The sequence below is a fragment of the Corylus avellana genome, chromosome 2 (assembly GCF_965113065.1).
Source record: "Corylus avellana chromosome 2, dhCorAvel1.hap1.2, whole genome shotgun sequence".
Classification (NCBI taxonomy): Eukaryota; Viridiplantae; Streptophyta; class Magnoliopsida; order Fagales; family Betulaceae; genus Corylus; species Corylus avellana.
This window is the reverse complement of record NC_142491.1, coordinates 44,624,276-44,685,901: the sequence shown is the minus strand read 5'-3', so window position 1 is coordinate 44,685,901 and position 61,626 is coordinate 44,624,276. Positions and strand designations below refer to the sequence as shown.

The 61,626-nt window shown below is 36.2% G+C and overlaps 9 protein-coding genes across 10 annotated transcripts in view; 5 read left to right on the top strand and 4 right to left on the bottom strand.

The window, feature by feature from the left end:
• Positions 1–921: 921 nt before the first annotated feature.
• SIGA (sigma factor A) lies at positions 922–6,315 on the top strand. Its single transcript, XM_059578202.2, has 10 exons — positions 922–1,146; positions 1,718–2,567; positions 3,343–3,541; positions 3,661–3,753; positions 3,968–4,096; positions 4,256–4,309; positions 4,401–4,478; positions 4,598–4,660; positions 5,520–5,632; positions 5,934–6,315. Exons 2-10 carry the CDS (start codon positions 1,876–1,878, stop codon positions 6,040–6,042), a joined length of 1,530 nt encoding a protein of 509 aa, XP_059434185.1. The 5' UTR covers positions 922–1,146; positions 1,718–1,875; the 3' UTR covers positions 6,043–6,315.
• A 1,383-nt stretch (positions 6,316–7,698) lies between these two features.
• Positions 7,699–12,802, bottom strand: STIPL1 (GC-rich sequence DNA-binding factor-like protein with Tuftelin interacting domain-containing protein). Its single transcript, XM_059591767.2, has 2 exons — positions 9,801–12,802; positions 7,699–8,473 (listed from the first exon to the last, which is right to left on the bottom strand). Exon 1 carries the CDS (start codon positions 12,523–12,525, stop codon positions 9,886–9,888), a length of 2,640 nt encoding a protein of 879 aa, XP_059447750.2. The 5' UTR covers positions 12,526–12,802; the 3' UTR covers positions 7,699–8,473; positions 9,801–9,885.
• A 76-nt stretch (positions 12,803–12,878) lies between these two features.
• LOC132167763 (maltose excess protein 1, chloroplastic) lies at positions 12,879–18,371 on the top strand. The gene is made up of 9 exons (XM_059578788.2): positions 12,879–13,399; positions 14,149–14,322; positions 14,653–14,943; positions 15,133–15,222; positions 16,566–16,667; positions 16,760–16,878; positions 17,586–17,648; positions 17,753–17,814; positions 17,915–18,371. The coding sequence occupies exons 1-9, from the start codon at positions 13,178–13,180 to the stop codon at positions 17,995–17,997; spliced, it is 1,206 nt and encodes a 401-aa protein (XP_059434771.2). The 5' UTR covers positions 12,879–13,177; the 3' UTR covers positions 17,998–18,371.
• Positions 18,372–18,721: 350 nt separating this feature from the next.
• LOC132165602 (PPR repeat protein) lies at positions 18,722–26,531 on the bottom strand. Of its 2 annotated transcripts, XM_059576245.2 has the most exons (4): positions 23,032–26,531; positions 20,130–20,319; positions 19,860–20,016; positions 18,722–19,142 (listed from the first exon to the last, which is right to left on the bottom strand). In XM_059576245.2, exon 1 carries the CDS (start codon positions 26,270–26,272, stop codon positions 23,165–23,167), a length of 3,108 nt encoding a protein of 1,035 aa, XP_059432228.2. In that variant the 5' UTR covers positions 26,273–26,531; the 3' UTR covers positions 18,722–19,142; positions 19,860–20,016; positions 20,130–20,319; positions 23,032–23,164. The 2 variants fall into 2 exon arrangements, with proteins under 2 accessions (XP_059432228.2, XP_059432220.2); XM_059576237.2 differs by having other exon boundaries at positions 19,860–20,319.
• A 2,696-nt stretch (positions 26,532–29,227) lies between these two features.
• Positions 29,228–36,987, top strand: LOC132178539 (Ribosomal protein S5 family protein). Its single transcript, XM_059590980.2, has 8 exons — positions 29,228–29,880; positions 30,562–31,082; positions 32,999–33,049; positions 33,132–33,239; positions 36,042–36,137; positions 36,269–36,367; positions 36,453–36,512; positions 36,608–36,987. Exons 1-8 carry the CDS (start codon positions 29,376–29,378, stop codon positions 36,671–36,673), a joined length of 1,506 nt encoding a protein of 501 aa, XP_059446963.2. The 5' UTR covers positions 29,228–29,375; the 3' UTR covers positions 36,674–36,987.
• Positions 36,988–41,515: 4,528 nt separating this feature from the next.
• Positions 41,516–44,387, bottom strand: LOC132173529 (protein FAR1-RELATED SEQUENCE 5-like). The gene is made up of 3 exons (XM_059585043.2): positions 44,299–44,387; positions 43,714–43,855; positions 41,516–43,635 (listed from the first exon to the last, which is right to left on the bottom strand). Exons 2-3 carry the CDS (start codon positions 43,766–43,768, stop codon positions 41,516–41,518), a joined length of 2,175 nt encoding a protein of 724 aa, XP_059441026.2. The 5' UTR covers positions 43,769–43,855; positions 44,299–44,387.
• Positions 44,388–44,671: 284 nt separating this feature from the next.
• LOC132178547 (Major facilitator superfamily protein) lies at positions 44,672–48,864 on the top strand. Its single transcript, XM_059590992.2, has 2 exons — positions 44,672–44,981; positions 47,453–48,864. The coding sequence occupies exons 1-2, from the start codon at positions 44,717–44,719 to the stop codon at positions 48,511–48,513; spliced, it is 1,326 nt and encodes a 441-aa protein (XP_059446975.1). The 5' UTR covers positions 44,672–44,716; the 3' UTR covers positions 48,514–48,864.
• Positions 48,865–49,308: 444 nt separating this feature from the next.
• Positions 49,309–50,159, bottom strand: POLD4 (polymerase delta 4). Its single transcript, XM_059577955.2, has 2 exons — positions 49,850–50,159; positions 49,309–49,699 (listed from the first exon to the last, which is right to left on the bottom strand). Exons 1-2 carry the CDS (start codon positions 50,046–50,048, stop codon positions 49,506–49,508), a joined length of 393 nt encoding a protein of 130 aa, XP_059433938.1. The 5' UTR covers positions 50,049–50,159; the 3' UTR covers positions 49,309–49,505.
• Positions 50,160–61,373: 11,214 nt separating this feature from the next.
• LOC132184931 (cytochrome P450 89A2) overlaps positions 61,374–61,626 on the top strand; it is a 1,878-nt gene continuing 1,625 nt past the window's right edge. The window contains exon 1 of the mRNA XM_059598725.2: positions 61,374–61,626. This exon is cut by the window's right edge and continues 1,625 nt beyond it. Within this exon, the coding sequence (XP_059454708.2) occupies positions 61,506–61,626 (121 nt within the window). The 5' untranslated portion in view covers positions 61,374–61,505.

Sequence of the window (61,626 nt, the reverse complement as noted above, 5' to 3'; positions counted from 1 at the left end):
TGTATGTTAATGTGTATTTATTTTATTTTATATTTTTGGGGTTGGGGCTAGGGAAAAGATTTCTTGGGAAGGCTTTCAACACAGCCCTTTTCTTTAGAGACTAGTCCTCTCAGCATGCTTAACAAGTAACAACTTGTTTTTATACTAAAATTTCCTCTTAGCAAATGCTTTTTATTAAAAGAACCCATCGTCCCTTTTCTTTTATTTTATTCTTCCCATCATATTCGAATCAATCATATATTTTAGAACAAAGTTAAATGTGTGTGAATGTGCATGTTTACTGTTTAGAGACTTGGATTTAGATTTTATGAAATTCTCGGCCCCCGAACTCTTTAAAATTCGGATAAGAAATAAGAAATGGGGTGTGGGTTCTAGGACACCCAAGTAGACGGGGAGGGTGGGCTGGGACTCACCTACTCGCTCGCACTCTTCTCTCATTTTCCACTCGAATTTAATCAACAATTTAAATGCATTGGAGTGCGTGCGTGAGATAGAGGAGTTAGTTTTAGCGGTGACGATCTTATGATGGAGGGTTGGGGTCCACACATGAAAGATTATTGCTGAGATTGATGCAGAAGTCGATGTTGTTTTGGTGTTGTGTGGCTCACCAAATACCAAACAAGATATAAATATTGCATAAGAATGAATGCTTGAGAGACTTGAAAAGGCGAAAGTGACCCATCTATCTTGAAAATATCACCTAAAAGGAAAAGGATTAGGAGAGAAAGAGAGAAAGGGCAAACAATATGTAAAATGGCACATTCTGCACCACTCGAACCTGGACCCAATATCTCTTCCACCCAATAGCATCTCTCCCTTCCATATCTCTAACGGCCTTCTGGCTTCTGGCTTCTACAACCCCACCCTTTTTTTCCCATTATAGTTCTCTCATTTTTCATATTAAAAAAATAAAAAAATAGAACTTTGTAAAAGATAATATATGATCGAAAAACAAAATAACAGAAAGAAAACATCATATGTTTCAGTCATGCAAATAAAATAAAGACAGTCAGTTGTAGCTCAACTAGCTGTCTTCCTACTATTACCATTAGCTTTGGGTTCACCGTCTCTTCATTCTTCTTCTTCTTCTTCTTCTTCTCAAGTAACTGGATGTTCCCATCTTCCTCCTTTCTACTGTGGATTCAGGTATGCCATTCTTGAAGCCCCCATAAGCTTTCTTTTGTATATATATATTTTTTTGTTCTAACTCATTTTTATATGAATGTAAGCTTAATCAAGTTTGAACCACTTTGCTGTTCTGCTTTTAAAGTGACAATCCTAAAATGCTGAGATCGTTAGTGTCTTAATTCATGTTTTGTTTTCCTTCTTTAATGACTCATGGGATCTTCTTCCCTGTATTCATGAACAAGTTGAGTGGTAAAAGAGAGAGAATTCCAGATAGAGAGAGTATAAAATCATAGCACAGAATTTCCATGTATTTGTTGCAGGTAGAACAACCCTTCATTCTTAAAAACCAATCGAAATCATTCATTGAATCTAACAATTTAATATTGGTTTCAGTTAAGAAATGAATTTATGCTTTGCATATGTTTGGAAACCTGCAATTCTGCAAGTCATGAGATTTATTTCATTTATGACTTGTATTACAGTTTCCCAATTGATGATTTTAAGAAAAGGGTTGCCAATTTGACAGAAAAGTTCTTTGAGAAACCTTCCTAATTAATTTTTGTTTTTGTTTTCTTTTGGCTTTTACCAGAAGAGTAGCAAAGTTATAAGGGATACATCTTGGAGAGCAATATAAGCAATTTACTGGGGCTGTTGAAGTGAGTACAATAGAAGAAATAGATTACATTCAATTGTTTTGACGAATTAGAGACGTGTGATGGTAATTGTACATACATCAAAAGAAGCCATATGATGGCCACAGCTGCAGTTGTTGGGCTTAGTGCAGGGAAGAGACTCTTGAGTTCCTCCTGCAATTACTCTGATCTCACAGAAAAGCTCTCATATGCCAATGATTACGCACTATTGCACTATCAAATCACTTCAACTAAGAAAGTGATAAGTGCAAAAAAGTCATCTAATTTTAGCCCCAGTTTTCCTTCATCAAATCGGCAAACACAGTCTATCAAGGCTGTCAAAGAACATGTGGATATTACCTCTTCTCCTTCAACTGCAGAGCCATGGTTGCAGAGACCCAACGATCTTGAAGAAGAAAGTTCTGATCTTGATTATTCGGTGGAGGCACTTCTTTTGCTGCAAAAGTCTATGCTGGAAAAGCAATGGAGTCTTTCTTTTGAGCGGACAGTACTAACTGACTCACCAAGAGGAAAAATTCACAGGAAGATACCTGTCACTTGTTCTGGGGTATCTGCTCGGCAAAGAAGAATGAGTACTAGGAAGAAAATTCTGAACAAAAATGGTTATATGATGCAACCTTGTACCAGTAAGCAGCTGAGATCAATGATCAGTCCAGAGCTGCTGCAGAATCGTTCAAAGGGTTATGTCAAGGGTGTAGTAAGCGAAGAGTTGCTCACTCATGCAGATGTTGTATGCCTGTCAAATAAAATTAGAACAGGTCTTTCCTTAGAGGAGCAAAAATTGAGGTGACTACAACTTTTTCCAATCTGATGAATCATTCTTATTTGGTGAACTGTTTTTATGCATCCCCAGTTAAACTTTTATCCCTAGTTCTTCCATAATGAATAATAGAGCAACCAGTGCAGGCATAATGAAATGGTTGATTTTCTTGTCTATATTTAAATGAATGACAAGAGGATCTGTATTCTCCTTATTGATTCATGACTTGAAAAGTTTAGCCATTTAAATGATGGTTTGACCCTAGGGATATGTTTTGCTTTCGCATTAGTACAATATAAACTATTGATGACAGCATTGTATTTGATGAATTCCGTTGTTCATATCGTTTGCATAGGGATATTGTGTACTTGAGTTATTCCCTTTGTATTCTCCTTTCATATCGAAGGAGTCTTTAAAGTGAGGCCTCACACGTACAATATTTCAATGAAATGGGGGGTGAATTGTGGAGCTAGAGTTCAAATTCATGACCTCTGGATTTGACACCATGTTAAATTACCAGTTATTTCAAAAGCTTAAACTGATTGGAAATAGTTAATTTAATCAGTACTTTAACATTCTTATTCTATTCATTTAACATTATGCCAATAAATTTCATAACAGTTGTGAACATGTTTCATGGAGGCCCCTTAACATTATCAAGTTATGGAATTTGTAATTATAAATAGAAGGTTATAAGAGTAGATCCCTTCCTGCAAATGATCTTGTTTCATGAATGGCTTCCAGCAGGACAAAATCACTTACTATTCATCTTTCTATTTTTTTTTTTCATGGGTCATCTAGACTGAAGGAGAGGTTAGGATGTGAGCCGTCCGACGACCAACTTGCAACTTCATTGAGGATTCCTCGTGCTGAATTACACTCAAAATTGATCGAGTGTTCTTTAGCAAGAGAGAGGCTGGCAATGAGTAATGTTCGTTTGGTCTTGTCTATTGCTCAAAGATATGAAACCATGGGTGCTGATATGGCCGACCTTGTTCAGGTGATTTTATTATTCTTGCATGACTTTTAATATTAGATATTACTGTATCCACAAACTAAACTACTGCATATGCAATGTGGATTCCTGTTATATGAAAAGATTGCTATTTTTCTTTGTAGGGTGGTTTAATTGGACTACTGCGTGGAATTGAGAAATTTGATTCTGCAAAAGGGTGCAAAATTTCAACTTATGTTTATTGGTGGATACGTCAGGTAAGGCTTAATTTTTCTGTTAAAATTGTAAATTATAAGTAGGGGAAAATATCAAACATTGTAGTCAGGAATAAGCTAAAACCCATTTTGATCACTCGTGTGTTCAACATGCATACCATTACAATTGAACCATGTTTACTTTGGTTTGATTTTATCATGTGTAAAATAAGTACCTTAATTAGTTATTGGAAAGCTAATACTGGTTTCTTCCCAGGGTGTTTCTCGAGCATTGGTTGACAATTCCAGAACCTTGAGGTTGCCTAATCATTTGCATGAGAGGTTAGGTTTAATCCGGAATGCCAAAATTAGACTGGAAGAGAAAGGAATAACTCCATCAATTGATGTAAGTTGATTATTGTTATCAGATAAGCAATTACATTTGCTACATTTTATCTTTTGCATACTACATTCCTAATCCCACCTAACAAAAATGTGAATCTACAGTTTTGTTGCTTTCATCATGCTGTCAATTATCTGTTTGTTTCCACCTTTTTTTTTTCAGAGGATTGCAGAATGCCTGAACATGTCACAAAAGAAAGTTAGGAATGCTACGGAGGTACTAAATCTTTGAAATTGTATCTTGTCTAGTACATTATTATTGGTTAAATTGTACAACCATGCTTATTGTACAGTGTCCTTCTATGTAGGCAATCAGTAAGGTGATCTCTCTTGATAGGGATGCATTTCCCTCTTTGAACGGTCTTCCAGGAGAAACTCATCATAGTGTAAGTGTGCTTGTTGCAACTTATTTCTGCAAACCCATTTGTGAAAAAAAATTTCCTCAATATTTTACTTTGCTTTCCAATGTTATTGATTGGCCTTTTTTTCTTCATTACTATTTCAGTACATTGCAGATAATCGCGTCGAGAATAACCCATGGCATGGAGTAGACGCGTGGGCATTGAAGGTATTAGAAAAGTGAATTATTTTTTAGCAGGCAGCAACTCAAACACCTTTTCATGATTCCCCTGAAGATTTTGCAAATCAAATGAATTAGTAGATATTAATTACTCTAAGCTCCAAAAGAGGTTCAAATTCCTTACGATTTTATTCTTTGGGACTCACCTTAAACCATATGGCTCAATCTTGGAGCTTGAGTCACCCAAGGGATCAAGGTATTGACACCATGAGTCACATTCCTCATGCCTTTACGAAGGCTCTTATCCTAAAGTATACTCAACAGCTTCTTATAGCATTTCAAGAAACACTTCATGCATTATTGCTGTAGTTCTCAAGACTACTCCAGTTATTAGTTTTAACATCAACAATTCCCTGAATGATTGCATTGGCCTAAACTTCATTAACAATTCAATAATGTTATCACTTAATGATTGAAAATTCTGTGAGCCTTTACAGTGCATAGAGTTTTTCAACAACACAAATTAGTTTTGATGTTAGAGAGGTCCAGAGAAGATGTATTAATCCGAAATTAAAACTTTGCCCTAACTTTACAGAACTTGTGTTACTTGTGTCACAATATCCAATATTTATTGTAAGATCGACCTATGGCAATGAAGACCTCTTTAAATAGAGTAGGCAAATGATAACTATGGAACTGATTCGCAACTAATTATGTGCTACATCTACTATCATGGAATTTACAGATGAGAAAATTTGCAAGTGCATGACATCCTGTCTGTGTATGTGTGTGTGTGCCGTTAGCTTGCTTGTTTCCTGAATAATGGATTGTCTGACAACTCTCGCTGCCATATTCATGATCTAGGCTATTGAAGAAAATAATAATATTGCCTGTAATACATTTGCAGGATGAAGTAAACAAGCTCATCAATATGACACTTGGTGAACGGGAGAGAGAGATTATTCGTCTTTACCATGGTCTGGATGATGAATGCCTTACATGGGAGGATATTAGTAAACGGTAAGTGCAAACTAGTCTTTGGTCACCAAGTCTAATGATTTCTAAGCAACTATAGGATTTTCAAAATCAAATCAAACATATTTGTTTGAAAAATTACTGTTTCTGCTTATGGTCATGATTGTATTTCAATTGAAAATGTGTTTTAGGGTGTCTAATTAGTGCAGTTGACTTTAAAGTTTGGATCATGTGCTTGGTGTTCTGAGTGATTTTTTTTTGCTTCTGATATCCTTCGTGCTGCAGAACTGCATTAATTAATTTTATATCCAGTTGTTTTGACTATTATTTGTGTTTACTCTTTCAGCATAGGTTTGTCCAGAGAAAGAGTTAGGCAAGTCGGACTTGTTGCACTAGAAAAACTAAAACATGCTGCGAGGAAGAGGAAGATGGAAGCTATGCTAGTGAAACATTAATTTGCTGCATTTCATCAAAGATGCCATTATGATGACTGTATATATATACAGAAAAGTAGACTGCATCTTCAATTTCTTTTCCTACTCAGAAATAGTTATAGAAGATTATGTCAGGGTTTATGACCCTAACTTTCAGTAACAAGAGTTAGAAAAACACCATTTGAGAGCTTGTAAGTCGGGGCGGAAAATTTTCATTTGGGTTGACAAAATCTTTTATGAGAAACAGATCTCATTTTCTGTAGTTATCATAAAGAACCAAGAAGTTTCCCTCAACACCTTGAGATCTACAAGTCTGTTTATTTTCTGTTTTTTCTTTGTACAATTACTCTATTTTTAAAACACTTCTGCTTTGTTAACCCTTGAAATGCTTAACAAGATGCTAAAAAAGTAGAGCTACACCGGATTAAGACATTATGACTTGACCAAATGGTTTACTTTCCAATTTTCAATTGTTCAAGAAAAATTTTCTTTTTTCATCAACAATTGGCATGATTTTTCTTTCCTTCTAGGTTACTGCTTGTCTATTTAAAATCATCAACGAGGATCATGTTATTAGGCTGTCCGAATTTTTGTGCAGCCTAAGCGAGAGAGGTTACAACCCTACTTGTCCTGGGTAGGTAAGTCCTCCATCTCAAGCTGCTCGATGCAAGTGGGCTTCGTAATGCCCCCTATCTTAGATGGCCGAATTTCTGTAAAATTTGAACAGTCTTAAAAGTACACTATTAAAGCAATAATATAATAGATTCATAAGATAGCAGTGATGAGAACAAAGATGATGACAATGGTAATAATGATGCTAAGGAAAGATGCTTTCATTTGAAACTCAAAAGGTCAAGGTCTCGTCGATATAATTCTTTCAATGAAGATGTCCTCTAGCCAAAAAAGCTAACTAAGATTGTTAAGCTTTCATGAAATCTTTATGGGAAAAGACGTTGGGATCCAGAACTAATGTTGTGAGATTTCTTCAAGTTGACTATGAACATTGAAGAACATTTTATAGGGTCATAGGAAATATATCTATAACAACTCAGGAAAAATGCTAGTTATAGGCCTTGTTTGTCAAACAATAAGGCATTTTTTAAGACACTGTTCACAATTAAAAAAAAATTTAAAAGAAAATAATGATTAGTATAGAAAAGTGAAAAAGTTGTATTGAAAAGTGAAAAAAATTTTGTTTTGTAGTAATTTTTTTATTTAAATAGTAGTAAAAAGTAAATAATGTAATATAAAAAGTGAATAATGTGACATAAAAATTATAAAATTGAGATTTTTTTTTTTTTTTTGATTTTTTTGAAAAAAAAATAAAAATGAAGTGAATAGTGTGTGAGAGTAGTGTGTTGTTTAACAAACACTACCGTATTTGTGACATTGCTATTAATCTAAAAAGACTAATCAATTGAAGCTTTTTTAAAATCACTTATAAAGTTCAATCTCATCCAGTAAAGAACCAATGCGGGCCTTAACACATGAATATCTGTATAAACCACTTATTTCATGTGAGTTACTCATATTTTCAATGTAAAATTGGGGTGTTACAAATCTCATGTACCATGTTATTTTAGGATGGTTGGATTATTTTTATAATCAAATAGCATGATTTACCATGCTTGAAGCTTTGTGGGCAATACATATCTATATTGATTATGAGCACAAGAATTGAACATAGTGAAACTTGCATTATGAGTGCAGGAATTCATGCTTGAATTCAGTTATATTAGGTATTTCGTGTGGCATGAATTGAAAATAAATAATAATAATAATAATAAATTACCAAACGTGCCCTTGAAAAATATAGCGGGGGTGAATTGTGTGGTTATTTTGGGAGGAACAGAAGATCAAATCAGCAGCATGCCACAGATGCTTTCAAAATTATCATGACAGCAATCGTGGTTCCCTCTCTAATCCTACCTTCCAAGGTGCCATGTTGAAGAAACAAATCCTCTTTGGAATTCTTCCCACTGCACATCAAGAAAAGTAGAAAACATATTCCTTCAAGAGAAAGGAAAAGTCACACATAACCCAAACTACCAAAGACCCTCTTTTCCTAAATTCACATGGATGGAAACCACAGACAGCCTTGCCCATCAGTACCATTGCAACAATGCTAGGAAATTGCTTCTTTTGAAACTCATCTACTGCTTTTGACCACTGTGGCTCACAAACCACCACTGCCTCAGGATTCTTTTGTGGAGATGCACTCTGATTATGACACCACTCATATCCATTCATCTTTCAAGACCTATCTCAATCTCTCTTATGTATTGCTTTGCACACATTTCCTCAAAATTGCACCTCTTACAATTACAGTGAAAGCCCCACGTCTTTGACATCTCCTTGCACTTGTTGAATGACGAAAGCTCATCACAATAGGCAAAAGTAATCTCTTCACCTGCCTTAACATCCCTTGAAGTATGAACCATCACATAATCCCCTACATGCAAACGCCTTGCATTAGGACTGCATGAATGGTGAATGAAAGAAGCCAGTACCCATAGTCCAACACCCAAAACACAAATTACACCCAAGCATTTCATGGAACACTTGGCAGGCTCAAAATACAAAATACAAATGGTTTTTTTAATGAACAATGCAATTCAACTTGTTTCACATTACACAAAATCTCAATTCTGTAAAACCTCACGGAAGAAAGGGAGCACAACAAAAGTTCAGTTGAATTTTCTTTTTCTGGACTTTTTAAGTTTTATGTCACAAGTTGCACATCATAATGTCCTTTTTTTTTTCTTTTTTTTTTAAGTAACCAAAATATCATAAAAAGCGGCGCTCCCAAGTACATAAGGAGTTTGAATTAACATATTTTGCAAGAAGTTTGAATTAACACCTCATGGTACAGATTTCGATGTAGTCACAGAAACAATTAGTACATCCATGGTTCCAGGGACCAAGAAATACAGTGTATACTGGCCAATTCAAAGGCAAATTAGTTGCTAAAGTATACATAATCATCTCTGAAAACATAAAACTTGACATGGTCCATAATCCATATCAAACAAAGCACCCTATCCTATATCTGTAGGAAGTGAACATTACAACTTTGTTAAAGTAAGAGCGCTTTCAACTTTAAGGACTTCATATATGTATCTCTTTATATTTTAATTCACTCAAACTTTCTTTGTTTTTAAAGGTTAAAACTGCTTTTCTAAAAGAAATTTACACGTTCTGAAGGCAAAGGAGAGAACAAGGATTTCAAATGACATCTTCGGTGAATATTTTCGCTTGTAAAGCTTCTAAAGATATTTAAAGCTGAAAATACGCTACAAAGGCTTGAACCTTTCCTAGGGGCAAAGGAGGCACTTTTCAGCTGTGTCCTATATGGAGATGTAAATGAAAGTCCCAAGGTGAGGGTTTTTTCAATTCGTTTGATCTATACTCTGCATGAGTAATTTTTTTTTTTTAATGACAAGTAAAATGTGGCCGATGAATCTGTAAACAATACAATTATTATAGAACCATGTATAAGGAAGTCCAAGTATTCAAACTGCAAACATGATGTTTGGGTCACAACTATGAATGCACTTCAAAAATGTACTTATAAAACAAACTAGCTTCCGTTGCCAACCAGCTAAAGTGAAAGGACCTATAATCATTAACATGATGCGAATACATATTTACAAAACCAGAAAAGAGGATAAAATAAAAATGAAAAACTATGCTAATGTCAAGGAAAATTGAATTTGCAATATCGATTCTTGGGGCAAAATCCTAACGACCACAGGCTGGAAGAATTAGGACAAGCTAACCTTTGAGTTCTGAATCTACAACACTGCTCCACCTCAGCACAGAGTTACTTCACTACATAAAACTTCTCCACGGGCACTCTGAAACTCAGCGTCTCTTTGTAAGAGAACTATTGTGCTTGTCCAGCAGATCTTGAAGGGATACAAGGGACCATGCTTCCTCCGTTTGGGCATACACCTTTTGATTTAAAGAGTCCACTATTATGCTTACATTACCAAAGCCATAGACTTGGTGACCATTGTGCGTCCGGACAGGTTTAGGAATAAATGATAACCCATGCTGTTGGGCATGGGCCTCAATAACTTCTTTCAAGCTCATGTCGACCGCACCACCCATACCATCCATATGGGTCACGCCACTGAAGGTCGCAGCAGCTTGCTGTGCTGCTGCTTTCTGCTGAGCCTCAAATTGCCTTTGCTCAAGTACCCTGAAGTAGCTGATATTCTCTTTCAAACCAGGTTGGACCACCTCCAAACCTTCGACAGCATTGTTCATCATCTCAAGACCAAGGTTAAGCTGGTACCGGATGCTTTCATTAGCCAGAAGCTCCATAGGAAAAAGTTCCTTCCAACCCAGATACCACTTCGTAATCTCGTCAAAGTTGGGATTTGAACGTAACCAGTGATACAAAGCCTGTAGCCACTTGGGGAAAAAGAACCTCTCCATCATATCAACCATAAGATGAATTGGTACAGCAGCAGCCCAGTTCATAACCCAATAAAACTCATCAAGCTTCTGTTGTGCAGGGTTTACTTGGAACTCTTGCAGGACAAGCTGCAACTTTGGAACTATAAATCTACGCATAAGCTGTTCCCAACTCGCCGAATCAAACACAGTCTTCCATGGTGACAATATAGTATAAGCAGACACGTCACTTGGGTGCCAAGCACCAAGAATCTGACTCAACTTGACACGGATCATCTGATACATACCCTCCAATTTGTGTCCCAAATACAGTAGCCACGGATGCACCCATACATGGATCGGAACAGTTTCCCGTAGCGGCTCCCAAGAGCCCACAGCAGCATTCAATTTCGGCATCACAATGTTATCCAATATATATTCGAGGACCGAATGAGGCAACAACTTTTCCCAGGATTCCAAAAACCGTAGCATTGGTTCCGGGTCCCTGGCCTGCCAAGTATTGATTCCAGAAATTCTCACAGCCGGTAACACAACTTCCGAAACCAATTGGGTATAAGGCGAAGAATCAGTATCCCAGATACTAATATTGTCTTCACCCTGCAGCAAAGTCTTCCACAAAGACACAACCTCCAACCCATGAAAGGGATTTTGAAGAGGGTCCCATCCCTGAAACACTCTAATTAACAAAGGCAGAGCATACGAGCAGGCAATGCAGGACAAGTTACACAACTTATAATCCTCACCAAATCTCCTCCGCAAGTCACCAAAACGCTCCGCAAGCGAGTCCAACGTCAATGTTCCCATCGAATTCTCTTCCCCCAACCGGTCCAACACACCCAATATCTCCTCCATACTAATCAACTGCTTCTTCTGCCTCTCCGCCTCGACTACCAACTTCTCCTTCTTTTTGCTCAACCTCTCCATCGCGTCCTTCTCTTGCCTCAAGTCCCTATCGATCCTCTCTATTTCAAGCTCCCCCAATTCCACCACCAGCTTCACATTGTGCTGAAGCTCCGGCATGGGCACATTGTCCTCCCTAGCCTTCTCCTCTGCATTCAAATTCTCCAAATTGGTCAGCACCCTCACCTGCGGCCCCCTCATATCGTAAACCTTCTGAACCACCTCGCTCGGCCCTTGCTCGGCCTTTCTCGCCAGCAACTCCTCCGCCGTCACATAATCCGCCTCGTTCTCGTCCTTCTTCTTCTTCTTCCTCGCCCACTGCCTCTCCTTCACTCTCCCCACACTCTCACTCCCCTTCTTTTTCACCTCCTCAAACTCCTTCAGCGCAGGCGGCAACTTCTTCTCCACCTCCTTATAATCGTTGAACCCCATGCCCATATTCTTCGGCCGCAGCTTCGCCTCGATTGGCGTCACGATCCCCTGCGCATTCTTCCCAAGCCCACCGCCCTTGTACCCCATTTTCTCCAGCAACTTCATCCCAATCCCCTTAGTGTGCTGCTCGAACACTCCCACATCGCTCTCACCCACAAACCCTTGCTCTTTCACTCTCTTCCCCTTATCCAATCTCGTCTTCTCCGCTCTTTCCCTCTCCCTCCTCATCGCCCCCTCCTTGATCTTCCTCCCAAACGCCGTCGGCAAAAATTTTTCCTCGCCATCGTCGTTTTCGTCGCCGCCGTTGATGTTGCCGTTTGCATTCCGCTCCAATTGAACTCCGTTAGAGTTCGAATTGAAACCTATACCTGACCCGGAAGTAGATGAGCCGAATCCGAGCCCTAACCCGGGGTTACCTTCGTCGCTCGCATAACCGTCGTCTTTCTTGTTCTCTTGCTTGGAGTTTTGGTCGATTTCCTGGGTGGGCATTACCGTGCCGGTGGAGACGAAGCTGACGGGCTTTGTGAGGTCCGACTTCTTGTAAATATCGCGATCTTTGCGGCGCTTTTTGGAGGAGTACTCTTCGTCGGAGTCGGAGGGTGAGTCGGCGAAGACACCGTAAAGCACGTCATCCTTGGTCTGCGTGCGCTTCTCCTTGCGCTTCCGGCAGTAGAACTCGCCGTTGATCCACTGGCCGTCCTCAAAGTCGTTGTCCGTCCCGAACCTCTCCATCTCCTGGTAATCGTCCATCTTGACCCCCCAAAAACAGCTAGGGTTTCGAAATTGCTAAAAACCAAAACCCTAATTTTTGCCACGGAACAAGTGGGGAAAATCTCGTCTTCGGATAGATCAGATCATTTGCCAGAAATTCTTTATCTTTGTGGACCGTGCTCGTATCGAAGACGGATCGAGCAGGAGCCCAAACCGAACCGACTATCTGGTTGAATGGGCTTGGGCGTAGTCTTTTGCCGACATTTTTCTGGACCCGCAGAGCTAACGTTCTGGCCCAATTAAATTACACCACAAAAGACCAGCAAACGGGAGGAGGGATGTAAAAAAAAGGACACGTAACATTTCTTAAGAGGAAGACGAGTCACGAGTCACGAGCCACGAACCTGGATTTCGGATCCACCGCAGGCTGCTTCTTCCAAAGCAGTAAACTGTAGTACTGTACTCTCATGGGATTAAATATCCCGCACATGACATCACATCCCAAGGCAAACATCAGTTACTCTTTCCACGTGTCCTCCCCAGACTCCCCACATCTCCCGCCGCCCAATCTGTACTGAACACTTGGGCACTGCCAATACTTCCACTGCCACCCTGTTACTGCTTGCTTCAGTGGTTCTTCTCTTTTCCTTCTAAAAAATTATCGTCAGAGTTTCAATCCAATCCTGCTTCAATGGCCAATTCTCTCGTGGTGTCATACGGTGGCAAGGCACCAGTTGGTCTTCAGCGCCACCAAAACTACTGTCACTCTCTTCCACCTCTAAAGCCCTTCTCTTTGACCCTTAAAAACCCTGTGTCTTTGAAATATAACTCTCTCACTACTTTGCTTCACCGCCGGCTCAGTTCTCCGACTCAGGCAGCTCTTGAATCCGACGTCCCACATCCCCTTAACGAGGTACTTCCACATTCCATGTTGTTTGTATTATGGGGTGAATACACATTTGCTCGTTTGCTTGCATTTATCAAATCGACGCTAACTCAACTAATGCCGTGTTTGCCAGCTGGTAAAATTGAATTTTTTGCATTAAAAAGAGAGAGAACCCACGAACAGTTTCTGGGTCGGCCATTTCTTGTTCTCAAATTCTTAATCTCAAGGAAAAAGATTAGCTAATTAAGATTTTCGTTTTGGTGGTTATGGGGGATAGATAGGTTACGGAATACACCAACACCCTGGATTGACTTGGGTTTCACGTTTCCAAAAGATTTAATTTCTTGTGCTTATATCGTTTTAAGCTAATGGGTGGTGATGGAAAAGCCATTCTTCTTTCTCTAATTCTCAATCTCAAGAAATGGATACCTCAGCAAATTTCTGATCAAGATTTTCTTTCTGGTAGTAGTGGGGGACAAAAAGGTTATCAAAATTGGTTAGTTGAGCTAAATAATTGTTGAACGTTTAGTTGAGTTGGATCTCACTATTTGAAAAGATTCAATTTATCTTCATCTTCTTTCACACAATTGAAGATTTGGCAGCAGGAATTTTCCTTTTTTGGGGCTTCAATAGAACCAAAAATATTGGACTCCTATAATGTCTTTATTTATTTATTTAATTTTAAAACTTTTTCCTATCATCTTGCATAAGCTGAAATATAAAGCCCTTGGTTTGAATTCAATGTACTGATGGATTCTTTTTGGTGGTTTTGAAAGGGATCGGTGAAATTTAGGAGCAGTAAGAGCTTTGAGCAATGGGATTCACTGACAGCAAAGTTCTCTGGAGCATCAAATCTCCCATTTCTGTTGCTGCAATTGCCTCAGATCACCCTCAATGCTCGCAATCTTATGGCGGGGAACAAAACTGCTCTTTTGGCCGTCCCATGGCTGGTAAAGCAACGCAGCTGATTCTTAATTATATATAGCAATTTCTTTTGATTCTTCTTTTCTTTCCTTGACTAGGAGAAAAAATACCTCTGTTAGGTTCTTGGAAAGCATTCAGTCAAAAGTATCAATAAACATATTACTAAGTAAAATACTCATCACAAGAATTCACATCATTTTGTTAGGCTCAATTGAGTGATGTTTCAATCCTCTTCCATTTTTATGTTATGGAATCTAGGACTCAAAAGTTCAAGCTATTTTCTTTTTCTATTTTTTCTTGTCAACCAAACATGGGATTGCCTTTGGAACCTAAGGGTCAGAATGTTGCAAATGCAGGGAATGTTTACTGGTTTGCTTGGAAACCTTTCACTGCTCTCATACTTTACAAAGAAGAGGGAGAAGGAGGTGATTGTTGTGCAAACATTGGGTGTATTATCATTATATACCGTATTTGCCCAGCTTGCACTGGCAGAAGCCATGCCTCTGCCTTATTTTGTGACCACTTCAGTTGTTGTCGTAGCTGGGCTTGTATTGAATTTCATGAATTATTTTGGTTGGCTAAATGCTGGAATCTGGCACTTATGGGAAGATTTTATTACTGTCGGTGGGCTATCTGTCCTTCCCCAAGTAATGTCCTCTCTCTCTCTCTTCACATGCCCAAACACGCACACAAACATCTATTTACAAATTATTATTTTGGCATTTAGGTATGGCAATATCTATCAATTTAGGTTCAATCTTGACAAGCAAAAATATTCATTAATTTTATTTCTTCTACTTATAATTTCTGATCCTTTTAAACAAATTTTAATGCAGATTATGTGGTCTACTTTTGTCCCATATATACCAAACAGTATCTTGCCAGGGGCTACAGCTTTTGTTATAGCTATGGCGGCTGTTATTATGGTAAGCTTTACACTACCTTTGGGCTGTTTATCTGCTTTTATTCATGTTAGGCTGATAAGATGTGAGTCCTAAGTGCATCAGGAAAGCAGTAGCACATGAATCATTCAGTTTAGTTCTAGGTAGGTACATATGGTTTCCTTTTTCTTTCTTTCTTTTTTTTTTTTTTTTTTTTTTTCTCTCTGTCTCTCTCTGGTGTTGGTAAATTAATAATTCATGAAGGAGGGGAGGAAAAAAATATCTATCATCCATAAGAAACCATGCATTTAGAGCTGATAGGAACTATGTGTGTAGAGTCTACCAACATGATTAACTTTTTGTGCTCGATCATGAGTGGACCTCTTCATTCAAAGAGTCAGGACATTTGGTGACTCTTTGTTTAGATGCCTTTTGAGATAATTAAAATCGTTCAGGGTGTGAGTCTACCTTCTGTTAGTGAGCCAAATCAGGCCCACACTCATGTGATCTGGCCTCGTCCAGTACAGGTCTAAACATACAATCTAGGTGCATGTGTTGACCTTTACTTTTGTGTTCGGGAGCACCAAAAAAATGATCTTTGATGCCTTTCCCTAGATGTTTGCCTCAGCAACCTTAAGGATTCCATAATTGCTAGGTCTGAGTTATGTGGATTAAACTCCCTTGCAATCAATTAACAATCGTTGCTGTTCTTAAAGAATTGTATAATGGCAATATGCTGATGTAACGAAATTTTAGTCACTATCTCGTTGCTGTTTAAATATTTGGATATTATTCTGATGACTTTTAAAAATGAGCTGTCTTATGTTTGATGATCCTGCCATGTAATTTCTTGATTAAGTTGTAGGTGTCAAACCTTGCATGTTTTATGTAATTCAAGTGTGTTTAAATTGAGAGAAGTGGAAAGAAGAGAAATGAACTGAGTCAAAACTTTAATCACTTCTCATGTATGAATGTATAATAAGGAAAGATGTAAAGGGAGATGGAAGGAAGTAGACCTTCATTATACTTCCATCCAAAATTGGACAGATTTAGTGAGAAGTGGAAGGAAGTGTTAACATACAACATTGCATATTGTACAAATCAACCATAACACAACTTTTACTTCTTTTTGGCACTTCGTTTGTCTCTGGAATTGACATATTAGTCGAAGGGTCTTGTCTTATTACCTTTCCATCCAGACAAAATCCATCTTATATTTATTGTGAGATTAATTTGCTGTCATTAACATGAACGTGAATAATTCAGGGTTTGTCATCCGAAATAGTATTTTATTAATGTCTTGTCATTCCTTTAATTTTTCTTTAGATTAAGATAGAGAAATTGGCAATTCAGCTTGTTCTTAGACATAAAGCTGCTAAGATTTGCAGGCACGTACTGGAAAACTTTCTGAGAAAGGTGTAAAATTTGTTGGATCAATATCTGGATGGACAGCTACACTTCTCTTCATGTGGATGCCAGTTTCACAAATGGTAATGAAAGCTTGTCTTTCTAGAATTGTGACATATGAAACAGGGAAATCTCTTTCGTATGTATGCTGACAACAATTTGTGCTCTTGTTCAGTGGACAAATTTCCTGAATCCCGATAACATCAAAGGCTTATCAGCTTTCTCAATGTTGCTTGCTATGATGGGAAATGGACTTATGGTCCCACGTGCTCTCTTTATTCGTGATTTTATGTGGTAATGCTTGTGTCCCTCCTGGCTCTTTGTTATTTCAATGTGATATGAGATGGTCATGGGTTTGTTTAACTTGCTAATGTTCTAAAGATTAAGCATCTGTTTTTCAACTCTTGAAGCTAAAGTTTCTCCTCCTCGCATTTAAACATCATGTTACTAAAATAATTGTGTCTATCATCGACCATAGTATTGTTTATAATAATGCCTACCATGATATTTATTGCAAAGACTACCATCTACCTTAATACTTGGTGAAAAGAAGGGTAGGTCCTATGAATTCTGATTGTTCTCAATTTCCATTATCTTGTTGTGGATCTTGATATTTCTTGGCTCCAATCAGTTGATGGATATTTACCAACTGCTTGCTATCATCACCTTGCCCACATTTTCGGTGAGAGTTAAAAGGGGTGTTGGGTTGGAGTTGTGTATCCAATTGGTTTTCTCCATCACTAGAAAATTTCTATCCGAATTTTTGTATAATCCATGTCAAAATATATCTTTTGACATTTTTAGTTAGAAATGGGAATTATCAGAGTTCTTGTCCATATATCAGTTGACTTCTTTAGATGATGCTAGGAGGTTAGGTACCAACCAATAAATTTTGATGAACTGCTTCTTGACCTGGCTTAACATGCCTTTTGTTGAACTAATTCTTTGATGAATTATTTACTATATATATTGGTAAAAATTCGGTTCAACTATGATTACAGGTTCCTTGGCTCGAGTTGGGCTTCTTTGTTTTATGGATATGGGAATATTCTATGCCTGTACTGGTAAGAAATCTCTAATTAATGGTCCATCTCTTTACATATTTTTAGTATTTATTGAGCAGCAATTTTGATCTCAACCAAGACAATGTATTTTCTTGTGATTTCAGTTTCAACGCTATCAGTAGAGAATTCTTCTTGGCAGCGACGGTTGGCTTGTTTTTGTGGATAGGTTGTCCCTCTATTTCTCAGCAGTGTTCTTTGTGTTGCTCTAAACTTGATTATAGCGCTCGACATGGAAAGGATCTCTAACATAATTCTCTTGACAACAGGAATGGCTTTGTGGAGAGACACTGTAGTATATGGTTACAGCTCTCCTTTGACATCTTTGAAAGAGTTGGTTTTTAGTTCCTAAGCAAAGGTGATGCTGCAAATGGAGCTCAACTGATGTAGAAGTGACCTGATCTCAAGATCCTGCCCCTGAAATTCAACAAAACTTCTCTGCTGTGATGCAGGTGCTTGATTGACATTCACAACAACAGTATGCCAAGAGTTCAATAATATAGCATATTGCACCATAGTTACTATCGCTATTTATCTACTACAGGTACTAGAATCAGTATGTTTTTACTTATAAAGATATATGCAAGGATTGTTAATCAGTTTCTACGTATGGAAATGATTAACAATAAGGTGCTAACAATGTTGATCTTATGTTTTTTTGCAGTCACATGTAATGAATAAAATCTCTAATAAGGTGCTAACAATGTTGATCTTATACATTTTCCATGACTTCAGAGCAATAATCAGCCTACTTCTTACAACCATTAAATAACCATTTCATCTGTTTTCAACAATCTCCTACATCTAAGTAAATTTCATATACAAGGCAACGATTAAGATCAGGGAATGTGTCTTACTCCTGTGAGATGAGGAGGTGGGGCATAAGCCTTCTGGAAATGTCAACTTTTGCATTCAAAGAATATACAGAATAACAAAAAGCAGTGCGGAAAACTTGTATCTGAGAATGGTTCAAGTAAGCTCAAAACACCATTAATCACCTATCAGAAGCAAGAAACTTGAAAATTGAATCATGCAACATTGATTATGCTGATTGAGAATGGAAGGGTGCCTAGATGTTAGAAGAAAACTTGTATTCTTTATTTTGAAACGACAAAGTTTTACAAAACAAGTCTATTTTTCTCGTATCAATACAATATGGTTACATCTGAAAGAAAACTGCCCAAATCAAGTTCTTCTGGTCGCGCTGTGGAAGGATTTTGTACCAAGTCCCCCTTTCATCTTCTGAAATGAAGTCTTCAAATGTCCTGGAGAGAGGGAGCTCCACATGTCCTTTAAATTTGACTAGAAATGTCTCAGCATTCTCTCTCTTTTGCCCAGATGAACTTAAATCGGAACCAATGCCATTCAAAAGAAATGAACTCTACGTGGCTATTGACCTATTAGCAGAAGTTGGAATGCGTGAAAGAACAAATAGAACCTGTATCTCTTCTTGAACAAACAAGGCATGATTTTTCAGGTCACCAAACTTTTCAAAACCTGTTGATCATGACCCAACGGCAAAACAATGCATGTCAAGCTAAAATGCACCATAACAAACAATATCCATGGACAATTAAAATGATACAGAAAGAGGAAAGAACCTATAATAAACTTGAATTTTTTTTTTTTTGATAAGTAATGTTAACAATAAACTTGAAATTTTAAAACTATGAGTTGATATAAACTCCACTAAGATTTAGTCTCAATTAGAACCAGTAGTAAAGAATAAAGATTCAAATTTAACATGAGAAAGAAAATTAGTAATCAAGTTTTCAGAAGCTCCTTTCAGGGCCTATCTTTCCACTCCAACAGTTAAACCAGCATACCATGGTTGTAAAGCTTATGCTGAAAGGCAATAAATGACTTGAAGCAAAGGGAAGAAAAAAAATATGAGAAGCGCCCAAAAAAAAAGGGAATTTAACAAAGATTTTTAATAGAAGATCTACAAGTAAGCAAGTAAAGGGCTTCTTGTCTGTAGTTTGCAAAAGGGCAGAGCTATTCACACTTTACTAATTAGCTTCTTCTGCTTCACAAAGTATAATGGGGGGGGGGGGGGGGGGAGGGGGGGGAACTATCAAAATTGTTCTTATTAGTTTATTCTCAGTCCCATCATGCCAAAAGTACAAAATTACAAATGGACCAAATAATTCCTATATGGCATATCTGATGTTTGGAAAATGGTGAAAAAAAGGTTCAAAAATGCAGGATAGATACCATATGTTTCTGGCATGATGATTTTGTGTTGATAGAACTTCGTGGAGCTTGTAGTAACAAAGACAGGCGTAGAAAATAGCATCCTGTGTGTCAACATGAATAAGACTCCCCTCCAAAGGCTTTAAATGCCTGCTTTCCACTCCAAGATAGCAAGAGACTGGATGGCCCAGATAGAGAGCATGAATGAGGGGAGTTCCTTATTTTCTGTTTCTTTTATTTTCATGTTCATTTTTCCTCGTGGCCATGAAATACAGTATAAGAAGTCGTTACCTCTGATTTGACAATTTTGTTCTACTTGATGAATATTTCCCTTTCCTAGGAGGGTAAATCAACTTCTCTTCCTGCTTTGAAGCATTGACTAGTAGTTCAACATTTTTTTTTTCCTTCCCTTGATTTCCCAACACTCCAGAAATAGAAATGCCATGAACTTTATAGATTGCCACAAAGGGATGATGGACTTCTGTAAAGTTAACATCAGAGATATTATTAACTAAAGGTAAACTGTGAGCTGCAACTCAGGTATATAATTGAAAGGAAGCAACATGTCTCTGAGAACCAAACTCAAAAGGAATCAATGCAAAAACTGTTCTTTCCATTGCAATACATGATATCAACTTTTTCCTTAGATTCACAAAGAATACTAAAAGCTGGAAGAACCAACGGCTCAACAAGTAACAAAAATAGCCACATACTACAATATGGATTGCCATTTAAAAAGAGAAATTTAACACAACAATTTAACGAAGGATTTAAAAATATTTCAAAATCACATCTTACCAAGCAAGTAAAATAAGCATCAAGCAATGCTCTTTTGATTATGTGGTTGGCTTTGCAACTCTAAGAGCATCTCCAGCAATGATATGCATTTTAACTAACCAAAAAGCATCATTCTCAATTTTACCGGCTACTTTTTCAATACAAACTCCAACAAATTTTTTATTTCATTCTCTATTTTTTATTGTTTTCTTAAACCACCATTCAACCACCCATTTTATTATTTTTCACCCCCAGATCTCATTCTTCTTCTCCTACTCCTCACATTCATGATGCATGTAATTGCTATGCTCCATCTTTCCTTTGATTGTCTGTTTGCTTCCACAGAAAATTGGGTTTTGGGAAAGAATTTCTTCTCTATTCTATTTTTTTTTTTTTTTTCATTTTCTGGCTTTTGCGGGAACCAAACAGAGGGATAGGCCATGATCAATACACTGTACACGTGTTGATAAATTATTTTTTTTCTGTGCTTTGACTGTGTACTCAGCGTTGTTGATATTTGTTATGTGTTTCTCTACCTTTCGAAAGCCTGGATATCTGGTACAGTGATGGCAGTGAGACCAAGGCTTGTGTGAAACCGAGGCTTTTGCAACCAAGGATGTTCTGTGTTACTTTGTCTTTTGCAAGCCTTGTGCGAAAACAAGGCTTGGGACCAAAGATGAGAAAGAGAGAGATGAGAAGTGAGAAATAATAATATTTTTTTAAAAAAAAGAACATCTTGCTACAGTGGTTGTTTAAGGTAGACAACCACTCAGCAAATTGTGTATTTTAGATAACTGGAACATAAGCTGTTGGATGTGAATTTTAGCTCATATTAGCTAAATTTTAGACAATTTAGGGGTTTTAACTAAGCTACTGGAGGTGCTTGCCTCTTGAGAAGGATCAAAAGTCGGTGCTTTCTTCTCTAAAAGTAAAGAAGTATCAAAATAAAAATTACCGATTTCTATGGGGGGAGAGAGAGAGAGAGAGCTTGGTTAAACTGAAATAGATTTTTGACCCCCAAACCACATCTTCAAATAAATCTTCGACCAACTAACTAAATGGAACTTAAACTCATCACCAACTCTGCCCCACAAAAAGTCCTGAAGCTTTTTAATCTTGTTAGTAACACCTACGAGAAAGGGGAAAAGGGACAAATAATAAGTAGGCAGATTGGAGATAGTGTTTTTAATTAGTGTCAACCAACCACCCTTAAACAAGTAAAGCCTCTTCCAACCAAATTAAGGCTTTATATTTTTTCATCAACATTATACCATATTGACTTAGCCTTATACGAAGCTCCCAAAGGAAGATCCAAATACTTCATTGGCAAAGAGGCCACCCTACAACCAAGGATACGAGCCAAACCTCCTACATCATCTACATCACCGATGAGACTAACTCTGATTTAGAAAGGCTAATCTTCAACCCAAAACCGCTTCAAAACATAAGAAGAGACAATGCAAATGATGGAGATCTTCATGATTTGCCTCACAAAAGATCAATTTATCATCCGCAAACAAAAGATAAGACATTAGAAGCTCGTCATTATTCCTCGACCCCACCATAAAACCTCCTGATAAGGTATTAGAAGACATTATTTTTTATTATTTTCTTAAACAACATTTTCTTTGGCCTTTCTCATCCTTGTGATTGCAAGATTTCATGATTCCTAGTCAGGTTTGGATACAAAGTTTTATGTTGATTGCATACCTAAGAGGTCCTAAAATTAAAGGGACTCAAAATCAGAAAAAGAGAAATCAATTTTCAAGAATACAAGTAAACTCATGGTGGTGTTGAATAGCAGCCTGGTACTGTAAAGTGGAGGTGAAGGTGGATTCAAAGAACAGTGTGGTAGTGGTAGTGGTGGCAACGCTGCTGAAAACGATAGTGGCTGCAGCTGTTACTGAACACTTCCTATATGAGGATTGTTTTTATAAGAAATTAAAAACAATTCCTCACATAGGAATTACAAAGGGAGTTGAGGGTCCAAATGCAATATTGCCTCTTAAGGTTCTTACCATTTCTACACCACCAACAATCAAACAACATTAATTAACATCTAATGAAATCACAGGGCATAAAGCCTTTAAACTACTCACTTTGCTCAAGCAATTGGTAGTAAGAGTATGAATACAGACATCATGAGGAAAGGGGAAAAGAGAAAAAAGACACACACACACACGATCTAAATGAATGTTCTCTATCAGATCATAAATATTGTTTAAACTTATGAATGCAATTTAGAACCCCATTGTTCAACTTCATTCAGTTTCAATAAAAAAACTAAATAATAATTGCTAATGGCCAAATTCTAATGTTCTTTTACTATAGAAACAGAATTTAATCAGCTTAGAGAAAAATAAGATATGATAATGTAAATGCCATAGGCCAATAACAAGGCAACAAGAATGCATACCATTTGTGAAGTATTTCAGGACCAGGTGTCCTATTGAAGAATTGGAATGTTGCAGTAACACATACTTCCATAAGCGCTAGAGTGGCTGGCTATCCAGAATAGTCATTACTGTCTTCTGTTTTTAACCCATCTATCATATGTTCTTTTTCTTGTACAGTTCCTTCAACATCTTCTGAGCATCGTTCTTCTTTCCTGGTCTAGCAAACGTAGAACTGATACGAAAAAGTGTACTTTCACAAGGAACAAACCCTTTCTCATGCATCTCTGTGAATAATCTTTTTGCCTCAGCTCGATATGACACTTTCAATGTCCCATCCAACTCTGGTCGATTAGATAGATTGCACCAGCCACAGATTAGTGTGTTGTAAGTTGAAGAATTAGGGGACACCCCTCTCACCTGCATCTCATTTAGAAGCTCTCTAGCTTGGCTCATCTTTCCCACCTTAGCAAAATCACTAATAAGCACATTGTAGGTGCCAGTTTTGGGAACAAAGCCTTTAGTTACCATTTCACAGTAAAATTTTATTGATTCCTTCTTATTTCCAAGCTTACAATGTCCAGAAATCAAAGTATCATAAGTAGAAGCATTAGGGACAAATCCTCTCTCCTTCATTTCACCAAATAATTCCTCTGCCTCTCTCATCAAACAAGCAGCTGCAAGACCCCCTAGTAGGAGATTGTAAGTAGAAATATTTGGAGAAATTCCTTCAACCAACATCCTAGAATACACAGCAAACGCTCTTTTTACATGGCTGCCTAAACAATATCCGCGAATAAGGGCATTGTAGGTGATAGTATCCGCTAAAAATCCTCTTTCTGTCATTTCTTTCAGTACTGAAGTGGCTTTCCTTGTCATCCCTAGCCTGCATAAGGTAGTGATGAGAGTGTTATAAACTGCCCGATCAAGTTTAAGCCCCATACCTATGAGTTGCTCATGCATTTCTAAAATTGCATCTGCCCTTTTACTCCTAGAAGATGCATCAAGCAAAACTCTATGAGTAGTTAAAGTAGGTTGAAGCCCCAGAATCAACATTTCATTCAAAACATCCATTGCTCTTTTAATATCACCATCTTCACAAAGCCCAGCAATCAGAATGTTACAGGTGATTGAATTCAGCATTAAGCCTCGACTCTTCATGTCATTCAAGAGTTTCAAAGCATTTTCCAAGTTACCCTGTTTGCAGTAGGCATTAATCATGGTGTTGTATGTAGCATGGTCTGGAGACAAACCTAACTCTCTCATTCCAGCATAAACAGATTGTGGTTCATATTTTCCAAGCCTCAATAGACCATTGATCAGAACATTATATGCAACAACATCAAACCTTATATTTCTCTCTGTCATTTCTTGAGCCATGCTAAGAGCAGCCGACTCCTTTCCAACCTTAAAGAAACCATCCATTAAGGACGTATAATTGACATGGTCAGGCAACATGTCCCTTGATGTCATATCTTTTACTAGTCCCTCAGCCTCCTCCATGCTTCGTCCTCTTTTCAAGTTGTTCACGAAGGCATCAAGTACAAAATTGTTATCCTCTAATCCTCCCATTTTCATTTCATTATATAAATCAAGAGCAGTTGCTTGCTTACCTGCCTTCAAATGGCCATCAATTAGTGTTGCATAAACAAAAGCGTTTGGCAAGATATTTTGTTGCACCATTTTCCTCAATACATTAACAGCTTCACCAAGCATTCCTTTCTTCGTATAGCCATTTATGATAGAGGAATAAGTAATGACATTTGGAAAAACATGCTTCTCCTCCATTTCTTGCAGCACAGACTCTGCAGTATCCATGTCTCCTAACTTGCAAAGCCCGTCGATTAATCCAGAATAGGTAATATAGTTTGGAACTAGATCAAGTTCGGAAAATGTTTGGAACATGTCCACGGCCTCATTGGCTTTCCCAACCTTAAAAAGTCCATCCATAAAAGAAGTAAGCGTGACCACATCAAAAGCAATGCCACGAACTATCATTTGGCTCTGAATGACAAAAGCCTCAACAGTTCTTCCTGCCTTAAACAAGGAATCGACCATGATGGTATATGAGACATGATTAGGATCCACGTCCATCTCCTCCATCTCATTCATAAGCACTTTTGCTTCAGCTAATCTTCCATGCTTGCAAAGACCATACATAATGGAACTATAAGTGACTGCATCAGGGAAGAACCCATTCATAACCATTTCCTCATACAAAGAAAGTGCTTCCTCAAGCCCTTGCTGCTTACAATATGCGCTAATGAGGGTGGTGTGAGTAATAAGATTTGGTTTCAAATCCACACGTTCTGCGCTCTCCTCAACATCATCAATTTTCAAAACTACACAATCTTCATTACTCCGAAACCCCGAAAACTCATCAATAAGACTCTTGGCCTTAACAAAATCACCCGTCTTGCAAAACCCATCTATCAAAGTATTATAAGTAACAATATCAGGCAAAAAACCCTCCTTTCTCATACTCTCCATCAATTTGAGCGCATGGTTAGCTTCCCCAGCTTTGCAATTCACATTAATCAACGCATTGAAACCGACAACATCCGGATGAATCCCCCCATTAACCAAATCATCCATGACCCACTTTGCATACTTTACCAGCCCAATTTGGCAAAACCCATTAACCAATATATTGCAAGTAAAAGAATCTATACACACACCCTTCTTTACCATTTCAGATAAAAACCCAAATGCCCGATACGCCAATCCTTGTTTACACAACCCCCAAATGACGGTATTATAGGTAACAGTATCAATTTCTGCACTCCTAAGCAAATCCAATGCCAAACCCAACTCACCCACTTTGCAAAAAGAATGAACCAATATGTTGGAAGTGAAAACATTAGGCAGAACCCCACAAGCGAGCATATCATTGTAAAGAATCCATACCTGAAGAACCAAGCCAGAGGCATTGAATTCGTACAGAAGCCGATTCCACAAGTGCAAAATTGGAATAATACCGTGGTTTCGCATAGAGAAGAAGGTCTCCGAGGCTTTGGAAAATCTTCCACAGGCCAAGTAGAGGTGGATGAGGGTGCAAAAGAACGAGGCATAGAGATGGGTCTTTGAAGGTGAGAAAGTGATGGCATTGGTGTTACTACTGGGATGGGAAGAGATGTTTGTGAGAGAGGAAAGTGGATTCTGGTGGGGTTTTAGGTGCTTGGTGGACGAAGAGAAAGAAAAGCATTGGGAGAGAAAAGTAAATGAAGGGAAGGTCTTTCTTTGCTTCTTCAAGTGCTGCATCATTTTTCAGGTGCTTCTTCTATCAACTACCGACACTCTGGAAGTGGAACATTCATGGGACTTTTCATATGGCTCTGCTCTCCCTCGACTATCTCTGCTTCTTCCTTCTACTGTCTTCCCACTTCCTAATTCCCATCTCAAGCCGATATCAATCGCCGCTTTGCGGTGCAACTTTGCAAATTGTTGTAATTCAATGCTTGCACTTCATCATTTTTCCTAAAGACTTCTCCTTTAACTCATCAGGTTGCGGTGTAGTCAGCCGTTTGAGGGAGAGTTGTGGGCTGCAAGCCCCCAATGTGGTCCAATCCAGTCAGTATGTATATTGGCTTAAGGGCTATATCCACTGGCCGATCGGGATCCGGTGCAATAGTTAGGCCAGATCCACGTGAGAGTTGGGGCGGGTCACACCTGCTTGGGCCGGTGTTCGGGTAGCCTAAGTAAATGGGCTTCGGCTATCCAAGTAACCCATTGGGGCAAGTGGAGCGAGCTCACCCAGTGCCCTCATATGGGCTACCGTATTTTAGCTAGTCATAATGCAAATTTGGATGAATAATTATCTACATCTAATTAAGCGTATGTTTGGGATTATGTTTGAGAAATATAATTTTTAAGTCAAAAATAGTTTTTTGGCAAAAACTTTATTTTTAAGTTTTTGCCAAAAGTGTTTTTTGGCCATTTAACATGTTTTTTGGTCATTTAATATGTTTTTTAGACCCTTAAAAGCGCTTTTAATTTTTTTACCAAACGAGTATTAAGAGCATTCACAATGAAAGAACCAAATATTACTTTTATCTAAAATGATTAATCAAATTTGTAAAAAAACCTACATTGGATTAGCCAACAACAAAAAAAATGCATATTTAATTGGAATAGCAAAAAAAAAAAAAAAAGTGTTAAATGTAGTAGCACTTTTCAAGTGAGCCATTTTATTTTTTATTATTTCTCTCTCCTATTTTCTCTTTCTTCTCCAAATTTTTTCCACTTTTTCCCAATAAAAAGTAAAAATATATATATTTAAATGATATAGATAAAAATAAATCTAGTCGGATGTAGGGGACTTTTGAAAATTCATTAGCTAAACTAGATAAAGTAAGTTTTGATAAGCCATTTTGCGTAAAAATTTGAATACTCTAAATGCGTTAACAATTATATATATATCATTCTCTCTTCTCTCTCCTTTCAATAAAGAAAGAATACAAAAACATTTGAGAAATAATATTTAAATCAAATAGTAAAATTGAATAGTTAAAATAGAGAGTGGGACGAGTGTTTTGAAAAAATTATTAGCTTAAAAAAATGTGATTTTTTTATATATTGAGAGATACTATAGCTTATGGTTTGTGAAACAATTTCATGGTCAAGATTTTAAATATATTAGGGTTAATAACTTTTTTGGTACCTGAGTTTTCACTTTTTTATTTTTTCCCCCCTGAGTTTTAAAACATGACAAATCTAGTACTCAACCTATAGGGAAAAGACAAAATCAATACCTTCGTTAGTTCCGTCAGTCCTACTTAACGGGTTTAGTAGGAAAATCAACAAAGAAAGCTTTGAATTAGTCTTTAAAATTACCCGAAAGAACTTGGACATGTAATAGTGTTTGAAATAAAAATAAATTATTGTTAACTCGGCAACACATTATTTCCCTTGTTTTCTCGGCAACCAAACAGAGGCAGCTCGTTTTTTTTTTTTAAAAAAAAAATAAATTTTAAATTATTTTTACTTTTTAGGGTTCCAAGCTTTCCTTGTTGATTTTCCTACTAAACCCGTTAAGTAGGATTGACGGAACTAATAGAGGTATTGATTTTGTCTTTTCCCCATAAGTTGGGTACTAGATTTGTCATGTTTTAAAACTCAGGGAGAAAAAAATAAAAAAGTGAAAACTTAGGTACCGAAAAAGTTATTAACCCAATATATTAAAATATTAAATTTAAGAAATATGTAAGGCAATGTAGCTTTTATTACAATTTATTTGCAAATTCACATAGCAGGACACATGCCTGTCATGTAGAACAACATGAATGAACATTTTTAAATCACAATTTGACACATAAAGTTAATTATTTAATGAATGACACGATAAGCGTCATGTGAGGTACCACATCAATTAGTGAATTTTTTTTAATAAAATTGTAGTACTTTTATCATACATTCTTAGAGCATCTCCAGCATTAAGAGATATTCCACATAGTCAAAAAGTATTATTCTCTATTTTAGCTTCTCATTTTTTAATATCAATTCCAATAGATTATTTATTTAATTATCTATTTTTAAAAAATATTATTTTTTAATATTTCTTTATTATCATTATTTCACTTTTCTCTCTCTCTCTTACTCTCAACCCGAACCCCATGGCCAGCTCTGCAATTATCTCTCTCTCTCTCTCTCACTTTGCCTCTTTCCTCTCAATCCAAACCCAAATCTCCCATGACCAACTATTTCCTCTTAACCCAAACCCTCCATGGCCAGTCCTGCAATTAGCTCTCTCTCTCTCTCTCTCTCTCACTTTTGCTTTGCTATTCAATTTTTTGTTGGAGAGTTTTTAGTGATTCAAAAGACTTGAATTTGTATTATAAATTCATGAACATAGAGGAAAGAAGAGAGATAAAATAATGTGAAAATAATATTATATTCAATAATCTAATGTGCTACGGTGAATAGCAATATGAAGTTATTCACTGTAGCAGTTAAAGCATAATAGTTAATATGAAACTACTATGTCGGAGCAAAAAAAAAATGGCAAAAATAACTAAATGTAGCTAATATTTTATTTTTAGCTACACTACTGGAGATGCTCTTACTCATAAATTTATTTCAAATTATAAAAGAAAAGGAAGACGAAGAAATGGAAAAATAAAAATAAAAATAAAACTTTCAAACTAAGCCCAATTACTTGGCCCAAAACCAATTGTTAGTAAGTCCATCTCAAGCCAACATGTGGAGTACTGGGTCAAACGCTTAAAAAAGAAAAAGGAAAAAGGAAAAACCCTAACCCCTAGTGCAAAATTTTCTCATTTTCTCTCTGTTTCCCCGGTGAAAAATCTCAGGCATTTCTTCTCATCTCCGATCCAATGAATCGATAACAAAAGAACCAACAACAATAACAATGGCCACCAAATCACGGCAGTTCTCATGGTCACGCGTCCTTCTCCACCATCAGGCCCTGAGGAGACCCACCAAACATCCACTACACTACTCCCGGAAAATCTCCACTTTCCCACACTTTCCCACCTCCCAAACACCGCATTTCTCATTTCTAACCAAGACCCATTACTCCACTGCATCAAACAGGGTGGCCCAGGATCTTCTGGCCGAGGTGGAGAGAGAGAGGCAGAGAGAAAGACAGCAGAGGAAAAGGACTGGCTTGGACACCAAAGACATCGACGCTGAGGATGAGGAGGACTACATGGGGGTTGCTCCATTGATAGAGAAGCTTGAGAAGGAGAAGCTCAAGGACACTGGGGACTTGAACCAGTACGAAGAGCGTACGGACTCCGATAGTGACGATGACGACGAGCGTTTTAGCGGTGATGCCATGAAGAAGAGGCGGGACGAGTTCGAGAGGAAGTTCAAGCGGCACGAGGAGTTTCTCAAGAACTTTACCGAGGCTGGTATGAAATGCGGCCTTGTTTGTTTAGATGGTTTGAGTTTTGGTTATTAATGTTCAGTGGGACAAGTGGGTACCATGTGTTTCCTGCTTATAAAGCATAAGAAAGGGACTCGAAAATGAATATTGAAAACTGGGCTTACAGTTCAGTCCTTGTTTTGTTTGTAATGCTGAGTGGAAGATTTTGGGATGATGTGTTTGGTAGCTTAGAAAGTGTGGGAGAAGTATAGAAAATGGAAATTAGAGATTGGATTTGAGTGCGTTATTTTCCAGCTTGTTTTGATTGATACCTTGCTTTTTGTGTTTGTAGTTTTTACAGGAAATTGTTAGGATATATGTTTGGTTGATTAGAAAGTGTAGGAAAAGAAATACTTATCAAAAAAAAGAAAAGAAGAAAGTGTAGGAAAAGAAATGAAAATTGAATTTTAGTTCTATTTTACTAGATTTACAGTGAATAAAGTGCTTTACATGCGGGCGCTTGAGGGTTAAAGTTTTAGGTTTTTTTTTCCCCAATGAAAATTCTGTTACTTGTCAAAAATAAAAAAAGAGTACATTGGTTGCTGAGGAACGTATGGTGCTCTAATAAATGTTGTATCAAAAAAAGCACTGTGTGTATGTGCGTGTGTGTGAGAGAGAGTTTTTTTAATGCAAATTGATCTGGATTCTTTTCGGTATTATCAAACAGAAACACTTGATGATGCCTTCAAATGGATGAATAAAATAGACAAGTTTGAGCAAAAGCATTTCCAACTTCAGCTCGAGTATCAGGTCATTGGTGAGTTGATGAACCGTTTGAAAGTAGCAGAGGGAAAGGATAAATTCATTCTTCAGCAGAAATTAAATAGGGCCATGAGGTTAGTGGAGTGGAAGGAAGCTTATGATCCTAAGAATCCTGCCAACTTCGGAGTTATTCAGCATGAACAAGTTGGGGCGTCTGCTGAACTTTTGGAGCATACTGGATTTGAGAAGGCAAAGCAAATGATTCAAGGGGATGACGATGATGTTGAAGAGTTTGATGACATGAAAGAGAGGGATGACATACTGTTAGAGAAGCTTAATGCCATTGACAAAAAACTTGAAGAGAAGCTGGCTGAGTTGGATCATACATTTGGAAAGAAGGGTAAGATTTTAGAGGAAGAAATCAGAGATCTTGCTGAGGAGAGAAATGAGTTGACAGAGAAGAAAAGAAGACCTCTTTACAGGAAAGTAAGTGCATGTGATCATCCTTCTAGGTTTTTGTTGTTAATAGATAAAATTCATCATGATTAAGGATTTATGGTTTTTTTATTATACTAAGTGTTTGTAAATTGAGGAAATGTTTGTGCCAAAGTGATGTTCGTTTTTCCCTTCTTCATCTTGTTAATATTGTCATGCTAGTACTAGGCAATTCTGTTGGTTGTAGCTTTTCTTCACTTCTTTTCACTTTGGCCCTTTTTTTTTGGTCCTGCAATTATCGAACAAATTTCATTTGGTTTTGATGAAGTTAACTTCTTTTGCTTTCTTGGCTGTTCAATTCATACGATTAAATGTTACCATAATCAGTTGCATATTGAAGTGATGAAAAATCATTTAAATAACAATGACTATTGACATATCTTGAGAAGTTCATCGATGTTTATAGGGGAAAAAGATAATGAGACAATTGCTAACTATATGGTTATGTGTGTTATCCTGATTAATGGTGAGTGATTCCTTTTATCTGTTCTAAATCGTGACATCAGTTTATGCTCATTCATCCATAGTCGTATCAAGAAAAATGCCTCTATTAAAGTGGAATTCTATCCTTTGGTCACTGTTTTTCTTAGAGATATGTGTAAATGCCTAGCTGGAGCCATGTTTGCTTTAAAAGCTTCTCTGGAACTTCAATATGACTTTGAGCTTGTAGCATACATTATTTTGATTGATCTTTGTTTAATAGACCATTACTATAGGATAGGATAGGAATAGACCATTACATATAGGCAACCATTACTTATTATTTAACAAGAAGCCTCAATGCCACCTTCATTGCTCTTATAAAGAGGAAATCAGGGGTTGTTAACATTTAAGGATTTTTGACCTATTAGCTTAGTGCGTGGAACATACAAAATTGTTGCCAAAATTCCCCTGATAGTGACGTTCCTTGTTTGGTCGGCCGTATTAGGGAATATCCTCACCATGGACAATCTTAGGAAGAAGCATATCATTGTAATTGATTGGTACTACTGCATGTGTAAGAAGAGTGGGAAGTCAATGGATAACTTTATGCTCCATTGTGAGATTGTCAATACTCTTTGGAACACTATCTTTAGCAATGTAGGGCTGGCTTGGGTTATGCCTAGTCGATGGTAGGCCTTTTTGCATGCTGGAGAGGGCAAGTTGGTAGGTTCAATTTGATGCAGTGTGGAAGATGATAATGTCCAGCCTTATGTGGTGTCTTTTGAGGCAAGGAATATTATCGGAACTTTGAGGACCATGAGTGGACATCGGTGGAATTTAAAGCGTTCTTCTTTAAGACACTTTACCGTTGGGCTGCTGCCTTTGTTTTTAATACTTCTAGCTTTCAAGTTTTTCTATATCTTTTCTCTTCTTCTAGTTAGGTGTCTCGCTTATATACTTAGGTTGCGCCTTTGTGCTTTTTTAATGATCTTGTGATTACTTATAAAAAAATAAAAATAAAAATAAAAAAATTAATTGAATTTTTTTTGTTGACTCTCTTTCCTCTGTTAATGTCTCATCCATATGAACGAACTTTTGGTTGATGGAAATCAGTGAGAAGCCAATTATTTGAGTATTGTAAATAAATTTCTATACTTCCTGAAAATAAAAAATAGATGTGCATAATATGCATGGTGAATGCCTTGTCCTGAAAGATCTATGCTGATTATCCTGGGATGATTTTTTCTGCTTTTTATCAAACCTTTTATATTTATGATTTTGACTATGTTTAATAAAGTTTGTTCTGTCATGTGGTTACTCTATATATATATATATATAGATACTGCTGTTATCTTCATTGTAGATTATGTTGCATTGTTTTCCAGTTTTTAAAATTAGTGTTATACTTTCCTCTGTCCAGATTTTTTAATCATTCCATTCTTTCTACAAAAGCTCAAGCTCGTTATTATTTAATTTAATGGCAGGGTTTTGATGTGAAATTGATTGATGTAAATCGAACCTGTAAAGTTACAAAGGTATTGACTCCCTTCAATTTATCTTTATTGAGAATACTTTTTATTTCTTTGTTTATTTATATCTTAATCTTATATGATCTAGGGTGGGCAAGTGGTCAAATACACTGCTATTTTAGCTTGTGGAAACTATCATGGTGTTGTTGGTTATGCTAAAGCCAAAGGCCCTGCAATTCCTATTGCTCTTCAAAAGGTATCTATTTTTTGGTGCTATTCATTCTATTATGAATTCTTCTGGATCATATTTGTTTATATCCTGCTTTATAACTTGGTATTGTTTCACATTTTCTTGATCTGTTATTAAGATATGGGTCATGATATGAACAATATGTAATATATGTTGTATAATACTCAATATACACAGAATCCTGTACAATGTGCAAGAATTATCATATACTTCTATATATTGATGATTTTATGTATAAAAAAGTTGTGTTTATTGAGATTTTAGGAACTTATGAATTTGTTGGTTTGATATTTGATTCTAGTTAGAGCTGCATTCAAACTATAATTGTTAATGGGGTGCTAGATCATCTAATTGGAACTGATTCGAAGAAAGTTTGGGCAAACGACAATTTTGCTCCTCAAACTTTGGGATCAGTAAATATTTGGTCCTTGAACTACAAAACTTAGCAATGTTAAGCCCGGATTTTATATATCGTTTCAATCTTCAACCCTCCATCCAAAATCTGTAAAATTTTTGCAGAGTACATTAACACGTGATCAATGACGTGACCCATTTTATTGCATTTGGCTGACCATGTGGCATTTTTTGTCTTTATTGGTTATCATTTGTATTCAAAATGAGACAGTGTCTCCCTCCTCTTTCTTTCTCTCTTTGCAGTTCGTGGCTTATGGATCCCAGCAACCAAATGGAGGCTAAAGCCTTCATTCTACCCAGGAGAACAAAACCAACTGAAACAAAAGATTCAAAATGTCATATTCTTGTACTCTTCTTCATTTTCCTAACCAACAAACAAACTCCAAAGCTCAAATTTCCCCAAAATGAAAGCACAAATGCAAACAACCACAAAGCCACTAGATCTGCACAAAATCTGATTGAAACCCCACGATCTAAGCAACAACACCACGGCCACCGCGAGCATCATCACAGTTCAATGTGTCATCCATCAAAAGCATGGCCATTGGCAATAAAGCCAGTAGCCCTTGATCTGGTGTGCTTGTTCAATAAAGTCCAAGGTGTGGTCAATACCTTCACGACCATCCCATGGAAATGCCACCAGGTGGGCTCCAACCACTTTTCTCTTCGCATTCCTCACCCTTCTTCTTATTTTCCCTTTGGCTTGGGCCATAGATGCTCAGTCCAATCCCAATGGCAGACAAACCAAACTCGGTAGAAAGTCAGAGAGAGAGCTTCCACTTATTTGTGAGCCTTGGTCCAAGCCTAATGGCAGAGAAACGAAGCTTGGGAAAAAATCAGACGGAGAGAGATAGAGAGAGCTTGCTGCTTATTATTGTGAGCCTTGTTGGTTATGTCATTTGAGTGTGATTGATATCCATGTGAACACTTGGGATAAAATGCATCAGGTGATGGGCATATGCTGACATCATTTATAAAATTTAAGTATTTTGAACGGAAGATTGATATTGAAACGAATTCAAAATTCAGTCCTAACATTGCTACATTCTGTTATTTAGGGATCAAATAGAAACTGGCCTGTGTTAGAGGGTCAAAATTGTAGTTTGCTCATAAAGTTTCCAGTGAACCATACATGGATATACCTTGGTCTGATGTGGTAAATCTGTTTACAGTACTAGGCTTTGTTGACGTCCAGTATGCTATCTTGGAATTATTGCCCCTGGTTTATTGGTGTAGTGAATGGGTGGCCACATAAGTGTTTGGTTTTCATCTCAGTCAGAACTCTATGTTTGTCTTATTTAGGGATATGGGAGCTATTAGCAAGAGACTAGCAGGGTTGGAGCTTCCACATCAGTAGGTAGGAGGGGTTCTCTAATCCAGTAATACTTTGATGTTTCTAGTTATTTCTTCCTTTGATATAATGCAGGAACATAGTGCCAAGGGCGCCCAATGGGTGGGGAAATCTCTAGTTATTTCCCACGTAGGTCTGGAATCCTGGCTAGTGTGTTTTTAAGACGAATGATTGCAATGGAATTTTCTCTAGTGAGCTTGGGGAGTTGCATCTTTAAGAGAGAAGGATTGTGTGATATGATCTCAAGTGAAAAACCTCTGTAGGAATATGGTTGTGGAGATTTCCTGGTTAACAGCATTTGTTGGCGCTCTTTGTCCAAAGTAGATAAACTAGGATGGATAAATGCAACTTTAAAGAACTACAAAAACTCCTACCCTATCTAGTTGAAGTCAAGTGGATGAATCTCATATTTACCATTTTTGTCTGTCATCTTTACAAGTCTCTGTAAATATTCTTCAAGGCCTTCTCATTCTCCTTCATTTGCCTTTGATCTGATCTATATCACTTCCTATTGGTGCTCATTTGCTCTCATTGACCATGATCGGTTTTCATTTTTCATTATCTAATTCAGTCCCACAATTTTACCTTTTTAGCTGATTTCCTTTTCATGTCCTTCGGTGCTACCTGCAGGCTTGAACTTGGGAAATGCATTACTTTCTCATATATTTCTTTGGTTTCCATGTACATTCTATATTCTTATTTCAGCTATGCCTGCTTCATCAATGTTGTTTTTTGACCACCTTCTTTTCTGTACAAAGTATGGTTAGTTTCTTAGGGCAAGATGATTAACCCTGTGAGTATGGTAACTATTGCCACTCCTTTTGCTCTTTGAAAAACTTCAATCCTTATTCTTTTTTTTTTTTTGATAAGTAACTTCAATCCTTATTCTTGTGTTTAAAATATTTATTTCATATATTGGAACCTACTGTATGACGAATTCTCATTTCAATTGCATGAGAAAGTGTGCGTTTGCAGATGCCCTTTCTTATGTGACTGACATGATGTTTTTGTACGTCTTATCTGATTGGTTCAAAAACAACCAGGCATATGAGAAATGCTTTCAGAATCTTCACTATGTGGAACGGCACGAGGAGCATACAATTGCGCATGCAATTCAAACAACATATAAAAAGACCAAGGTAGTCATCTAGATTTCTATGGACTTTCCATATCTTTTTCCATTTGAGTAAATACTGTCTTCTTTCTTTCCCCCTTTTCTTGGATTCTTTGTGCAATTACAACTTGGGTTTAAATCTGCATATGTTTTTAGGTGTATCTTTGGCCTGCACCCACCAGGACAGGAATGAAAGCGGGGAAAACTGTCCAAACCATTTTGAATTTGGCTGGTTTTAAAAATATAAAGTCCAAGGTAATTAACTACCAAACTGAATCCATGTCACTTGGATATTTCCTGCAATCTTGGTGTTTGCACTAACCATGAAAACTCTTGATAGGTCGTTGGTTCAAGGAATCCTCACAACACTGTTAAGGTTCTCTTCAAAGCTCTTAATGCAGTAAGTAGCCCACTTACAATATTATGGATGCTTTTTTAAACGGGTCTATTCTCTGAGATTTCATGTTTAACTGTTCTTATATGTGAACTTTACAGATTGAAACTCCAAAGGATGTCCAAGAAAAGTTTGGACGGACTGTTGTTGAGAAGTACTTGCTGTGATAGGTTTGCTTTTTTAAGATCCACTGCAATGCTTCCAGTTGTGCACTTATGTCTCCTTGAATGTCAAAGAAGGTTGCATCCCTTAACAAATTAGATGATGAATATGCAGATTTTGTTACATGTTAATTGCCTTTTACCCTTGTATGTTGTAGTTGTTTTTGCCACTAGCATTGCTTTCTCTAATTTTTTTTTTTTTTTTTATCTGTTGACGTTTTTTGTCGTTAATAAGTTACACATGCATCCAGTGATGTTGAACCTATGACCTTGCCCGTCATCCCATTTTTATGAAGATAGGAAGTGTCATTTGGCGTAGAGCTCATTGGTTCTGTTGACATTTTCACCATAAGAGAAAGGAGAGAATGTTTTAAGCTTTATATTTCCAAGAAGATGATACTAGAGACTCAATTTGGAACTTCTTTCAGCAGTAGTTAATTTCCCTAGGAATATCATTTAGTTAGTGCGTGTAATTTCACATGGGATCAAGAGCAGGAAATGGTAATGGTTGTGGCAATCTATCAATTCTTTGCCCCCTACTTACCCGCTCTTTCACAAGATTTGGATCTCATGTTTTTTAACGGCTAGGCTACCATCTCTTTTCACTGCTAGAATGGTTGTGATGGTGGTTTGTGTTTGTGTTTGTGCCTGTGCCTGTGTTTATTAAATAATTTCTACTTATTTAAATTTCATTAAGAACAAGCCTTAATAAATTGGGTATTATAGGCTTACAATAGAAAATGAAGAAAGCCTATCACAGTTCCAGTTTCTGACAGGAATGTTGAATCTCCCAACTAGCTCATATAACTTCATTTTTATTATGTTTATAGTATTATTTTTCAAATTTGCAATAAGAACATGTTAAGTATTTAAAAAAAGATAAATTTGTTTTTTTTTTTGTTTTGTGGTAATGGACTAGATATAGTTTGAACTATCGAAGTTGAGAGTCTTAATATAGATATGTGTATTTGTTTGTACATGAGTGGGTTTATGTTTATGTATTTATTTGTGTATAATGAATGTATATTGTATATACATACTATAAGACAAATATATAGACTCCTTATTAGATTGTTTATGATTCGAGTTAATTTATTTAATTACTCATAATAAAATCTTAACAATAATTAATTAACTAACATTTAATATGAATTCATGAAAACTTTAAAGCAATCATGACATTTGCTTTGTATATAGAATGAATACGTTAATTAAGTTGTTTGAATAAATGAACAATAAATTATCTAGTTTGGTGATAAGTTAATGCTTAGCTCGTGTTAAAGAGAATTATATGAAATAAGTTTGAACATTCAATAGAAATGTACACGTGTCGTGTGAATATGTGAATGCTTGCTATGGTTGTCAATGGCAGAATAGGATTCTTTCCATTTCACCTATTAGTGTTAAAAGAGGGGTAAAATTGTCTCAACATTATAAATTGAAAGAATTTTACCCCTCATATTTGGATTAACTGGCTCCTCTCCATTTCAAATCCTTCTCCATCAACGAGCAGACGTGACATAAGCTCATTTAAAAAGAATTAGGATATTTTCTAGTTTATTTAAATTGAATTGGATAATATCCAAGTAATTATATTATATGGGTATGTTTTGTCTACTCTAAAAATGAAAAGATAATAATACCTATTTAATATAATTAACTGGATATTATTCTCAAAAGAAAACCCATGTGAGTGGAAGAAGAATAATCAAATCTGTTGCCCTTTCCTTGCACTGTCGGCAAAGTTGTTTGTTTTCTTCAGAAAAAGAAAATAAAAGAGGAACTTCGCTTTGGGTAAAGTTCTGTGAACCTTTGTGACTTCGAATATTATATGTTAGACCCATAATTTAACGTTGAAATCCCCAGGGATTGCTGGCCCTAACCGAATATTCTCATCCAGAGAGATCCTTCCCATTTAAACCCCTACATAAAAGCACTTACCAAGGATAGGAAAAAAGAAAAGAAAAGAAATTTTATTTTCTCACGTATTTGTGTAGTAAATTAAATTTCCCGAATAGTTTGTTTAAATCACATGATAATCCTATTTTACCTTTTTAAATTACTTATATAAACAGTGTAATATGATACTAAAAGAAAAATAAAATAAAATAAAATAAAATTAAGATACATGACAGTCGACAGAATCTTATGCCTTTCTTTCTGAGAATCTTATGCCTTTCTTTCTGACATTAAAAGTTTCCGTTTTTATTTTATTACAAAACTATTCATGTTTTATGAAATTCTCATCGTTTTCTATTTCCCAATTTCTTGCAACAACCCTTTTTTTGGGCCAAAAAAAATTTTAAAAAAATCTTGGAGCAAGAAAGTGATCATTTGGGAATTATAACTTTTTACCTAAATCAAATGGAAATTATCATGATAATCTAATACGAATACAGTTTACGGAAAAAACATGTTAAAATATCCAAAAATACAGTTGAGGATTTATAAAAAAAATATAAATAATAAAATACCCCATGAATTATAAAATAAAAAATAAAAAATAAAAAAAAAAATCTTAATCTATTGAGGACTAATGCATTTTCAAGAAAATGATTTTCCCTTGCAATAGAACTTTTACTTCATAAAAAACAAAAAAAAAAAAGCACTAGAAGAACCGAGTGAATATTCTACACGTCATCAACTGAGAGATTCATAGAGGCCACCACGTGGCACGCAATAACACGACCAACACACCAGACAACTTTCCTTATTAATGCACCGTATCAAATATCAATTCTCCGGGATATGTAAAAAACCCAGAAAGCCGCATATTTCCATTGGAGAGCTGCTACGCGTCCCGAATATTTTCCCGAATGTTTTTTCCGGACTGACGTGGAACGTACGTGGCTGATGCCACGTTGTCTCGAGTCCCAATTGCATCATTTTATTTTTTTCTTCTGTCTTTTTCCTCTGCAGCACACTCATTTCAAAATGAAAGAAAAAAAAAAAAAAAAAAAAGCCAAAGCCAAAGCCAAAGCCATCTCTCTCCTCTGTCGGCAGATGTTCCATTGTTCCCCACCCTCTCTCCCTCTCCCTTTCTCCCTCTTGCTCTTTCCCCCTCTCGACCTCTATCAGAAACACGCTCTCTCTCCCTCTGCCTTTCTAAATCAAAACTCACAAGAAACCCTCTCCTCTCCCTCTCCCGCTCTCCATCCCTCGCTCACCCTCTCTCCCACTACGGCCAACAGCCACCTCCGCCGCTTACCGTATCTCTCACTCCGGTGCAAGGGTTCCGGCCACGGCGAAGAAGAACGGGCCTTGCTCTTCCTCCGTCACTCCTGTCTCTCTCTCACACCGGCGAAAGCATTCCGGCCACTGTCCAAGAATGGATTTTGGTCAAATCCCTCCTTTCAACACACCTCCGCCGCTGACCGACGACCCGAGGCGTACCACCACCGACGAGCCAGGCCACCAATACCACCAAAATTCCCACCGACAGAATGGGTATGAGAATTTTCTCTGTTCTTTTCATTTTTTGATTTTGATTCCAACTGGGAGAAGATTTATGTTTTTCCATTTACTGTTTGGCTATTGTTTGCTCCGTTGGGCTTTTGGATTTGTGGTAGTTTTACATGTGCAGCTGCTTTGTTTGATGATTTGCTTGTTTATTTTTTGCTTTTGGGTTTCTCGTTTTTTTTTCTACAGATGGTGGTTTGGGTTTGTTAGTTTTTTTTCTACAGCTTTTCCTGTTCTGAGAAATTCTGGGCAGTTTTTCCTGTTTTTGGAATCCAAACCAAATGGGGTTCTGGGTGTTACAGGTTGTGGCAGTTTTCTTTTGAATGTTGATTGTTTTGTGAGATTTATCTGTGTAGAGTGGGTTGTTGTTTGGACGACAAAGAATACTTGAAAACACAAATGGGATGCTTGATTTTAATTAGTTTTCTGTTTGTGTATTCTAATTAATTGTATCTGTAATGTTATTGGGCATACATTTTTCAAAAAATTACCAATCTTGATATTTTTTTCTTGGTATAATCTGTCAGGACCTATTGTAACTTGTGAAGTAGGATCAATGATGAAGCTCTTTCATTTTGGCTCTCCAATTGGTTGAATAAATGCTTGTGTGAAAAGAAAGCTTGAAGTAATGGATAAAGTTGGAGTATGTCCGATTAAAAAGCTGGTTTTGCAGTAGTCTACTGTACTTGGGAGGTTGCAGTCGTTGAGGGATTGAAGACCTTGAAGTTTTGAGGGATTGAAGACCATATTCATATTTTGATCATTGTTGTTGTAAAGATGGTTAAAAAGTCTGTCATATACAATGAAACTACTAATATTTGTCTATTTGTTTATAGTGTCATCCAAAAAAAACACTTGCTGGAAATCAGAATTTTTTGCTATTGAATACATCATACATGGATTTTGTAACTCGAAGGTCTGTATACATCATTAACATATTTATTAAATGACATTAATAAATCTTTCTTCTTCTATATTCTAGCCATGAATGTTTTATAGCATTGGATATGACATCCTCAACAAACCAAAAAAAAAAAAAAAACCAGTTGGGTACATTTGCTTTTCTTGAAGCATAACTACAAACAAGAAAGAGAAGCAAATCTACAAAACAGGAATACAAACTGAAACTGTAAAGTTTCAAGGATCAAAATAAAAATACAAAACAGGAATACAAATTGAAATTGTTGAGTTTCAAGGATCAAAATAAGAATACAAAACAAGAATACAAACTGAAACTGTAGAGTTTCAAGGATCAAAATAGGAATACAAACTATAGAGTAATAGGAATACAAACTATAGAGTTTCAAGGTATTCCTAACAGTAGAGTATCAAGGATCAAAATAGGAATACACGGATCAAAATAGGAATACAAATTGCTACTTGCTCTTGTCATTTCTTCACCTTCGTTAATTTTAACTTTCTAACAACTTTTTCTACAATGGATTGCTTTCGTGTTGACGAGGGCTTTCCTTTACTTTTTGCAACTAAAGGACTCCGCAACTTGTTACATTTCTGATACCTCCCATCAGTTGCTTCATTACAAATCGAATATGCACCCGGAATGTGAAGAGAAGGTGCACTACTCAAACTGCTTTCACTTCTTAACCCATTACAAAGCAATTCCTCCTTTAACTTACGTATACAAGCCTTCATTGTCACATAGGTTTCATTGTAATCTGACGCGAGAAATGCTACTTCAGAAAAATCATTGCATAAATCATCATATTTTTGTGCTTTAGGATTGCCACTCAAATCGTCATAACTACTTTTAACAAAAGTATATTTTCGTTTCAAGTCCTTCCTCCATCGGTCAAGAATATATTTGGATGGCAACTCTTTCACATCTTTCACCAAGGTAAGAACAATAAGGGCATGCCTGCACATGATTCCTCTGAATTCAAACAATCTACAAGTGCATTGTACCTCACATTCAGTGTCATTAAAGTAAACACAATATTTTACTTCTTTTATGAAGTCACCACTAACTCTTACACGATCAATAACTTCATATGTAGAAATCGCACCTTCGCATTTTAGTAAGGATGGCAAACACATCATGAATCCCCTAAACTCTTCTTGAACTTCTTTGAACTTTTCATTTGTGTAAATAGCTTGAAGTTGACGCTCAATAGAATGAAGAGTTATAAGTGGAAACATTTTATTGTACGAACCAAAATCAGCTAGACGCTCGTTCTCCACCATTCTCATCAAAGCATTGTCATAATCCCCAACAAATTTCTTCAACGGAGTCTTTGGCCCCACATAACCATCAAAAAAGGCATTCATACTCTCACTTCGTTGTGTAGTGGACATTCCGGCCCAAAATATACCTTTCACATATGCCGGTACCCATTGATGCCGCTCTCCATATAATTGACATAGCCATGCATTCTCTTGAAGATTATATTTCTCAACTACTTGTTGCCATCTTGTTTCAAATTCATCACAAGTCAAAGAGTCATATACGCAATTTAATAGAGCACCCTTAAAGTTTTCATATTGAGAATAAGATCCAAGCTTATGCGGAACTTTGCTCATTATATGCCATAAACAAAATCTATGATTAGCTCTTGGAAATACTCTCCGAATTGCAGCTTGCATAGCTCTATCTTGATCAGTTATAATTGCATTTGGAGCTCGGTCTGACATGCATTTCAACCATGTTTCGAACAACCACACAAAAGTATCGGTATTCTCATTTGATAGTAACCCACACCCAAAAAGTATGGATTGACCATGGTGATTCACTCCAACAAAAGGTGCAAACGGCATCTTGTATTTATTAGTCAAGTATGTAGTGTCAAATGTTATGACGTCTCCAAAAGATTCATATGCTGCCCTACTTCGTGCATCTGCCCAAAACACATTTTTCAAACGGCTTTCTTCATCAATGTCTATGACATAGAAGAAACGGTCATTTTTTTGTTGCATTCTCATTAAATAGTTACGCAATGCTTCTGCATCTCCTTCTCCAAGTAACTCATTCCTTACTTTGTTAATGTAATTTCTACAATCTTTCTCTCCAAATGGAAGATTATCATACCCACCCGTTTCAATAGCAAGAGCTTTGTAATTTTTACTCGGACGGACTCCAGCATCATCTAGTTGTTCAAGCTTTCTTTTCACACGAGAATTTAACTTCTTATGGCATCTAAAATATTTTGTCTTGCTTGGGCTAACTACATGAGTGTGTTCAAGCACGACACTAGACAATGTAAATCTTCCATCTAGACTTACTTTTGCATTGATCTTTGCCTTGCACCCCATTCTCTCCATTGGTTTTGGCCTAACTATATTAGATGCTTTGCTTTTTGACTTGCCCTCACGAAGACATGCAATGGTGAAATATCTTACATTTCCATCATCTCCAAGTCTACGAGATCTTTTTGTCACACCAAAACCTACTTGCTTGGCATATTGCTTATAATATGAAAAAACCTCTTCTTCAGAATCAAACATCATACCAATTGTTGGTTCTTCAACCATTTGATTTTCAAGTGTAGTTATATCTAAACAAAGTTAAAAGAAAACAATTAACATAAATTTAACAAATCATACTATACAAGCAAATTGTTTTTTTAACTAACCAATTTGAGGGCCAAGAGGAGGGTCAAGAGCTTCATTGTTGCTCACATTCATCATTGAACTCGGTATCAATGTCAAATTACAGGAGATCTTAACTTGATGGAGAGAAATTAACTCTTTAACTTTTGTGCTAAAAGAACCTCTCTATCAAAGAAACAAAAGTCAAACAATGCTCATTAGTTCTAAGCACCAAGGTTAACCCTTTAACATGTTTCAATCCTGTCAATCCACAATCAACATTAAAAAAAAAAAAAAATCCAAAAAAAAACTTTTATACACCAAAACGATTGCCCTATACAAGAAAGCTAAATAACTGTGTTCTTCCATTCAAAAATCCAAGATTAACAAAAAAAAAAAAAAAAAAAAAAAATCCATTCATTATACGATTAAAAAAAAAACCAACAAAAGAGAGATATAATATTATCAATAAAACAAAATCAACTAAGTGAAATACAAAAAAATGTCTAAATTTTTGTAGGAGAGTCCTAGTAAGAAAGCAATCAAACAACCATATGTGTCGTCAACAACAATTAAAAAATCTCTAAAAAAATATATAGCTCAAAAAAAAAAAAAAAAAACACAGTTACCTTTACAGATGATGGATTGTAGGTGAAGGTGTCCGGTAGTGGAGAGGCTGGTGAGTCACAAGAATGTTACAGAGGGCAGGAGGCGCTCTTTGGTGGGAGGGAAAAATTTTGGGGCGAAATGAAAAGGAATGAATTTGAGAAGGAAAAATTTTTTTATTGAATTTTTGTCATCTTGTGCACCAATAGTCTTTGTTGCCCATCACTCTGACACACCATTTCTCCAATGCCAAACCAAAACGCAATCTCTGTGGGCCATCTATTTTTTTTTTACTTGTTTGAATTTAACAGACGTGGCTTCAACCACGTTGGCTCCACATCATTCTGGAAATTAGTTTCGGGAAAAATGTCCGGATCTCTAGCATTTCCCATTTCCATTTCAAGGTACACCAACTTATCTCCGACTCTCGCTTAAGCTCCAATGGTCTCGTCGGAAGGCGGGAGCCCGGACCCGAACCCGATCTGGAAGCTGCTCGGGTTCGGGGTCTGGGTGCAAGGGTTCAGGTGCTTCCCGTGGATGGCCGTGAACTTCTTTCTGAAGGACGGGCTCAATGTGGACCCCTCCACGCTGCAGCTCCTCCAGAACTCGGCGAACCTTCCAATGGTCGCCAAGCCACTCTACGGCATCGTTTCGGACGCCGTATACGTCGGCGGACAGCACCGCATTCCCTACATCGCCATCGGAGGTAATGAAAAAACGAAATGCAAATGAAATCAAAGTTCTCCGAATTGTTGATTTGGAAATCCGATCTGTTTTGTGTTCTTAGTCGTCTGATATGACTCTGAAGATTTTGTTCGAAAACCGAAATGGAGTGGCAGTTTTGAAGATAATGGAAATAGTGGTGGTAATCTGGATTCAGAAAATGAATATTGCTACTTATGAATTTTAATTTTCATGTTTCCTTCTTTAATTTCCAAAAAAAAAAAGAAAAAGTAAATTCGATATTCGGAATAACTAATGTTTGTATTTTCTGGTCTGAGCAAAAGCGAAAGTAGCGGAGATTCAAAGTTCTGAAAGCCTTTTCCTTTCTTTATGGAAAGCAAAATTCTTTTCCTCCTTTGTGCTTAAGTCATAAACCTCCGACATTTATCTAGTACACTAGTCTTAGTTAAAGGGACAAAGTTATCCCGGTTGGAGGAATTTCCTCGGATCAGTTGACATGTGTTCAAAGTGCATGTGATTTAATTCTCACTTTTTAGCGCAGATAATGTATTAAGTGCAGATAATGTGATTCCTGCGTGCATTTTCATATATATTTTACATGTCAATTTAGTATACTAGATTTAAACAAATTCCGGAAAACCCTTTTTCTACTTGAACACTCTTTAATTGTTCTTTATCTGCCTTATTTTAAGAATTTCAGATGCAAGGTAGGTCATAGGAGGGCATGAAATGGTGAAAAATCTAAGGTTTTAGAAGCATGTCTCTCCGGAATCATTTGCTAAGCAAAAGAAATGGATGCCTAATGGCTAATACGTTCTATATGACATGAACCTTATAAATCTGCTTAAATGTTATTTAAGACTTGGTTTGTTTTGACGTAACCTGTTTTAGAAGCTTACAAAAAAAAAAAAAACATGTTTTAGAAGGGTTGATCTAACCGACCTTGTTGTTGAGGTTGAGCGATCTTATATTGTTATCTACTTACTATTGGAAATATTTAGTTATGAATGTGGATTTTTATGCTTATATTAGTAAAGAAAGGGAAATATGGAAACTTGATGCAAAAATTGATGAAAGCTTGTGACTCAAGAAATACGTAGTTTGCTTTGATGCTAAGATACCTGATTGGTCAACAAGCCAAAAGGGGCTTCCTTCTTACTTCTAGGACACCAATTTTTGAACAATAGATTGGACACTTTTTGGCGGTGACACTGGCATCATTCAACTGATTGTGATCATAATTTCTTCTATTATTAAGAGGGATTCTTACAATCTCAATATTGAGCGGCCTCATTTGTCAATATAACAAAGAAAAAAGAAATACTTGATTTCTTGTGCAGAAGTAATGGGGCCATAGTGTATTTCAATAGACTACAAAGACATGCTTCATTTTAACTTATTGAAGATATCATCTCCTCTAATTTATATTGTGTTTTTTCATAATATCTTTTCTAAATTCCACTTTGATTTTTGCTATGTATAATTTTTTTAAAAAAGTTTTAAATTATTATTTGGATGTTACTGCCAAAGCCCCCACGCCAGCTTGCTCTCTCATCCCTCCCACCTAAGCGTGCTTGCTTTTTGCAGCTGAGCAGAATGAGAAGCTGCTTAGCAGCCCTATCATGGAGTCAGCTTGATCTTTTGATCACCCATTTTCCAAAAACCATTTCTGGTCATAAAAACAGAGACACATGAATTGCACAAGAAGTTCTTTTGGTTAAAACACCGTGTGATTCCAGCAATCCAAAAGATTTCTTGCTTGAAACAATTAATATACTGTTTCCATGTTGCTTTTCATGTTTGCTTCCCAGGTTGATTTGTGTTGCATAAGACAATGATACAAGTAGTTAACCCACTGTGTGGATTGGTCCTTGCTCCTATTTCATAACTGTCAATCATTTTTTATACTTATATTTTAATTTAGAACAGCGCTGAACAGTTTATGGAAAATTAGATGGGAAAAAACCTATCCTATTTGTTTATGAAAATGGTAATCCAGAAAGGGCATAAGCTTATCTGCTTCGTGAAATGTAATTCTCTAATGATGCATCTGGCTTCTAGTTGCCGTTTGCAGCTGGTAGATCTCTCTTATCACCCATCTGCAGTTTTTTATTAAACCAAATCTTTGATTTGGACCTAAACTCTAGAATGCACAGGCTTGGGAGTTTATTTTGGACACCCATGTCTAATGCACTCTTCATTTCCTTCATTATAACAGTGATCAATTAAACCTCATTGTTTTAAGTAGCTCAAAAACACCATAATTGCTTAAAGTTCAACCGTATCTGAACTTATATTCTGTAATAATTTGCTGATGCTTGTAGAAGAAAGGTCTGACTGAAACCATGATCACTTGTACTTCTGAACTAGAGAGTTCTAGCCAAATGTACTTTTTTTTTTTTGGTTCTACTTTTATTGTATCTAATCTTGTTTTTGCTATGCAATATAATTTATTTTGTTTTTCTAATTAATTACACAAATTTGTTGGTGCAGCTTTATTACAAGCAGTTTCTTGGCTAGCTATAGCAATCATCTCCCCGTCAAGCATCTCTATCTTCACCATCACCCTATATCTCCTACTTGGTAACCTTGGTGCTTCAATAGCTGAGGTTGCTAATGATGCAATTGTCGCAGAGGTAGGAAAACAACTGACTTCCTCTTCTAAAAGTTCTCAGCCATCTTCCTCAGGAGAGCTCCAATCATATGTTTGGATGGCTTCCTCTGCTGGTGGAGTCCTTGGAAACCTCATAGGCGGTATTGCCATTGATCGATGCTCCCCGCAAACTATGTTCCTGTTTTCCGGCCTTCTCCTTGCTCTCCAGTTTTTCATAACCTTTACTGTCCGCGAAAGCTCTCTTAACCTTCCCAAGAGTGCAGCCGATGCAGGGATTAGAAAACAACTTTCAGAGCTCTCAGTTGCATTAAGAAAACCTGAGATTGCTTACTCATTAACATGGTTTGCAGCATCCTATGCCATGATTCCAGCACTAACAGGCACCATGTTCTTTTACCAGACACAGCATTTGAAGATTGAATCATCAGTACTGGGTCTCTCTAAGGTCTTTGGTCAGGCAGCGATGCTTCTCTGGAGCATCATTTACCAACGTTACTTGAAGTCAGTCCCACCCAGGAAACTCATTTCAGCCATTCAGGCATTGATGGCGGTATTTATGATATCGGATGTGTTGTTTGTGAAGGGGTTTTATCAGAAGATGGGTGTGCCGGATTCTGCGTATGTTGTGATCTTCTCAGGCTTGTTGGAGGTTCTCTTCTTTTTTAAGATTCTGCCATTTACAGTTCTGATAGCGCAGTTCTGCCCTCATGGATGTGAAGGATCTCTAATGGCATTTGTCATGTCTGCCATAGCCCTTGCATTCATAGTGAGTGGATACCTTGGCGTTGCACTTGCATCCTATGTTGGGGTTACAGGAAATGATTTTTCAGGGCTCCCGCGGGGTCTCCTAATACAGGCAGCGTGCACGATTTTGCCAATTTATTGGTCATCGTGTATACCTCACTATGTGAAATCCAAAACCAGGAGGAAAAAGGAGTGACTCGTGATAATAGTATTATGGAAGGGCGGAGATGCATTTGTCACAATATTTGTTTATTTATTTTTCATTTCTTTTCGCATACATGGTCATCCTCAATATATAGGTGTTTCAATTCACAAATAATCGTGTTTAGATTTCTCAAAGTTGAGTCTTTTAGCTTTAGGTGTATTAATACAATAGTGGAGGATTTGAATGCTACTTTCTACAGAGGGGCTATTGTTTTGGATTGTGTATCAAAGATCTACTTATGTAATTTCCTTTCCTTTTTGGTTGGGAATGTATTCCTTACTATGTCTCGAACGAATCACCGATATATGTTTATGAATAATGCTAGAAATTACATTTTTATTCTATTATTCTTATTTTGCTATGTTGCTACTTGCTGATACGACACGTATCAGTTTACGCATATGTGTGGAAGAAAGAAGTTGCACTTTAGGTCCGTTTGAATTAGGCATTTGGTAAAGTCGCAGATTCAAAACAAGGACCAATAAATATCCAACCTGCTAACCATTGGTATGCTATCATAACCAATTAACCTTCCTGCGACAAAAATTTCTTTGTAGTGTTTGACTTAGACGTGCCTTTGTTGAATACCTTTATCAAACATGAAAGCATACACCTTGAAACACTAGGATGATCAACAAAACACAACATAAGCTTGACTGTTTAACGACCAAAATCATCTCACTCCTGACACTCCAGTAAACATTTACCAATATCTTTGAGACATCCATGCATATGCTGTTTGCTCGTCAATCACACAACTTGCAAAAGCAAGTAAAACCCATGATCAATCAAACAACTTTTAAGAGACAAATGCCTTCATTAAGATCAGCAAACTATGTAGCAAATTAGAGCAACATTCGAAAACCATCTTAAAAAAACGTTAAGTCGGTGCAGCCAGAGGCTGAACACTCGAGCCAAAAAGCACAACTTTTCCAGTCAATACACAACATTCTAATAACACCAGAAGGAGCAATACTAAATTTCTACACGCGGCCATCCCACAAACACTGGATCCCAACTTTCCCGGCTTTCAGAAGGCCCTCAATTTCTCCAGGAGGGTTCAGACCCAGAGCACGAGCTCGCTCCCACCGAGCCAGCCTGGTCATCCCCAGGCACGGCCCGTACGCCATGTTCATGTCGAATACCCGCAACACCTCCTCATTCTCGTCATAGTCATCTACCACCCAGAACCACACATTTGATAAGATTCTCAAATCCACGCTTTTCAAAAATATTGAAATCGATTTATTTTTGAAACCCAAATCAAACAAAACCCTAACTGTAAATTAATAGACAGAGAGAGACAGAGAGGGAGAAAGAGAGAGACCTTTGAGGTCATGGGAGCCGTGGGAGAGGAGGGCGGTGGGTTGGGTGACATCGGAGCCGAAAATGGCGGCGTCTTTGGGCGATTTCTTGAGAGAAGAAGGCGGCTTGGAGGCCTTCTTGGTGTCGGAAGAGGACTTCGTGACGCCGCTGTTCTTCCTCTGCCGGTAGAATCCCTTGATATTCCCTGACGTCGTTGCCATCTATCTCTTCTCAGTTCTCCCTCTAGAACTTTCGAATTTTGAAATTAGTCTCCCTTCCAATGACTCTTTCTGTGATTCTTTTGAATTGAATTGCTTACCCCAAAAAAGAATCACAGGATTTTGAATTTAATTGTTGGCTTTCTTCCGCTTTTGCCCTTGTTACATCATCTTGAAAAAAAAAAACAAAAAAACGAGAAATCTCAACCGTAGATTTAAAATTACAGGAGATCTTGTATTTTTCTTCAGGTTGTAGTTGTAAGCCGGATCCTTGAGTGTCGTTTAAAGAAAAGGGCCTGCCATGTTGAGGCCCATCAAGCCAGCCCAGCTATTACGAACGTCTTTGAAAGTTTTCACCTCGTAGGAAGCCCAACACTACACCTCTCCTGTCTCCTCTGGTAGTTGTACTTGTAGTGGGACTTGGGAGTACTGAAATAAAACCCAAACGGTGATCTTCCTTTTTGTAAAAACGGCGACGTATTCTTTTTGTTGACAAAAATGCTTCAGACTTGACCTTCCTCTCTTGTTTTTTTTTTTTTTGCCTCCAAACAGCTTGAAACATGTTAATTATTAAAAACACTTATTACATAGGGTCCCTATCATCCCTCTATTATATAAGTGTTTTTAAAATACACTAATTATATAAGTGTTTTTAAAAAACACTAAGCATTTTTTAAACTTTTTAATACAATAAAGTGAATTCAAATAAGTGTTTTTAAAAAATACTAATTATATAAGTGTTTTTAAAAAACACGCAAAGCATTTTTCTTTTAAATACAATAAAGGATTTAAATTTACGTAATTTTAAAATCGAAAGTTTTTTTAAAAAATTGTAGAAATTTATCCACAGTACCTTTTGACTCATTCTCAACGAGACTTGCTGCATTTTTTATTTTTTATTTTTATAAAGAAATGAAGGAATTTATCCACCGTACTTTTTGACCCACTTTCGACGGGACGAGACTTTCTGCATTTTTCTTTTTTTTTCTTTTTTTTTTTTTTGGCATTTTTACTTGTTAGAAAATTCCGTGTGTATTTCTGAGCCTCTGACAGCTCCCATGTCACGTGGATGTTACGTGAGAAGCATTGAAACAAATGCTGCCCAAATTGGACTGGAAATTTTTGTTTGCTGGAAATTTTTTTCGCGTGGAAAGAGTGGATTGGAATGTGGCTGTTGCTCAAATAGTCAGATTGACCTTTGCCAAAGTCTAGAGGCTGGCTTTACTGCCAGAAATGAATACAGGTAGTAATTGTAGGATTCCCTTTGAGCTTTTTAGGGCTCCTATAACAATAGCCAATAGGTCCTTAATTTGATTGGTTTTTGGGCCTATACCATCTGACATCTATAGTATTTTTTTTTTAAAAAAAAAAAAAAAACCTTAAAGAAGCTTTTTCTAAAAGAATAAACTAAAAAAATAAGAGGGCCCAAGGCTAGCGACATTGCAAGAGTTAAACAAATCTTAGGAACCAAACCATAAACACAAGATAAAGTTGGTAGGCACGCATGAGGCCATGACCCATGACCCACCCACCTCGCCCACTGAAACTTTTGTATCCTAATGAAAGTTGGCATCCCAGCTGACAAAAAAAAAACCTTAAATAAATTAATACAATAATCTTAATGACCAACAAAAGACAAACACAAGCTAGTTTAACAATTTAACACGAATGCTAATTTGACTGGGACTCGACAATAAATAATTCTACAATTATAACAATCATATATATCAACAAACTTAACTTTCTCGTAATTTTTATAATTATCACACTAAAAATGATGTCCCACGTTCAATAAATCAACCACACCTGATAGTCCCTACCACACACAAATAAGATGTGCATGGGGACGAATCTTGTATGAATCAAACAGACCAGTATTGGCAGTATTGCATTCTTTTGTTGACTTTGAGTGTCGTATCAAACAAACAAACAGATCAGCAGGACTGGACTGTTAAACAGTATTGTATGGATGATGTTTCAAAGTTAAAGATCTGCCGGGCAACTTGAGTTGCTATTTGGACTTTTTGTCCTTAATTTTCTATGGAAAATGTCTCCCCTTTTTTTTTCTTTTTTTTTTTTTAAAAAAAAAAGTGAATGTATCCTATGATTTGCCGTGCAAGTTAGGTTGCTATTTGGGCAAACATGGAAATTTCCTACACAAATCGGTTGTTAGACTTTCTTATGATTCAGTACTCTCTAAAAAAGTAGTGTGTTATTTATGATATGAGGAATATATATTTTTTATAATAGCATTTTTTTTTAATAAGATTAATAAAAAAGTAAATGTCACTTTTTAAATGCCAGTTTCTAAGAAATTTCTATATTTAAAAACAAAGTGGTTTGTACTCTTTGATGGAATTAACGTGAGTTTTTAGATAAATTACTGTAAAATAATTAGGGATTGGCAAAGTGCCACTTTTCCATATTTTCACCTATTTATAGGCGCAAGTTTAGTTTAGGATTAGGCTCTTTGGAAGGAAGATAAAATCATTAAAAAAAAAAAGAAAAGGAAAAATATAAGTATACTCATTGATTAATATATAAGGTAATTACAATTTAATTACGTTTTACATGGCATTAATAGGATCAATACAACGTAAATAGTTTTATCACCCTCTTATCCCTATAATGTGGAAAGGTGACTACACCTCATAAATGAGTTATTTGCTCAAGCGAAAGGGGTGGCCGTGCAAACCACCCGCACCCCTCAGCCAGGAAAGGCTGTGGGTGGCCACCCATTTGATTGACATGTCGTTCAAAACCTCAAAATGAGAATTGAGGAAAACTTTTCCTATCTTTTTAACTATTTTCCTAGAGCCCATGTGATTAAAAATTTATCGTTGGAATTCAAAAGTATTTTTAAATGATTTCCGTGTATATATATATATATATATTAGCAATACAAGCATGGGCAACTAGGGACGGTGATATATTAGCAGCAAGGGGCGTTGACTCACTATTGTCCTCAATTTTCATATAGGGTTTAGTTTGAACAGTCAAGAGAGTTGGTGAAGTAGAAGATTGGACTGCCCTTTAGACTTGGTACAAGACGGCTATTCAATATGTTATACTGGAATTACTCACTATTGTCCTCAATTTTCATATACGGTTTAGTTTGAACAGTCAAGAGAGTTGGTGAAGTAGAAGATTGGACTGCCCTTTAGACTTGGTACAAGACGGCTATTCAATATGTTACACTGGAATTAGTCACTATTGTCCTCAATTTTTGTTGGGAAAATTGATAATTAATTGGTTACCAATTTTTCATCAGCCTTTTATGCGAAAGACAAGTTTGAAAATAAAACGCACGAGAACACACACCAATCACACACATACACAAAGAGTTTACGTGGTTCGGCAATATGCCTATGTCCACGGGGCGTGATCCAGTCTCCTTCTTTACTATTGAGAAATATTGAGTACAATAGTACAAGCCTGAACCGCTCAAGTTTAATATCTCAAACCCAAGCCCTTAACCCCTTGTACACCTCACTCAACTGTCCCTCTCAAATACCCAGTAAAGAAAAGTCACAAAGTGTTCTCACCAATTTAGATTTTCCGGATCCCCACTTAACCAAAGGACTGCATGTCCTTTTATAGTGGCTAATCACGAAAAATAGGAGAACAATTTTAATCCAATTACTACTGGGAAAACGAAACCATCATGAATACAAAGTCTTTTCCATGATGAAGATAAGCATTACAACCAGAGACGGAGCCAACCTTGCAAATGGGCAGGGGCCCATGTCTAAAAAATTTAGCTGGTAAGGGCCAATTAGCAAAAAATTTAACTATAATTTTTTTTTTACCTTAAATTTTTTTTTTCTTGTCATTTAGGGGGGGGGCCCCTGCCCCTGCCAGTCCCCCCCTTCCTCTGTCCCTGATTGCAACCCACATGTTTATTCACACACGTTTTCTCCAAAAAATCAAATTCCAAGTTGTTCTTAGACTCTTTTTAAAACTAACCTTATCCTCTTATAGATAAATATGACTTAAGCCCACCAACTTGAATATTGATATTTTCGAGTAATTATCTTCACACTTGTTGACAATTTGAGCCATTTTCAACAATTTTCATATACGGTTTAGTTTGAACAGTCAAGAGAGTTGGTGAAGTAGAAGATTGGCCTGCCCTTTAGACTTTTAGTAGAGACGGCTATTCAATATGTTACACCAGAATTATATATATACACACACATATTTTATTCAAACTGGTGGGCCAGCTTTAGGTAATCGTGACCTGCCGATTGCACGGGGTGGACCGCTAACCTATAGAGCTATTTTAATTTACTCTCTTAGTTTCTAAATCCGATTTTTAATTCTTTTAAACTTTTAGGGGTAATTATCTTTTGCCTCTATGAATTACAGCGCCTTGGCATTTTCTCCTATGAACTACCAACTATGATATTTGACCCCATCAAACTACCATTTTATAACAAAAAGCCTCATTCCGTCAGTCAAATTGGTTAAAATTGACGATCAATGGTCATGTGCAAGTCATGTGCCATTTTAAATATTTTTCTTCCACTTTTGCCCTCACTTCAAACAAATAAAGGGGGCGAAAGTGGAAGAAAATAACATATATACCCTCATAAACATATTAACTTTATTTGTTTGAAGCGAGGGCAAAAGTGGAAGAAAAAAAATTTTAAATGGCACATAACTCGCACATGACCGTTGACCGTCAATTTTAACTCTTTTGACTAACGGAAATGAGATTTTTTGTCATAAGATGGTAGTTGGATGGGTTAGATGTCATAGTTGATAGTTCATTGGGGCAAAAGGTAATTACCTCAAACTTTTATTTCATCCTTCCAAAGCCGTCTAAAACTAGTTACATGACATTAACGGGTTAGTGCCCAAACCAACTTCGCCACCTCATTGAAAAAAACATTAAATTATAAAAAGATAAATAGATATATCTTCTAATAACGCGCATTCGTACGTCCATAAAGAGGTAACTTGCGCGGCCGCCCATAATTAAGAGATAGCTTGCACAGCCGCCCATCCGGAGAAGGATCCTCTCCATTTTAAATGAAATTGAGAGGATCCATTTAGTTGTTTTAAGAGGGTATTTTTGTTCAAAAAAAAAAGTAAAATAACAAAATTGTCCACTTAAAAATAATTAACTTGTTCTTCTCCATTTAATTTGAACTGGAGAGAATCTAACTCTCGCCCACCCCAAGCTTTTGGGAAGGAGCCAGCAATGTCCAATTAAATTAGTATTGAATGCATTAAATTAAAAAATTAAAAATTAAAAAAAATTGCATGCAAGAAGGCCTACTCACCCTTAACTTGTTTAGACCAATTATATTCAAACCTTAGGTCCCGTTTGACTTGCGAAATAGACCCTTATAATAGACTAGTTAATCCTAGATATAGCTATTCCTTTATTTGGTAATATACTATTCATGAGAATAGTTTTTTCCTGTGGGACTACTAATCCCTATGAGATAGAATACATTTTTCAAAAATACTCATATATATATAATTTTAAACTTAAAACAAAATAAAAAATAAAGTGGGTAGGTTGACTAGCCACAGAAGAGGTCGGAGGTGGTCGCACCACCCCCAGACTGCTCGGGGATGGTGCGACCACCCCTGTCGCATTTTGGGGTGGCTACAGCCAATCGAAATTTGCTTCATGGCCACCCACGTAGCCCCTTTGTGGTGGTCACGACCACCTCGCAAGTCGTCGAGGGTGCCCGCAGCCACCCCTAGCCGCTTTTGTTGGTGGCTGACCACCCATCAGAGTGGCCGGCCACCCATTTTATTTCAAGTTTTGTTGTGAGTGTACTTATGAGTGTTGTGTCCCATATGGAGAAAATATAAAAGAAAATAGTGTTTAATATACTTAAGTGGACCTTAGGTCAATGTCATTAGCTTAGACTTTTAGGTTAGAGTTGTGTACAATTATGTGTATTAATGTACTTTTGGTAAAAACTTCATAAATAACCGCTTCAATCTCACAAGAAGTTTTTTTTTTTTTTTTTTTTTTAATATGAGTTTGAAAAAAAAAAATAATATGAAGTTTTTTGTAATTTTGATTTAATTCCAATTTTTACATGAGTCTTGTTACCAAACAAAGAAATAAAAATAAAAATTTTATTTTATATTTTTTTATTTTTAGTAATAATTGGTCATTTTTCAATAAATTAGACATTTCACAAAATATACTAGGCCTTAATCATAAGGTAATGCATAAACTGCGTGATAAGTTTAAAATAAGCCAATAATAACTCATAAGTCACCCCACTTTCTCGTGTTTAATTAATTCTTAATGCCCATCAAATCTTCTACTTCACCAACCCTCGGACTTTTCAACAAAACCCGGATTTTCAAATTAAGCCTACTGGTAGGTGGCAGACAATGGGGACAGAGTCAAAATTCCCTTGCTAAATTATTTCTTCAAACCCAACACCAAAGAGTCAGCTTTGGGTGATCGACGACGGCAGGCCAGGTCTATAGTCTACACTACCTTCGAAGGAATTTATGGTTTATGGTTGGGGGATTTTCTTCCCTGTTTTGTACTTTTGTTTCCAGATTTTATTCTTGTTGTCGTATGTGTTTCATGTTATTTCTCCTGTTCCTTTGAACTAGTTGGTGTTTCATGTTTAATGTACAGGAAAAACGCACTGGAAAAAAAACAGAAAAACGCGCACCAACCCGTTTTGAAGTGGGAATAGATTCTTTTCGGTCCAAAATACATCAGAGAATATCCAATTCATAACTTTAGTTTATGGGTAAAATTTCTTCTTAAAAATTCTAAAGTCACAAATAAGACACATGTTCACTAACAAAAAATAATAATAAAATATTATTTTATATTTAAATAAATTTTTTTTTTTAAAAAAACAAAATTATAAATATTAAGAGGTAGTTGTGGGGTGGCCGGACCACCCCAGTTGGGGGTTAGGGTGGCCAAAACCACCCCAATGGCCAAATCTTAAAAAAAAATAAAAATAAAAAATTGTTTGGCTCTTCGATTTGGCCAACCATCCCTTAATATTTTATAATTTTATTTTTTATTTTCATTTAAATTTAAAATAATATTTTATTATTATTTTTAGTTAGTGAACATATATTCTATTTATGGCTTTAGGATTTCTAAGAAAAAATTTTAGCCATAAACTAGATATTCTTCGATCCAAAATGAATTGAAGAGAATCTTACTCCTTTGAAGTGGGTTGGTCCAACATCTAGAAGTATCATCAACAATTGATACAAATGATCAAGTACGCGTCATACTATGCGTCACATTCACGTAATTAAAATGAACACCAATAAATACACATAATCCTTTCTTGGATCCCCTACAATTTTAAGGAAATGCTTGGAAAATGCTGTCTATTTATATTGCGTTATGTTCTAATTGAAAATTGATAATTGAGGAAATTATCCTTTTTCCCCATGAACTACCACGCAATGATCATTTCTTCCCATCAACTATCAACTTTACATTACGACCTCATCAAACTACTATTTCTTTATCAAAACCCCACTTTCGTCAGTCAATGCCATTAAGTCGGATGGTCAACAGTACTGTTCATGACACTGTTCACACATTGAGTTTTGATAACAAAATTGTAGTTTGATCGGATTCTAATATAAAATTGGTAGTTAATAAGAATAAATAGTTATTGCGTGGTAATTTAGTAGAAGAAAAGATAATTTCCCCTTGATAATATTTTTGGTCAAGTTCTTGCTTTCTATATTATAAAGACGATGATCCTAATCCTAATCCAATATTTTATCTGCTTAAAGTCAACGTATCCTCCCGGTCCACCAAACTCGCAAAGATAATATATATACATATAAGGCAGACATAATTGGCGCAAAAGCCCATAGATTTTGATTTTTTTAGTAATTGATGTCCATTGCCGGCACTAAGTAGAGGCATAGTTTGTCTAAATTTTGACTGGGCCTTTGTGGAATGGTTTTTTTTACACGTTAAATTCAATTAAAATGCATTGCGTGTAGTAAGTAGGTACCATGCAACATCATCACGTCAATTAATCTTTGTAAAATCTCAATTATGCCCTTGGAAAGTTTCAAAATAAAATAAAATAAAATAAAGTCCACTTAATCCCTTCAAATGACAACTTTAATGACAATCTACCCCTCAAACTATTAGTTATGACAATTTACCCCTAAAACTACCAAAAAATGATAATGTACCCCTCAATGCTGCAAAATGATGAAATTACCCTTATAAAATTTTTAATAAGATAAAAATACCATTAAAATTTTGAAATAAAAATTTGTAGTATTTTTGTTTTTATTTTAATAAGAGAAATTTCGTTATTTTGTTAAAATTTGGGGTATATTGTCATTGTTTTGATAGTTTGGGGAGTAAATTATCGCAATTGATAGTTTAAGGGTAGATTGTCATTAGAATGATAATTTGAAAGGGTTAAGTAAATTTTACCTAAAAGAAAAGGAAAAAAAAAAAAAAAAAAGAAGAGTAGCTGAAAGGTTGAACTCTTGAAGGGTTGACTTTCCTTGTAAAATCTGAATTATACCCTTAGAAAGTTTCAAAAAACAACAACGACGAATAAACAATGAAAAAAAAATTCAAGGAAAAAAAAAAAAAAAGAAGTGAGAGAGGGTGTTAGACTACTGAGAAAACGAGTCGAACAACGAAAAGCCAGACACCTTTTTTTGCGGAAAGAGTTGAGGGTGTGACCGACAATTCCATTGGTCGCGAGGGGGGTATTTGATAGTCTCGAACAAGTTAGTCGAACTACTTGGATTAAATAGTTAATTTTTTTTTTTTTTTTTTGTAAGTTTAATTTTTTGAGATAGGTATTGATTTAACATAGTATCAAAATCAAACGCTTTAAATTCGGATATTGACTCTGTCATTTACCTTTTATTTCAATTAAATAGTTCACGTGTTGAATCTCACTTATTAAAAGAAAGTTTAAACTCAAACATTAGAGAGAATGTTAAAGTTAAATTTAGAAAATGTCCAAAAACTTACTCAACCTTGAATCCGTCGTCTACCTCCAATTTTAATTAAGTACTTTTCGTATTTAGTTTCATCTATTAAAATAGAGTTTAGACTTATACATTATGAGTAGTGTTAAAGTTAAATTTAGGAAATGTCTGACCACTTTCTCAACCTTAACTCCGTCATTTATTTTATATTTTAATTAAATATTTTACGTGTTATATCTCATTTATTAAAAGAAGAGTATTAAAGTTAAATTTAGGAAATGTCCAGACGCTCTCTCAACGTCGAGAGTCAACTTCTTGATAGATTGTTTATTTTGCAAAGTAGTGGAGGAAGTACGTGACAGGTAGATCCGTAAGAGGTTATAAAACGAGAGTTATTATACATTATTGGTTGGTCCATTTGGCATTTATTCTTTATTTTGTAAAGTAGTACTTGCAAACAAAAAGCAGAGGAACTACGTGACAGGTAGATGTGAGAGGTTATTTAAATGAGAGTTGTTATACATTATCAGTTGGTCCATTTGGCATTTTTTTTTTTTTTTTAATCCACAATTGAATTTTACAAATTTAATGACTTGTAAATTCCTACGAAGATATAAAAAATAAACAACCAAATAATTTTTTTAAGAGTCTTCAAGAGCTAGCTCAATCGGTTAGGATCATATTTAATAAAGTGGAGGTCATTAGTTCGAATTTTTCTCTCCCCTCTTGCACAAACGTGTCAAAAAAAAAATGATCTCTTGAAGATGAGTCAACGGATCAGTAAGTAAATAACAAGTGAATAAATACAAATAGAAATAACAAGTAAAGTATATATGTGTGGAATGAACCTTAGTCTCTTTCAAGTGTAATAACGTTTTATCAAATACTAGCTAGGGTTCTATCTTTGCATAAAAAAAAAAAAAAATCTTATCTTTAAACTAGCTCTTTCTATGTTATGTATAAACCAAACCCTTTTCTTGAAATCCATTGACTTACTGTGCCTAAAATGGGTGTTTACTTTTGAAAACTATTTTCCATGTCAGAAATGAAATGGCTCGTCCTCTTTAACGCTCTTTTAACAAACGAGTGAAATAAATACTTTTTTAAAAAATTCTCTCTTTCCCATGAAAAATTTATAATTAAATTTGAATCATTGAAATTCTACACAAAATCTCAGGTAGAATTTGTATGCACTTGCATCGAGGTATTTCGTATGTGATTTAAAGCTAAAAAAGAAAAATATTATATTTATCAATTTGTTTTTTTCTCGAAAGTCATTGAGATATATTATTTAGAAAAATATGTCAACATTTTATAAGATATATTATTTAGAAATATAAGTATTAAAGTGGTAGCTTGAAGATTTTTTTTTTTAATATATATATAAACTATGGTTGGTGGTAATAAACTATAATAATATTCCTCCCGCATGTACAGAATATACTCCATGCAATATGTTGTTTATTTCTATATAATTTTGTCTGAATTTCTTTTTGTTTTTTATGTATTGTTTTGTTTTCCTGTAATCCTTTTTGTTTTTAATTGTAATAATGTTCGGTCCTCTCTCTCGATTTGCCCTCCTGATGCTCTACGAGTTTGTTGCTTTGGTTCAGACCTTTGGGTTGTGGATGAACGTTATCCTCACTTTCGAGTTGAGGATGATGATATTTGGCTTGGGGTTTTCTACCCTCGAGAAATAAAAGCTACCTATGTATTGGTTTGAATTTATTTGGCGCAGATCTGCTGTTTAATTTGAAAATTAGTCATAAGTTAGCTAATTTTGTTTGAGCCTGAAATGTAATACGTTATCTTTGACGCTTGTAATCTTGAAACTTCGGCTATAATTGCTTCAAAGCTTTTGCTCTGTGTTATTTGAGTTTTATGCTCGTTTATCAATAAATGAGACTAAACTGATTCCTTTCAAAAAAATAAAAATAAAAACTTCTTGCAATATACAACAATATTTGTTTTGACTTGAACCTTACGACTCATAATAAACCATGGACTCATAGAGTCATCATAGTAATGCTACAAGTCTTTATAGATTCTTCTTAAAATTATTGACCATCAAAATTTTATTAACAGTTATTTCAAATTTAATGATAATTTTAAAAATTACGTTATATTTAGGAAGATTCTAAAAATATTCTAGGAGAAGTTATAACCGGATGGAGATAATTTGGCAAAATTCCGTTTTATTTTCTTGTCTCTCTTAAATCAGAAATAGAGTGTGAAAGATGTCTCGTCTCATAGATTCCCGTTTGCTTATTGCTCATATAAAAAAACAAAAGAAAAAAGAAAAAAAAATGAAGGAGCATGGGCAATAAAAGGTAAATTACAGGGGAAGGCATGATTTGTTGACCGGGAAAGTAAACGGATTAGGGGCACTCGGCAGAGTCGAAATTTGTTGACCGGGCAAATATTGTTGTCTTTACTTGAAAATGGAGCATTGTGTCGTTGGGATTTTTCAATATATAAACAGGCAAGAGGGTTGAGCTTTTTAACTCAAAACCAGAAGCAATGGAGATTTGGTTCATTGTGCTCATCTCTGTGTGTGCGTATTTCTCAATAAAATCCCTCCTCGGCCTTCTCGGTTCATCCAAAAAGAAAGGGAATCTTCCGCCGGGTCCACGCCCTCTTC

What these genes read in the sequence shown, in the direction of transcription:
- STIPL1 (XM_059591767.2), bottom strand. Translation starts at nt 12,525, where the DNA reads ATGGACGATTACCAGGAGATGGAGAGGTTCGGGACGGACAACGACTTT.
- SIGA (XM_059578202.2), top strand. Translation starts at nt 1,876, where the DNA reads ATGATGGCCACAGCTGCAGTTGTTGGGCTTAGTGCAGGGAAGAGACTC. An exon ending in ATATGGCCGACCTTGTTCAG is followed by an intron (nt 3,542 to 3,660) that starts GTGATTTTATTA and finishes TTTTCTTTGTAG; the next exon opens with GGTGGTTTAATTGGACTACT. An exon ending in GAATAACTCCATCAATTGAT is followed by an intron (nt 4,097 to 4,255) that starts GTAAGTTGATTA and finishes TTTTTTTTTCAG; the next exon opens with AGGATTGCAGAATGCCTGAA.
- LOC132173529 (XM_059585043.2), bottom strand. Translation starts at nt 43,768, where the DNA reads ATGATGAATGTGAGCAACAATGAAGCTCTTGACCCTCCTCTTGGCCCT. An exon ending in TCCTCTTGGCCCTCAAATTG is followed by an intron (nt 43,636 to 43,713) that starts GTTAGTTAAAAA and finishes AACTTTGTTTAG; the next exon opens with ATATAACTACACTTGAAAAT.
- POLD4 (XM_059577955.2), bottom strand. Translation starts at nt 50,048, where the DNA reads ATGGCAACGACGTCAGGGAATATCAAGGGATTCTACCGGCAGAGGAAG. An exon ending in CGGCTCCCATGACCTCAAAG is followed by an intron (nt 49,700 to 49,849) that starts GTCTCTCTCTTT and finishes TCTGGGTGGTAG; the next exon opens with ATGACTATGACGAGAATGAG.
- LOC132165602 (XM_059576237.2), bottom strand. Translation starts at nt 26,272, where the DNA reads ATGATGCAGCACTTGAAGAAGCAAAGAAAGACCTTCCCTTCATTTACT.
- LOC132178547 (XM_059590992.2), top strand. Translation starts at nt 44,717, where the DNA reads ATGGTCTCGTCGGAAGGCGGGAGCCCGGACCCGAACCCGATCTGGAAG. An exon ending in TCCCTACATCGCCATCGGAG is followed by an intron (nt 44,982 to 47,452) that starts GTAATGAAAAAA and finishes TTGTTGGTGCAG; the next exon opens with CTTTATTACAAGCAGTTTCT.
- LOC132178539 (XM_059590980.2), top strand. Translation starts at nt 29,376, where the DNA reads ATGGCCACCAAATCACGGCAGTTCTCATGGTCACGCGTCCTTCTCCAC. An exon ending in TTCCTATTGCTCTTCAAAAG is followed by an intron (nt 33,240 to 36,041) that starts GTATCTATTTTT and finishes AAAAACAACCAG; the next exon opens with GCATATGAGAAATGCTTTCA. An exon ending in CAACATATAAAAAGACCAAG is followed by an intron (nt 36,138 to 36,268) that starts GTAGTCATCTAG and finishes ATATGTTTTTAG; the next exon opens with GTGTATCTTTGGCCTGCACC.
- LOC132167763 (XM_059578788.2), top strand. Translation starts at nt 13,178, where the DNA reads ATGGCCAATTCTCTCGTGGTGTCATACGGTGGCAAGGCACCAGTTGGT. An exon ending in GGATGCCAGTTTCACAAATG is followed by an intron (nt 16,668 to 16,759) that starts GTAATGAAAGCT and finishes GCTCTTGTTCAG; the next exon opens with TGGACAAATTTCCTGAATCC. An exon ending in TTTATTCGTGATTTTATGTG is followed by an intron (nt 16,879 to 17,585) that starts GTAATGCTTGTG and finishes CTATGATTACAG; the next exon opens with GTTCCTTGGCTCGAGTTGGG.